The following is a 72,089-nucleotide window of genomic DNA, read 5'->3' as shown; positions in this document are numbered from 1 at the left end:
CAAATTTAGTATCATTAGTGTGGCACACATTTTAAAATTATGGCTGACAAAATTATATCAAGACATATCAGATTTTTAGGGATGTCATAAAATATACCCTAAAGAAAGTTTAGCATCACTTCTTATTTGGTCATGTTTCCCATGTAATTTAACATATCAAATAAGCTTAATTGGTTTAGTATCTCTCTTTTATAAGGCGAAAGAACACATCTTATGAGATTTTCCAGGAACCCTCTGGATAATCCCGAAGTAAGTTCAAGATCAACAAGACTTCAGTAAGAAAATTTTGTTTTTAGGAAGCTTATCAAAAATACCAAAAGGTTTTAAAACACTTGATGAAATAGGATCCTGAGTCACTGTGAAACAATAATTAGTTATCTATTTAACCAAAATGACAAAGACCTCAAATACAAATACAGGAAGTTACACTGTGGTTAAAAAAACAATAAGAGAAAACTTTGCTCTTTTAATAGAGAAGACTCTTAAGTAATCGAATACCTAATAAAGACAACATGAAGCACAGAAAATTATTTTCATAAAACACAAAATCTTTGTTTTCTAAGCAGACTAATTAAAAGATAAAGGAAACCCTTTCACAATCCCATCAAGAACTGACCAATAGTCCAGGAAAACCTTGTCCTTATAGCAGAGGAAAGAAAATTAAGTTTCAATTTTCCATAAGTATACTATGATATTAAAGCTTATTTTTGTTGATGCCAATTAAATAGAGCTCTTTTACAAAATAATTTGGGCAATACCCACGGGAGGCAAAGAAACATCACATGTGTCCGCAGACAGACATAAATATACAGACAGACACAAAAAGAGACCCTGCAGCTCTCACTCCAAAACTTTATCCATGAGTCCGCTACTCACTCACATGGCTAAAGGTTTTTACTAATATATGTGGGGAAGACTTTTAAGATTTGAATTTGTTCTTGACGAATAATCTTATGGAGCTGTGGACTCGGTTTCTGGACAAGGAAGCAGTCTGTATTTTACAAAGTCCCGTTCTCCCCCCTTCCCCATCAGTTTCTGTGGGCATTGTTTTACTTATCTTCTAGGATGTTTATATGATGAAATTTACAGACAACTGAAAAGACAGAGTAAGAATGCAAATTTTCTCCTAGGAGTTCTGGGGTATGTTTCTCCATCATCAGAAGTCTAGGGCAATTGTTATTCATAATTTTTCTTTGTACTGGGGGTTGGGATGGCATGGAGCACTCCATCCATTTTGATAACAACACTCTCTCCTTTGCTCTCCTCACTTTTCCAGAGATTCCACCTCTTAGTGTTCTAATCAGACTTGGTCTCAAGCACTCAGAGCTTAATCTGTGGCAGCCGGTGCCCTCATAGCTTTGCAAAATGGCACACTCAGGTCTCCAACATATTGTCCTGCTCTCTGACCTTGTCTGCTGGCTCTGAAGCTAACAGAGTAGCAGATAATTGCATATCTTTCTCTAACCTCAGTTCTCTTTCCAACTTTCTAATTGAGATTCAGCATAGAGCTGGGCATGAGTGGCTGAGCTGCCCCCCAGCAGGGCCCAGTGCCCTGCAGAAGCCATTTGCCTCCCTTCTTGGGCAGAGCGTGCTAAGTGCTGTTTCTCAACAAAACTCGTGAAAGCAGCCTGCCTTGGGGGGTGGGGGGGGTGTTCTGTACTTGTGCAGCTGTCCATAAGCATCTAACATACAAGCCACTCCTCCCACAGAGAGGTCAATGGCTCACTCAGGATATCCTTCATGGTGGCTTCTTTCTCAAGACCCATTTCTTCAGTCTTCTGCCTGGCTCACCAACTGTTGGTTCACATACTGGACCCATACACAGATGGCAAGGCAAGAACAAAGAAAGACAGAGCTCTCCAGCTTGGCAGGTGGCGAGTTTAATAAACAAGGGAACTTACTTACAAGACTTGTCTTGGGTCACCACGAGATCAGTAGATCTCAACACTCACTGCCCAAAACTTAAAAGTTTATAAAGATGTTTACCTGCATTCATTCATGTATACCATGCAGATAGTCTTGGCAGAAAATTGCTGTCTCAGGTCTATGTTCTTGGAACAATCCCCTCTGTAGGAACAATGGGTAGACCATATCTTCTAAGACCAGGGTCGTGGGGGTGGCTGGGGTGGCAGGGGGTGGGGGGCGCGCCTCCAATTGTCTGGGTCCTGCTCAAGGTTCAACTGGTGATCATGTCCTCTTGATCAACCTGCTCAACAATAAAACTGGAACTGGAACTGGAAACTAAAACCTTTCTAGAAACTGCAATGCCATGAGTCTCCACTATTTCTCTGCCTCCAGGTCACTGGTGATATTCTGCAATTTCCTCAAATGTAAAGCTTGCAGTAGTAATAAGCATTAGGCTGGGAGGAGCACCAAGAAAATTAGTGTAAGTGTGAAATTTAAAAACAAAAAAAAAAACTGTGACAAAAGAAACCACAGAACATTAAATGACAGTGGTCAGTAAGGGATCATTTCCTGCGGCTTCCTGTCCCATCATCTATGTGCAGAAAACAAACAAGGGAAAAGATGTATTTTAGGAGAAAATGTGAAGAGATAATAACTTGGTGGTATGCTTGAAATACTAATGACAGGGCAAGGAAGACATCAGAACAAAAGAAAAGTGTTCTAAGAGACATACAGTATTGTGCAAAACCGTGGGCTTAAGTGCGATTCTGGTGAGGATACCAGTATTTGGGTGTCTAACATGCCTGGAAACTCCCCAAATACCAAATAGTCTGCAGTAAATGTTAATATTCATGTAATCATAAAGTTGGAAAGCCCCTCAAGCAATCAGCTGGTTTTCATTCCTTTCCCCCCAGCAGGATAAGAATCAAGCATGAGCAAGAGAAAGAAGCATCAGACAATTAAAAAAAAAAAATTCCCACAACAGGATTCAACATTTTCTTTGGAAGTATGCTTCATTCCCAAGTCAGACTTATATTAAAAACAAACAAACAAACAAACAAACAAACAAGAAAACCAAAAGAACCCCACAAGAAACAAACCAAAACCAAAACAAAAAAACCCAAACCTATAAACAAACAAAAAACCCAAACCAAAACACTTTAACTGAAACCCATGTTGCAATTTAGACATATATGCTCCTTTGGTTCTCAGTAGCAATGAAAAACAGTAAATTTCTTCTTCATGATGCAACCAGCCAATGTAATACCCCTAAACCATTCAACTTTTTCTATTAAATATATTATCTATAATCCCTTTTTACATTTTTAAATTATTTCTTTCTAGCGTAACAGTATTCATTGTTTTTGCACCAGACCCAGTGCTCCACGCAATCCGTGCCCTCTCCAATACCCACCACCTGGTTCCCCAAACCTCCCACCCCCTGCCCCTTCAAAATCCTGATTGTTTTTCAGAGTCCATAGTCTCTCATGGTTCATTTCCCCTTCCAATTTTCCTCAATTCCCTTCTCCTCTCTATCTCCCCTTGTCCTCCATGCTATTTGTTATGCTCCACAAATAAGTGAAACCATATGATAATTGACTCTCTCTCCTTGACTTATTTCACTCAGCATAATCTCTTCCAGTCCCATCCATGTTGCTACAAATGTTGGGTATTCATCCTTTCTGATGGAGGCTTAATACTCCGTAGTGTATATGGACCACATCTTCCTTATCTATTCGTCCGTTGAAGGGCATCTTGGCTCTTTTCACAGTTTGGCGACCGTGGCCATTGCTGCTATAAACATTGGGGTACAGATGGCCCTTCTTTTTACTACATCTGGGGTAAATACCCAGGAGTGCAATTGCAGGGTCATAGGGAATTTCTATTTTTAATTTCTTGAGGAATCTCCACACTGTTTTCCAAAGTGGCTGCACCAGCTTGCATTCCCACCAACAGTGTAAGAAGGTTCCCCTTTCTCCACATCCTCTCCAACACATGTTGTTTCCTGTCTTGCTAATTTTGGCCATTCTAACTGGTGTAAGGTGGTATCTCAATGTGGTTTTAATTTGAATCTCCCTGAGGGCTAGTGATGATGAACATTTTTTCATGTGATAGCCATTTGTATGCCTTCACTGGAGAAGTTTCTGTTCGTATCTTCTGCCCATTTTTTAATATGATTGTCTGTTTTGTGTGTATTGAGTTTGAGGAGTTCTTTATAGATCCTGGATATCAACCTTTTGTCTATACTGTCATTTGCAAATATCTTCTCCCATTCCGTGGATTGCCTTTTTGTTTTGTTGACTGTTTCCTTTGCTGTGCAGAAGCTTTTGATCTTGATGAAGTCCCAAAAGTTCATCTTCGCTTTTGTTTCCTTTGCCTTTGGAGACATATCTCTTGGATCGGAAGAATAAACATTGTTAAAATGTCTATACTGCCTAGAGAAATCTATACTTTTAATGCCTCTCCATTCAAAGAGCTGGAGCAAATAATCTAAAAATTTGTATGGAATCAGAAGAGATCCTGAATCGCTAAGGAAATGTTGAAAAAAAAAAAAAAACTGGGGGCATCACGTTACCTGATTTCAAGCTTTACTTCAAAGCTGTGATCACCAAGACAGCATGGTACTGGCATAAAAACAGACACATAGACCAGTGGAACAGAGTGGAGAGCCCAGATATGGATCCTCAACTCTATGGGCAAAAATCTTTGACAAAACAGGAAAAAATATACAGTGGAAAAAAGACAGTCTCTTCAATAAATGGTGCTGGGAAAACTGAACAGCTATATGTAGAAGAATGAAACTCGACCATTCTCTTATACCGTACACAAAGATAAACTCGAAATGGACAAAAGACCTCAACGTGAGACAGGAATCCATCAGAATCCTACTGGAGAACATAGGCAGTAACCTCTTCGATATCAGCCACAGCAACTTCTTTTTTACATTTTAAATACTAAAATCCTAAATGCTAAACCCAAAAATATTAAAAATACTAAATGCTAAATGCTAAACCCAAGAATACTAAAAAGATTTTAGTGCTTTTTAAATAATTAATGACTTGGAAAAAGGAGCAATGATAAGTATTATTATATGTGCAATCAAAAGACTTTAAACATTATTTACAAAACGTTAAAGTTCACACAGGAGATTTTACCCATTAGAGATTAAAACATTATATGAAACTGCATGAAATTAAAGCAGTACTGTCCTGGTATAAATGAGCAGATCAACAGAATAGAATAGAGCATCCCCAAAAATCTATGAATCCTGCTATGCTCCTAAGTCAAAATGATGCCCAACATAATGACATTAGTCAATGTCCCTATGGTGTCAGTGCTGCACATAAACTGTCTCCATGAATCCCCACAGCAGCAGGGAAGAGGCGGTTACCGTGCAAACACAGACCTCTCTGACCACAGACTCTGAGCTCTTACTGAAAATATGTTAGAGCTGTCACTGCAAATCATTAACAGTTAAAACTGTTAACTGAGAAATGACATTGGAGCAATTAGCTAAACCTGGAGGAAAAAGCAAAGTTAGATTACTTTCTCACAACACTAAAAAAAAAATTAGGTGAACTAAAATCTGAAATGTAAAAATAAATAAACACATACATCCATACAAACAAGGCACTATATTAAATTTTGAACGGTTTCACAATCTTAGTCTGAAGGATATTCCAAGAATGACACCAAGGTCAGAAGCCAAAAAAGGAAAAGAGCCATATTTGACCACTGGCACGGAAGAAGACACTGTTAAGAAAGCTCAATAAACCTAGAAAAACACTTGGATATGTCTACCAGAAACAAAGGTTTCTCATAAGGAAATGCCTTTAGTTACAAAGTGCATTTACAAGTAAATATGAACAATATCAACATGGCAATTAAAACTGAGAAAAGGATACAAACAGACTTCTCACAAAGGAAGAAAGATACATTGCCTATAAACATATGTAAATAATTGTGGGAGTCTGTATTTCTCTGTGCTGTACCAGTGGTGTATAAAAGTTGTAGCCATCAATAAGATAACATTTTTTACATTAATAGTTAAGATATGTTTTTCTTTACAGTAAGTCAAATCTATTTTGAGAACTTCTGTAACTCGTATTGAAAACTGTACTGCACCCAAGACAAAAACCAACACAAATATTTACCAAGCTATTAGGGATGAACATATAGAAGCACTAGGAGTTCTGGAGGCAGCCGGGAGCTGACTGGATCACAAAATAAAAATGTACCATAATGCCCAGAGTGGAAAGCTTTTTAGGAGCTAAACGCTGGCTGACGGAGCACATGAGACAGGCATTTAAAACACTCTTGGGGATAAAAGGAGTTGCAAAGACGCCTCAAAAGCAACAGCTGAAATGCATCCAAAAAGCATAAGCAAACATGACACATATGAAAGAGATGTGCCTTTCCAGTTAGGAGAGCAGCATATGCAAAGACAAGGGTCTATTGGAGAGAGCAAAGTGGGTCCAAGGACGCTGGTGTCCCCTGAGGCTGCAGAGATGGAGAGCTACAAGTCCAGAAAGGAGTGACAGGTGTTCTGGGTTATCATAAGAAACCCGGATTTCATTCTGATGGTAATTGTAAATTAGCAAAGGATTTTACATATGGCCTAGACAGCTTCATACTTGAGACAGATCACTCTAGGGCATTCTCATTTCCAGTAAGATGGTAGGCTGAGATAGCCAGGGGCAAAATTCCAAATATAAAGCCATGAAAGACATTGAAGTTTAAAAAAATGGTTTGAAAGCACAGTCAAAATCACAAGCAGCAGAGTGAAATCCCTAGACACCAAACATGGAGAGGGAACTGAAAACTGGAGTGGACAGTGCCTGAGCTAATGCAATAGTCTCTGTGGAAGGGTGGGAAACTGTGTCCTTCTATTTCAGGGACTGGTTTAACTGACCCCAGGCAAGGCTTGGGCGTGGGAGAAGCAGGGAGTTGGAGCAAAGACTTTTGAAGAGATTCCCTGTCAGTGACCTCAGTGACCTCATCCGTTCTTACCTACTCAAAGACCCCACTCCTTCTAGCTTCACTCTCTGCTTACACCATCCTTTTTGTTGTTGTTGTTGTTGTTGTTGTTTTGTTTTGTTTTTTTTGGTAGGCTTCACATCCAGCTTGGAGCCCAGTGTGGGGCTTGAACTCATAACCCTGAGATCAAGACCTGAGCTGAGATCAAGAGTCTAACGCTTAAATGACAGAGCCACCCAGGTACCCCTACACCATCAATTTTTTATCTTGACTGGATCATTCCTATCAGCATACGAATACACTGTGATTTCTTACACTACACGAGCCCTTCCTTTGACCTCAGTTCCCTGGCAGGCTACTGAAAACCATTTCTCAGTTCCCCATTGCAAAATATCTCCTCAAAAAAGTTGTCTATACCCAGCATCTCCAACTCTCATCTTCTCATTGTCTCTTCTTTTTCAATATTTAATTTTATTATTTTTAAAATTAAAGTGTATTTGACACACATTATATTAATTTCAGGTGTCCAACATAATGATTTGATATTTGTATACATTTCAAAATAATCACCACAGTAAGTCTCATTGCCATCTGTCACCACACAAAGTTACACAGTTCTTTTTTCTTGTGATGGGAGCTTTTAAGATATACTTTCTTAGCATCTCTCAAATTGGCAATACAATATTACTGACTATTGTTGCCATGCTCTGCATTTTATCTCTATATTTATTTTACAGCTGGAAGTTGGTAACTCTTGATCTCCTTTATCCATTATGCCCACCCCACAACCCTCCTACTCTCTGGCAACCACCAGTCTGTTCTCTGTATCTAAGAGTTTTTGTTTTGTTTGTTCATTTGTTTTATTCTTTAGATTCCACATATAAGTGAAATGGTATTTGTCTTTCTCTGACTTATTTCACTTGGCGTAATATTCTCAAGATTCATCCATGTTTTCCCAAATGGCAAGATTTCATTATTTTTATGGCTGAGTAGAATTCCATTCTGTGTATATTCTGGGTATATGTGTTTGTGTGTGTGTGTGTGCATCCACATGTGTGCATGAGTGTGAGTGTGTGTCTTCTTTATCCACCAATGGACATTTAGGTTGTTGAGAGTTTTTATCATAAACGAATGCGGAATTTTATCAAATGCTTTTTCTGCATTTATTAAGATGATCACATGATTTTTATCCTTTATTTTGTGAATGTGGTTTATCACATAGATTTGTGCATGTTAAACCATCCTTGTATTCCTGCAATAAATTTCACTTGATTGTGGCGTATGAATTTTTAGTGTATTATTGAACTGGATTTACTACATTTTTAAAAATATTTTATTTATTTATTTGACAGAAAGAGAGAGAGAGATATCACAGGTAGGCAGAGAAAGAGGGGGAAGCAGGCTCCCCGCCCAGCAGAGAGCCTGACGGGGGCTCAATCCCAGAACCCTAAGATCATGATCCAAGCCCAAGGCAGAGGCTTAACCCACTGAGCCACCTAGGCGCCCCTGGGTTTACTATATTTTGTTGAGTATTTTTGCATCTGTGTTCATGAGGGATATTGGCCATGTATGTATGTATGTATGTAGTGTCCTTGTCTGGTTTTGGTATGAGGGCAATGCTGGCCACAAAATAAGTTCGGGGTATTTCTTCCTCTTCAACTTTTTGGAAGGATTTCAGAAGGAGCGGTTTTTAAATACTCTTTGAACGTTTGATAGAATTCACCTGGGAAGACATCTGGTCCTGGTTTTTTCGTTGGAAATTTTCTTTTAAATTACTATTCAATCTCCTTACTAGTAATCAATCCATTTATTTATTTTTTATTGTGTTATGTTAGTGACCATACAGTTTGTCATTAGTTTTTGACGTAATGTGCCAAGATTTCATTGTTTATGTATAACACCCAGTGCTCGGTGCAATACATGCCCTCCTTAGATTCTATTTCTTCATGAATCAGTCCTAGAAGATTTTATGTTTCTAGGGATTTATTCATTTCTTCTATGTTGTCAAATGTGTTGACATAAAATTGTTCACAGTTGTTTGATAATACTTTGTACTTCTTTGTTGTCACTTCTCTTCATTTCTGATTGTAGTTATTTGATCCTTTTCCCCTTTTTTCTTAAAAAGTCTAGGTAAAGTTTGTCAGTGTGTCTTATCTTTTCAAAGAACAGCCCTCAGCTTCACTAACTTTTTCTACTGTATTTTTAGTCTCTATTTCATCTGTTTCTGTTTTGTTATTATTTTCTTTCTTCTAACTTTGGGCTTCCTTTGAGATTTTTCTGGCTTTTCTGTGTTGCTATAAACTTTCCTATTAGAACTGCTTGTGCTGCATTTATAGATTTTGGCATATGGTATTTTCATTTTCATTTGTCTCAAGACATTTTTAGATTTCTCCTTTGATTTCTTCATTGACCCATTGATTGTTTAGTATCATGTTGTTTAATCTTCACATATTTGTGATTTTTCCAATTTTCTTCTTGAGATTGACGTCTAGCTTCATACTGTTGGAGCTGGGAAAGATGCTTGATAGGATTCTAATTTTCTCAGATTTATTCAGACTTGTTTTGTGGCTTAACATGTGATCTATCCTGAAGAATGTTCCATATGCACTTGAAAAGAATGTGTATTCTGGTGGTTTTGGATGGAATGTTCCTTAGTGCCATATCTATTAAATCCATCTGGTTTAATGTGTCATTGAAAGCCAATGTTTCCTTATTGACTTTCTGTCTGGATGATGTATTCATTGATGTAAGTGGGGTATTAAGGTCCCATACTATTATTGTATTGCTATCAATTTTTCCTTTAGCTCTGTTAATATTTGCCTATGCCCTTAAGTTGGGTGCACAAATATTTACAAATGTTATATCTTCTTGATGGATTTATCTCTTTATCATTATATAATTCCTATATTTGTCTTTTATTATAGTCTTTGTTTTAAAGTCTACTTTGTCTGATGTAAGTATAGGTATCCCAGCTTTCTTTTGATTTTCATTTGCATGAAACATCTTTTTTTCATCCCTTCACTTTTAGTATGTGTGTGTCCATACATCTGAAGTGATTCTCTTGAAGTCAGTATATAGATGGGTCTCGTGTTTTGCTTTGTTTTATCTATTCAGTCCCTTTATGCCTTTTGATCAGAGAATTTAATCCCTTTACATTTAAAGTAATTAGTGGTAGGTATGTACATACTGCCATTTTGTTAATTGTTTTCTGGCTGTTTTATAGTTCCTATCTGCTTTCTTCTTCACTTGTCTTCTACCTTTTGGTTTTATGACTTTCTATAGTGCTATACTTAGATTCCTTTCTCATTATCTTTTGTGTATCTACCATAAACTTTTGCTTTGTGGTTACCATGCGATCTACATATAACAGTCCATATATATAATGGTCTATTTTAAGTTGATAGCAAGTCAAGTTTGAATGCATTCTAAAACTCTACATTTTTATTCTCCCCTTTTCGTTTGTTTTTGAAGTCACGTTTTACATCCTTTTATTTTTTTGTATCCTTTAATTATTGTAGTCATATTTATTTTTACTACTTTTGCCTTATAACTTTCATATTTGCTTTATAAGTGATTAACCCACTACCTTTACTATATATTTACCTTTGCTAATGAGGTCTTTCACATTTTTTTTTCTTGTTACTACTTGAGTGCCATTTCTTTTTAGCTTAAGTAAGTCCCTTTAATATTCCTTGTAAGGCTAGTTTAGTGTGAATAAACTCCTTTAGCTTGTGTCTGGAAAGCTCTTTATCTCTCCTTCAGTTCTGAATGATAATCTTATCTGTTCTTAGATGGGAGTTTTTTCCTTCAACACTTTGAATATATCATGAGACTCCTTTCTGGCTGACAAAGTTTTTGCTGAGAATCTGCTGATAACCTTATGGGGTTCTTTTGCATGTAACAAGTTGTTTTTCTCTTCCTTCTTATAAGATTCTCTCTTAATCTTTAACTCTTGACATTTTAATTATAATGTCTTGGCATGGGTCTCTTTGGGTTCATCTTGTTTAGAACTCTTTAAACTTCCTAGATCTGTATATCTGTGTCCTTCCCCAGGCTAGGAAAGGTTTTAGGTAGTAGTTAGTCAAATAATTTTTCTGCTCCTTTCTCTCTCTCTCTCTTCTGGGACCCCTGTAATTAGAATGTTATCCCACTTGATGTCCCACAGGTCCCTTATCTTCTCTGTCTCTTTTTTTAAAATTCTTTTTCCTTTTTGATGCACTGCTTGAGTTCCACTGCCCTTAGTTCCAGATCATTGATTCTTTCTTCTTCTCCATCTAGTCTGCTTTGAACCCCTTTAATTTTTCAGTTCATTAATTATATTCCTCAACTCTGTGACTTCTGTTTAGCACTTTCTTATAGTTTCCCTTTCTTAACATTTTCACTGTGTCCATCTATTAATTTGATGTAAAGTACTTTATTTTATTTTATTTTATTTATTTATTTTTTGGGTAATTTTTTTTTAAAGATTTTATTTATTTATTTGACAGAGAGAAATCACAAGTAGATGGAGAGGCAGGCAGAGAGAGAGAAAGGAAAGCAGGCTCTCTGCTGAGCAGAGAGCCCGATGCGGGACTCAATCCCAGGACTCTGAGATCATGACCTGAGCCGAAGGCAGCGGCTTAACCCACTGAGCCACCCAGGCACCCGTATTTTTTGGGTAATTTTATTTTATTTTTTTTTTCAGTGTTCCAAGGTTCATTAAAGTACTTTATTTTAAATTGATTACTTTGAATTTTTTTTTTCTTGGAGATTTATCTTGTTCATTTGATTGGAATATATTCTTTTGTCTCCTCATTTTTCTTAACTCTGTGTTATTTCTATGTATGAGGTGAAACAGGTATCTCACCTGATCTTTGAGAAGTGGCCTGTGTAGTAGATGAATCTTATTGTTTAACCTTGTCTTAGTTCTTGGTTGTTTGTTGAAACCTTTGCCATTTGTCTAAGTATCTTCATTTATTCTTTTCAGGTCCCACTTGTTGAGAGAATGTCAAGACCCGTATGTTCCAGAGGGAGGGATCTCGGTCAACCCCTAGTTTCAGGCTGATTGGAAGCTAGACTCTCAGGAAGCAGCTTTGAAGGTATGCAATATGCAATATCCTGTGGAACTGCAAATGTAAACCCTGCTGGCCTCCAGACCAGACAATCTGAGGTTGTCTCCTTGGCAACAGTTTCAAAAACCAGGGCTCTAGATGAGTTTATAAACCTTTCTGGGAGGTACCAGTGAGCTGTAGTGAGGCCAAAAAAGAGAGTAAGTATGATGTCTCTCAGTCTACATTTCCTGAGAGCATTTCCATACCCTCTAGATGTATGGTAATACTGAAGCATGCAAATCAGTCTGAAGCTCAAGGACAAGTAACTAGGCCTTTCTCATACACAGACTTGAGTATGTTGTCTGTTGTCTGCTGAGCAGTGTATTGGGAGTAGAGGCCTGGCAAGAACTGTCTCTGATTGTTTTAGACCCATGGGTTCCAGAATCACAGTCCTTCTTGGCCACCAGAGCCAGGTGCTCAAGGGGAGTCCCCTGTATGGCCTATATGTGCCTTTTGGCTTAGGTAATGCCACGGGGGCAGTACAGGGACAGGGTACTTGGCTGTCTGACTCTGGGGGATTGCTGGGGTGGTGCTAGCAGATTAGAGGGAGAGTGCAAAAATGTCACGTGTCAGCATTAGTAAGGTGGAGGGAGAAAAAGAAATAGTACGTGCCAGTGTCTCCATCCATGAAGTCCTAACAGCCCCTGCCCCACCAGTAGATACTTTAAGGTCACCAAATGAATATCCTTTATGTATGGTCTAGGTACTTTTCAAACTGCTGCTTTTGATCTGGGTCCTGGGATGAATGAGTCTGCAAGTGAGCCCCTTAAGGATAAAGATGTGGTCCATATACAAAATGGAATATTACTCAGCTATCAGAAAGGATGAATAACCAACTTTTGCATCAACATGGATGTGACTGGAGGAGATTATCCTAAGCGAAATAAGTCAAACAGAGAAAGTCAATTATCATATAGTTTCATTTCTTTGTGGAACATAAGGAATAGCATGGAGGAAATTAGGAGAAGGGAAAAAATGAAGGGAGAGAAAGTGGAGTGGGAGATGAACCATGAGAGACTCTGGACTCTGGGAAACAAATGGAGAGTTTTAGAAGAGAGGGGTTATGCTCCACAAATAAGTGAAACCATATGATAATTGACTCTCTCTGCTTGACTTATTTCACTCAGCATAGTCAATTATTATATGGTTTCATTTATTTGTGGAGCATAACAAATAGCATGGAGGACAAGAGGAGTTAGAGAGGAGAAGGGAGTTGAGGGAAATTGGAAGGGGAGGTGAACCATGAGAAACTATGGACTCTGAAAAACAATCTGAGGGTTTTGAAGGGGCTGGGGGTGGGAGGTTGTGGGAACCAGGTGGTGGGTATTGGAGAGGGCATGGATTGCATGGAGCACTGGGTGTGGTGCAAAAACAATGAATACTGTTACGCTGTAAATAAATTTTAAAAAATTAAAAATTAAAAAAAAAGACACTGACAAAAAGAAATAAAAGAAGGGAGGGTGTTACGGGGATGGGTGAGACTGGTGGTGGGTATGAAGGAGGACACAGATTATAGGAAGCCCTGGGTATTACACGCAATGAATCATGGAACACTCTATCAAAAACTAATGGTGTACCACATGAAAAAATGTTCATCATCACCAGCCATCAGGGAAATTCAAATTAAAACCACATTGAGGGTTCCCCTTTCTCCACTGTTGGTGGGAATGCAAGTTGGTGCAGCCACTTTGGAAAACAGTGTGGAGATTCCTCAAGAAATTAAAAATAGAACTTCCCTATGACCCTGCAATTGCACTACTGGGTATTTACCCCAAAGATACAGATGTAGTGAAAAGAAGGGCCATCTGTACCCCAATGTTTATAGCAGCAATGGCCACGGTCGCCAAACTGTGGAAAGAACCAAGATGTCCTTCAACGGACGAATGGATAAGGAAGATGTGGTCCATATACACTATATTATGCCTCCATCAGAAAGGATGAATACCCAACTTTTGTAGCAACATGGATGGGACTGGAAGAGATTATGCTTAGTGAAATAAGTCAAGCAGAGAGAGTCAGCTATCATATGGTTTCACTTATTTGTGGAGCATAACAGATAACATGGAGGACATGGGGAGATGGAGAGGAGAAGGGAGTTGAGGGAAACTGGAAGGGGAGGTGAACCATGAGAGACTGTGGACTCTGAAAAACAATCTGAGGGTTTTGAAGGGGCAGGGGGTGGGAGGTTTGGGGAACCAGGTGGTTCCACTGCATGTGGCACATAAGCAATGAATTCTGTTACACTGAAAATAAATAAATAAATAAAATAATAATAAATTAAAAATAACTAATGGTGACTAATATAAAACAATAAAAAATCTTTTAATTAAAAAAAAAAAGGATAGAAATTCCAGCCCTATGATTCTCTTGCCCACAAGTCCCATTGGTTTTCAAATCCAGATGTTTTGGGAGCTTTGTCTCTCTGGTGCAAGTCTCAAGGGTTGAGGTTCCTGATTTGGAACACAGAACCCTCGCTTTTAGTAGAAAACTCTTTATTTGTAAGATACTTCCTGATTGTGAGTCATTGCATGAGGGATGGGTTTTTTGGTGAGACCACATCTCTGCCTCTCCTGCCCATCTTGATGTGGTCTTTTTACTCTTTGTAGTGGAGGAGGTACAGCTAGTTTACAGTCTTTGAGCCAAAGTTTCCCTCTAAAATTATTTCATGACCTACAAGATTGAGTCTGCACTAGTACCCCAGCTGTGCCAGTCACGTGCCACGTTGGGCATGAACATGGTTGTAGATATGGAGGGATTGTTAGCCAACTACTCTCCCCACAGCAGATCTTAGTGGCTCATTTCCATGGAAGCCATAGTCCACCCCTTAAGCTGCACAGATCTATGCACTGTTTTCCATGTAAGTGGAAGCAGTTGGGGAGCAGTTCCTTCATGGTTCCCATGGCCTCTAGTCTTAAGGGAAAACTTAGAGGGAGGGGCATTATTGAGTTACTACCAAGGCATGACTGGCACTCATCATCTCCTCCCTCCATTATCCATTCTGAATTTCTCTCACTCTCAGCTATCACCTCAGCAGGTCTAAGTGTCTTCCCTGGTGGTATGACCCAACCCTCATTCCTGAGGTATCGTCTCAGGTTGGAGCTGCCACCTGTGTCCATTCACAGTTACAAGGAGCCAGGGAGCTCCAAGAGGCTCCAAGTGGATTGCCTAGTTCCACATGTATTCTTCCCGCCCCCTTGTGTAACAACAGCTCTACTGCCTGCCAAGATAGTGATACCTCTGCTTACTCTAGATACAAGTAATCCAAAGTACTTTGATAATGGCTGTAGTCTGTAGTTCAGTAGATCCCTGGTAAGGTGAGCCTTTTTGGAGAACCACAGTCTCTGACCCAGCAAATCCCAGAGTTGTAGGGACAGGAAGCACAATGGCCTCCAGTGGATCATTGGGAGAAATGGGGTAGGGGAGAAATTCATGCTTCCACCTATTGGTTCCCTAACCTGTGTATTATTCCTAATGGGAACACAGTGATATACAGAGGTCTCTAATTTAGCCCATACACTGCATCCTAAATGATAATACCCAGACTCTGCGTATTATCTCTGAGACGGTGCTTCAGTTGTGCCTCTGGAATACTGTTTCAGAATTCTGTGAGGCCTGCTTCTTCTGGGAGATATGGTGTATGGATCCCATGGGCAGGGGTTCAGTCCCACACATCCTTAATGTAAAATGGATCTCCTATACTGTGTGAGATCCCATGCCTGTGGATCAAGCATTCTATAAGGCCATAGGTAAGGATGCTGGCTGAGGATCTCTCTATGGGTAGTAAAGGCAAAATATACCCAGGAAAAGTATCCCTCCTTATGAAAACCAGCTGCTTATCCTTCCAGAAGGAAAGAGGCCTAATGTAATTGACTTGCCACCAGGTGGCTGATTGATCTCAAGAAATAGTATCATATCCAGTAGCTCAATATTGGTCTCTATTGCTGACAGGTCATACATTTAGAGATAGCAGTATGTAAATCTGGTCTGTAGCCTCATCTCAACTGCCATGTCCACTCCATTCATGTGCCCATTAAGCCATTTCTTGGGTGGCTGATGATGAAGGCTGACTAATGTCAACTGACTAAGTTTATTTGTCTACTCGGTTGTTTAGAGTCCCTTTCACGGTAGATACTTTCTGGTGGACATTATATATGACACAAAGATCATCACACCTCATACCTAATCCCATAGGTCCATCAAATATCTCTACATCAGACTTCCTTGTCTCTGATTTTCCAGTACATTTCCTTTCCAGACAGCCAGGTCATTGGCTGTTGGTCAGGAATCTATATGTATTCTCAGCTCAGCCCACTTCTTCAACATAAAGCAGATAACCAGGTACACCTCTCATGTTTCCACCCACTGGAAAGATTTTCTTTTTCCATTGTCTTTCAAAGCCACTCCTGAATGTGACTATAATGCATCTACTGTTCATTTTCAGCTTACAGAACATATCAACCCAACTCATCTGTAAACAAAGCTTGAGATTATGCCTCCTTCAGCTGGTCATATGGATCTCTCCATATGGCCATAACTATGAGCAGGGGCACTGATACAACTGTGGGGGTGACATGTGGATTTGGATAACTGGCTAATACAGTTTATTTATGCCCTCTGGTCCTACTTGGGCTTTATCCCAGATATACCATTTCCCTCATACAACAGAGCGCTGCTGAGCTCATCTGACTTAAGACTTGGTGGGCTTAATGATAAGAATCATGGTCAGTTTTGTTTACTGACTTATTTCAAGTGAGTAGAACAGTGTTTGGAATATAATAAGAGCTCAACAAATATCTACCAAGGAAATAAAGAACAGAAAGTAATGTATTGTAAAGGAAAGCAAAAATTACAAGTATTTTTTTAAAGTTTAGTTCCTTTTATAAAAAGACGAACAAAATCAATAAAACAGTAGCAAAATTTATCAATTTTAAAAATATTTAAAAAAATATTTAAAAATATTTATCAATATTGATAAATAATATTATCAATCAAAAAATCATACAGAAGTATGATGGTTTTAAAAATTAATAAACCACTTCTCATCTTTACTGCTACCATCTTTACTCTTCGAAACCACATTTCCTGAATGTCTGCTTGTTTTCTCTGTGTCCATTTTGTCCCCACCCCAGTCTAAATTCTGCACAGCTACCAGAATGATCTTTTTTAAACTTCTTACTTTAAACTAATTTTAGGCTTATAGAAAAGTTGCAAGAATAAATTTTCCAAATACCCTTCACCCAGTTTCTCTTCATGTTATATAACTATAGTGCAAAGATCAGAACTAAAAAATTAACATAGACACGGTTTTATTTTTTTTAATTTTTAATTAAAAAAATGTTTTTTTATAAACATATATTTTTATCCCCTGGGATACAGGTCTGTGAATCGCCAGGTTTACACACTTCACAGCACTCACCAAAGCACATACCCTCTCCAATGTCCATAATCCCACCCCCTTCTCCCAAACCCCCTCCCCCCAGCAACCCTCAGTTTGTTTTGTGAGATTAAGAGTCACTTATGGTTTGTCTCCCTCCCAATCCCATCTTGTTTCATTTATTCTTCTCCTACCCCCTTAACCCCCCATGTTGCATCTCCACTTCCTCATATCAGGGAGATCATATGATAGTATGATCACGGTATTATTAACTAAATTTTAAACCTTACTCAAATCTCACTTGCTTTTCCACTAATGTTTGTTTTTGTTCCAGGATCCTATCCAGTCCTCCATGTTGCATTTAATTGTCATTTTTCCTTAGTCTCCTCCAATGTGTGACATTTCTTTAGACTTCACTTCTTTTTTTATGATATTGATACTTTTGAAGAATACAGAGCAACTAAAGAAGTAAATTATATTCATTTAGAGAGAAAAAGAGAGAGACTTTATGTCCATAAATTTGAAAATGTGGATTCAGGAACAATCCCTAGAAAAACAAACTAACCAGAGGAAACTCAAGAAGAAACCCTAATTAGGCTTATAGCTATTAAAGAAGTCAAAATCTGCTTCTAAAAATAAAATAAGTATTAGGTCTAGTCAGTTTTATAAGTGAATTCTAGCAAACTATTAAGAAACATATAATCTTAATCTTCTACAAACTGTTCTAATGAGGGTGGAAAAAAGGTCAATTTCCCCAGCTTATATGATGAGGCAAGTATATGCTCGATCCTAACCCTAGGTAAGAGCAATATGAGAAAGAAAAATGTAGAACAATGTCCTGAGTAAATAGAGAAGCATGATTCTTGCCAATTTATGTGAGTCAAAAATATGATCATCTCAAGATATTTAGAAAAAAATGGTAAAAGATAAGACACATATAGGACTCAAAAAAAAAAAAATCTCTTAACAGGCTAGAAACACATGAGAACTTCCTTAACTTGATAAATAGTATCTACCAAAACCATAGAGAAAATTTTATACTTGATGAATCATTACAATCATTTCCTTTTGAGAAGAAACAAGATAGATGCCATCATTATTTCCATTTAACATTTTACTGGATGTCCAAGGAAAAGATAAAAAGGCATAGTGATTGGAAGGAGAGAAATAAAATGGTCATTACACACATAGATGATATCTTTCTCTGCACAAGAATTCAAGAGAATATATACGGACAAGTTATTTGAAATAAGAAAATTCATTTATTCTAGAAATTTAGAAGCAGATCTGATTTGGTGATTGAGGAAGAGATGGAAGAAATAAGAATGATACCTGGTGTTCTGACTTGAGGAAATATGTGATGTAGTAACATTTATTGAAATTGTTAATTCTTCAGGGGAGTGAGACTTGAGTTAGGGCAGTCTTACCATGTGGGTGGTTTCCTGGAGAACTTATCTGTGTGGGGCCCTAAATATCACTGGCAATAAGGAGATGGAGAAAACTGTCTGCAGAACTTCTATGAAGGAGATTATTATACATAGGTAAAGAATGTTCTCATAAGCCACTTCAGATGGGGGTAAGCCTTCTTTCCTCCCAAGATGGAAACTCACCAACTCACCCCAATAAAGGTAGTTCTGATAAGCCATGCTGGTTTTGTTTTTCTGAATGGGTTATCCAAGTCTGGGAACAAGCTGATTTGGGCCAGGAAAATAGAAGAAAGGCCGGGGTTTTGGAACAGTAACGATTCATTTTCTATTCTTCCTCACAAAAGTTCTCAGCCTCTATTCTTTTTTTTTTTTTTTAAGATTTTATTTATTTGACAGAGAGAGAGAGATCAGAAATAGGCAGAGAGAGAGGGGGAAGCAGGCTCCCTGTTGAGCAGAGAGCCGGATGTGGGCCTCGATCCCAGGACCCTGAGATCATGACCTGAGCTGAAGGCAGAGGCTTAACCCAATGAGCCACCCAGGTGCCCCTCAACCTCTATTCTAAATAAAGGATAAAAGGATGAAGTGTGGGTTGCCAAGTTAGTAACTAGCTAAGAAGCACCTGTATCTTGAATAGGGCCCACGATAAGGGAGAGTACGGCGGGAGAAAATGTACATTGGTGACAAATATTAGCAGAGTGAGAAGTGTTTACTGTCAAAGTCACATAGGCAAATTAAGTTCAATCTACTTGGTGCAATATGGTGATCTTAAATCAATATAATTTTACCTTGATAAATTCATTCCTTATTTGTCCACTCATATTTAATGAAGACCAACTTTGTGGCAGATCTGTTCCAACATCTCTTCCTTTTTCCCCTCTTGAGCTTAATTTGAACCCTCTTGCTTGTTTACTGAGTTTCTGAGGACAGGCATGGATGGAATATATACAAACTTTCTTTTTTTTTTCCTAATTAATCCCTAAACCCCTCTGACTCAGCATTTTATTCTTGTGTACATTAAAATCAAATAGTTTTCTAAGGTTACAACCTTCAGCTTCCTATATACTTTTCCCAGGGTTTTATATTCATTAAACACATGAAGCATCTATCTGCTCTTTCTTTTGCTGTTCCCATGTAATTTATTTCAGAATCTTCTAAGTGGACTCTATTCAGTAGTCTCTTTAGATCATATAGATAGCCTGTAAAGATATTTCCACTGAATCTGGGGCGACTGAGTGGCTCAGTCATTAAGCCTCTGACTTTGGTTCAGGTCATGATCCCAGGATCGAGCCCTGCATTGGGCTCCCTGCTCAGCAGGAAGCATGCTTCTTCCTCTCCCTCTCCCTCTGTTTGTGTTCCCTCTCTGGCTGTGTCTCTCTTTGTCAAATAATTAAATAAAATCTTAAAAAAAAAAAAGACATTTCCACTGAATCTAATATAATGCTATCCTCACTGGATTACGATACATGGTCCCATATTAATCCAATTATGACCATTTAGTATTCAACACTGACTAGGTGTTTTTTTGCCATCAAAGAACTTAGAATCTTGTAAGGAAGATAAATCACAGAATTAAATAACTATATTTTTAAAAGCATAATGTGCAAGAAGAATGAGCAAAGGAGAGATTTCACTGGAGGACAAATCAGCTTTGGCTTCAGTGACATGAGAGGGCTTCATAGAAAAGGTGGCATTTAAGGAAGTCAAAGGATTTCAGTATGATGAGGGGGGGCTTCCAGGGAAGGCAATAATGTGAGTAAGATAGGAAACCATAGAGAAAGTCCAGGAAATGACCTGTAGGTACCCTTGGTAGAAGAAAATACATGAGACAAGGGAGACAAGTTAGGTGACAGCTAACTCTGAGCGTTTATTACAAGCCCGGCAGTCTACAAAGTGCCCTATGTTCAATATGCCACTAAATCTTCACACAACTCAAAGGGCAAGTACCATTCCCATTTCTGTTTAAGATGAGGAAAGTAGGGCACCTGGGTGGCTCAGTGGGTTAAAGCCTCTACCTTCGGCTCAGGTCATGATCCCAGGGTCCTGGGATTGAGCCCTGCATCGGGCTCTCTGCTCAGTGGGGAGCCTGCTTCCTCCTCTCTCTCTGCCTGCCTCTCTGCCTACTTGTGATCTCTGTCTGTCAGATAAATAAATAAAATCTTAAAAAAAAAAAAGATTGGGAAAGTAAGGTACAGTAGGATCCACTGACTTGCCCAACATTGCATAGAGACAAAATGGCAAAGCCAGGATTTGAACCCAGTAAGTCTGCCTGCAGAGCCACATCTTGCTCAATGTGGCCAGAGGAGGCAGGGGAATGTGTAAGAGGTGTGGCAGGGGAATGTGTAAGAGGTGTGGCAGAGATCCAGGAAGACACTAGGTGATGGATATGAAGAGAGGATTTTCAAGAAAGCAAAGGTCATTCACCATGATAAATCTCTCAGACAATCCATAGCCCCAGACTGAGAAAAAGCCAATGATTAGTTGGCCCCTGGAGACTTTAGGAGAGTAAGTTCAGCAGAGCAGTGTCAAAGAAGTCAAAACTCAAGAATTAAATGCAGAGTAAGCGGTGGGACTGAGAGGCAGCCATCTTTCTAGAGTTCTGGTGCGTAAGGTAAAGAAAGAGAGGACAGTTGCCAGAAAAGCAGGACCAGTTTGTGGTTTTGTTTTTCAGGCTAACTACTTGTGCTTATTTGTGTAGAGGAGAGTTAATGAAAGTGCTAAAGAGAGAAAACAACCGAAGTGACAAAAGTCCTTTGCCAGGGTAAGGGGGCGTAGGGGGGCTGAGAACAGAGATCAAGAACAGAGGGGAAGGCTCAGAATGCTGAGGAGAACCAAAAAGGTAACACTGCCTCTGAGACAGCAGGAAGGCAAGAAAAGACAGGAAGTGAGGTAATGAGGTGGAGGAGAAGCAAGTCTACTCCTGAGGACCTCAATCCCCCTGGTGAAGCAGGAGGCTGGACTCAGTGCTATAAGAGGAGGTAGGGTGGATTGGAAGTAGACAATTAACAATTGCAGAGGTGATTTAAATCAATTAATGGAAGGTTAACAAAAGTTGTGTTGGGTCTGGCCTGGCATAATCAGGCTAGCGGGCTCACCCCCCTCTGCACCCTGGTGTGATGCTCGATCCTGTTAAGAGCTCACCTGTAGGGACACCTCAATGGCTTAGTGGGTTAAAGCCTCTGCCTTTGGCTCAAGTCATGATCCCAGGGTCCTGGGATCAAGCCCCACATCAGGCTCTCTGCTCAGCGGGGAGCCTGCTTCCCCCTTGCCCGCCACCTGCCTCTCTGCCTACTTGTGATCTCTGTCTATCAAATAAATAAATCTTAAAAAAAAAAAAAAAGGAGCTCACCTGTAGCAAACTCACCTCTTCTGTGCATTTATTTATTTATTATTTATCTATTCAGTGTCTAATTAGCCAACTTATAGTACAAAATGTTTTTGACACAGTGTTCAACAATTCGTTAGCTGTGTATAACACCCAGTGCGCATCACCACACATGCCCTCCTTAATACACATCACTCGGCTACCCCTGTCCCCCCTTCTATAACCCTTAGTTTCTTTCCCAGAGTCCAGAGTCTCTCATGGTTTGTCTCCCTCTCTGATTTCTTCCCATTCAGTTTTCCCTCCCTCGCCCTGTGGTCCTCCATGTTATTCTCATGCTCCACATATGAGTGAAACCATATGATAATTTCGTGCTTTTCTTCCTGAACTGGCTGCCTCCACCAGTCCTGCCCTCTACATCATGCTCATTCCTGCTCTCCTTATTCCAACTCCTTCATCCCTTCCTCTAACAGCCTCTCTCCTTAGACTTATGCTTGGTATTACTTCCGCAGCCAGCTCTGACTTCTAGCTTCTGTATTTATCATGATTTCAATTCATCCCTTTGAATTCCCTGCTTTGTAGCTCATCACCCACTCAATCCAGCCTAAACCCTGCACAGCATATGCCCAAGAGGCATGCTCCATTAAGGGGGAGCACGTAGAAGGGCTGCACGACATCTCTGATGGCTGATTTGGATAACCTGTGTACAAGACAGTCTTGGTTTGCCCTCAGGATCCACTCTCCATGCTTTTCTACCTGCCCCTTCCCCCAGAAGGTTGACCCTCTATGGATAATATTAGACAGGTTCCCTTGCCCACTGATGTTCAGTTGGGGGCAGGTAGAAAAGAGAGGGCAGGAAATTTATTTCTCAAGTTCCCTCCTGTGTGTTTGCAGGCTGGCAGTGGCTGCGTGCCTCCACTGAAAGACCACAACTTCTCTCCAGCAGCCTCACCTACAGCTATAGCTAGAACCACAGTTCCGGCTCCGCCCTCATAAATTCCAGTAACCACTCTTCGCCTGTGCAAGACCAAGAAACGTTATTTCCCTTAACATCTTTGTAAATAGTCCATTAACCCCTCTTCAGTTTTCCCACTTTAAATGTGGTATCTTTATCCTGCCACAACCTTAACTGACACAGTCCTGACCCTGAATAGATCCAGCTGGCATCATTTCAAGACACGTGTCGCAGGACTGGGAATCCGGGAACGTCATGTGATGTAGGTGATGGAGAATTTCTGCCCGAACGCCCCACTGGTATCCTCAAACCTAATACATCTACAATCTGATTCATTAATGCCTCCCCCCTTATCTAAATTTATTCCTCCTCCGGACTTCCCCACTTTTCCCCCCATTCATTCTTTAATTTATTTAAGTATTCACCATTTATAGAATGCTTCCAACATGCTAGGCACTGTGCCAAGCATGGGATTCCAAGATGCTGAGAAAAATGTTCCGTTCTCTGGGAGCTAACTACTAGTGGGGGAGACCCAACGTTGAATATAAAATGGTATGATACATGCTTCTTCTTCTTCTTCTTCTTCTTTTTTTTTTTTTTTAACAGTTGGGACTACATGCTGGCAAAGCACAGAGGAAGAACCCAGGATAGGCACAGGCAAAAGGCTTCTCCAAAGAAGTAATAAAAGAGTCGAACTTTAAAGACCAGGTATGCTTTCAGCAGTGGAGCACATAAGATGGGGGACAACCATTTTATGCAGAGACAATGGAAGCAAAGAACAGAGGCAGGAAAGTGCACAGAGTGTTCAGAAAAATGGAAACTGTTCTGTACAGCTGGACTACAGGATAAATGGTGAGTCGGCAGGCAGGCAGAGGTGGTTGTGGAGGAAGAAAAGGAGTAAGTTAATAGGCTAAAAACAGATTGGAGGGCTCAGCCAGATTATGAAGGGTCTTAGCTGTTGTACTGGTATGATACCTACTGTAGTGAACCTTTTTACCTATCCCCCAGAACAAACAGATAGGGCTTTCTACCTTTGCTTTAGGAAAAAGATATCACAAAACAGCCAAGAAGCAAAGAAAGGAAGGACTAGCTTTTGAGTGTCTAGCTAAGATTTTGACTTGTGTTAGAGCCCATATTCTGAGAAGAAAAGCACTTCTGAATTTCTAAAATCCTGGGCCCTAAAGGTCTAGGAAGGGCTCAGCGTGTGCTGTCAGCTCTACTTTTACGCAAAGCAGTTAGAGAGTCATGCTGGCTGGACTTAGAGCTTTTCCTTCCTATTTCAGATGCTCTATCTAAGGCCAACAGCTGGGAATGGAAAAGATAGAACAGAAGCACATACTTTCTTGCTGATACTGACATTATTCATCCTGGGAATATCCAGATGGAATGGAGCAGGGCAAGGAGCAAGACCTTTGGAGAGATATAGATACATACATTAAGAAAGAATGAAAAGTCACAAGAGAGACTTTTCCCAGAGATTTCTTTCTTTCATATTTAAGTATATCTAATTAGAAATTTATCAATTACTCTAAACTTTAATAAATGTGCAAATATACATGCTAGAAGCCACCTATAAATATCTCCTGAAAATAAACAGTTGAAAAAATGCAATATAAGCTTCAGCACTTTTCTCTTTTTGTTTCATGTCATTCACCCTAATTGACAATTACATGGAAAATAGTATATAATTACAAAGTTTATTCTGGTTAAATCAAATTGTGCTTCCTATTCATTCATTCATTCATTCCATGTTTCAAGTTTTATTGAAATCCTATTTAGTTAACATGTAATATAATATTGGTTTCAGGAGTAGAATTTAGTAACTCACCACTTACATATAACACTCAGTGAAGTTGTACTTCCTTCAGCCAAAAATTACCACAAGGGTTACTTTTAAATGACATTTTTATTGTTTGGGGCCCAAATATGTACCAAAAAAGTGACTTAAATAAGGAAAGGTTTTGTCTGTTTATGTCTATTGTAGGTTATGCTTAAAGGACCACATCAGATGAGGCAGCCTGGTTTCTAGTTTTAGATGAGACTCTATAATTTGCCTGCCAGGTCTTCTCCCCTCTTTGTGCCCATCATCTTGAAACCAAGAAGGCTTATAAATGTTCACAGAATATACCTGTGGGATTTTAGAGAAAATTTGCCAGGGTCACTCTTCAGATAGCATCTGTTCTCTATCCTGGCCCCTTTCTCTTGATGCTTGCCATTCAGTCCTGCCTTGAATTAATTAGACATCAGAATATCTCAGGATGTGATTGTTTTTCTTTTACAAAATTATTATTAAATGTAGACTTAATGCATTGGGATGCTACATTCACAGGGTTTTGTTTTTTGGTGTTTGTTTTGTGTGTTTTTAAAGGGGCTGGTACTGCTCTTTTTAGTGTATTTCCCTTACAAGTTTCTTAGAGTTTCGGAACGACAGGTTTTGGAAAGCCAGAGCCATTAACTGAGGTTGCCCTAAGGACCTATTTCCATATCCGTTTTCCTAAAAACCACAGTAATAAGAAGAGGTGAAAATGGACAACTACTAATCTATATGTATTCCTTTGTATCACTTGAACAGAACACTGCTTCTTCAGGCAGATGGGGTCAAAATAGGAATCGTGACTTGGGGACAGAGTTACTAGCTTGATTACAGCCTCCCTTGTTCCCCCAGCCAAGAGAGCCTCCAAAAACTGCAACCCAGCCCCAAGTCAGCTTAGCTCTTAAACAGATTAAGATAATTTGTCCTTACTCTAGTTAACTACTGAAAGTTAGGTGAGCCGTCTCTGGAGAAAGATAACTTCATCAAAGCCTCTACAATATTTTTACACAATGCCCAATATTTAATAAAAAAAAGATTAGGCAGAACCAAGAGAAAAAGCAGATAATAGAAATGCACTTACAGATGACTTAAGTGTTAAAATGATCAACCACAGGCTTTAAGAAACAGTAATTAAGGGGCACCTGGGTGGCTCAGTGGGTTAAGCCTCTGTCTTCAACTCAGATCATGATCTCAGGGTCCTGAGATCAAGCCCCATGTCAGGCTCTATGCTCAGTGGGGAGCCTGCTTACCCCCTCTCTCTCTGCCTGCCTCTCTGCCTACTTGTGATGTGTCTCTGTCTCTCTGTCAAATAAATAAATAAAATCTTTAAAAAAACAAACAGTAATTAAAATTGTCAATAAAATACATGATAGGATAGAGAATCTCACACAAAGACTGGAATACATAAAAAACAAACCAATTCTATAACTCTAAAATTTTGGATCACATATATGTAACTTTTAAGTTATTAAGGATTAATGGGAGAGTTGGAAAGAGAAAAAGAAGGTGAACTGTGTGATGGATCCTGGGAGGAGGTCTTTGGAATGCTGCCATGGGGAAGTTAAAGAATCTGAAGCAGTCCTCCTGAGTCTGGTACCTGCTTTCCTGACACCAACGTGGGGGGGGACAGTGGAGTTACCTTTCTCTCACCAACAATGTGCTAATGTTAGCTGGAGGGAAATTATTAGGGGAATGCCAAGTTTTTTAAATCCTAGGAACAGGCGAAGAAGTTTGAAAAATAGGGATGCCCGGGTGGCTCAGTAGGTTAGACATCTGCCTTTGGCTCAGGTAATGGTTTCAGGGTCCTGGGATCGAGTCCTGCATTGGGCTCCCTGCTCACTGAGAAGCCTGCTTCTCCCTCTCCCTCTGCCCACCTCACCTTGTGCCTTCTCTCTCTCAAATAAATAAACTCTTTTTTAAAAAACTAGAAATTTAAGAATTTTGAAAAATTCTCTGGGTGTATGCGGCATACACCCAGAGAGTTGTTAAATAAAGGTTCAAAACCAAAACCCTCAGGCCATGATGGAGTCCAGGAAGTAGCTATAAACCGTCCCAACCATAACACCCAAAGGGTCCTGAACTTTTGAATAAATAGCCAGACACAAGCAAAGAAAGAAACTTTGTCTCAAAAGCAATCAACTTCTCCAATTCAACTACTAAATTGTGCCTGAAACTCATATTTTTAATTTCAGAAGATCTTTTCTGAGCTATACTTGAATCTCCGTTAAGTGCTTTGTTGTTGTTCAAATTATCATCTTTCCCCTTCTGTGCCTCTGGTGTGTTACAGCCCATGTTAGTTGTTCTCCCTCTCCACCAATGCTGGCTCTCTAGGTTTGTTGTTACTTGTCTTGGAGCTGACTCAGTTTACCTGCATGCCCTAAGTGGTCTGCTGTTTTATAGCATGCAGCTTCCAGGAGGAAACATTTTTTTCCTTGGGTTTCTCTTGATCCCCTGAAGTTAGCAGGGTTATACCCTTCTCTATCTCCTAAGGACCTGAAGAGTATGGGCATGCTGACACCAACTTTCCTTAGAGCATCAAAGATTCCCTTGAGCCCAGATACTCTAGGCATGAATGCCTGTGGCTGCTTGCCTGGGACCCTGCCACAGTTATCTCCAAGCTCTCATTTGGACCACAGAGGAGGGAACTCCGCTACAGATCACAGTTCAGTTGTGAAGGGAATGAATCATCTTCATTATTATGTTTTATTGTTTTTCCTTTTCATGATGAACTCATTTTAAACCACAGATCTATTATTTTGATGGCTCTTTTTTTTTTGTTAATCTACCCCCAAGGTATAAATTTAACAAAGAGGTCTTCATCAGGTTTTTACTACTACACTTCCTAAACTATTGCCGTGTAAATTCTATTGAGTTTTTGTGCCTATATCACTACTCAGCATGTGGCAAAGCAATTCTTTTACAGCTTTTCTTTGTTGTAACAAGGGTGAAACATGTCTTTTTACACTGACCATGACATCAGAAAGAGTTGGCACCAATGTGATATGAACAGACACATATAGGAAAAATATTAGGTCACACTGATTATATAAGACAGAATAAATTTATATAAATTTTTAAAATTTTGAAATGAAAGCATAAATTAAAACTTCTTATGGAACTTTAGAAATATGTATGCGAGTCCAAGGCTGAGAAACTTTCAGTAAAAATTGCCCCCACATAGTATCTGCCTACCTGTGAGTGCCAGATCCTGTGCTCAAGAACCTTATTAATGTTCATTTAATGTTCCTGGCTTTGATGTGCTAACTTCCAATTTCATTTCCTTTTTTAATGTCTCGAAAGTATTAATTACCTAGCTCCCATTCAAATATTTAAGCACCAGCCTTTCACAAAAGTTCTAGAAGTCAATGTTTTAAAGAGTTACAAATCCTTTCCCTTTTTTGGCTTAGTTCCCTTCAATCCACTCCATTTCCTGACTGCTGCCATATGTTTCAAAACTTGGGAGACCTCATTTGGAAAGACCAGGGACAAAAGAGATGTCTTATTTTTCTGTAGTCTACAAAAAAAATTTTTACTTCTAAACTCATTGTAAATGATACATGAATCGATTCTTATTTTCTTAGTTTCATTGTACCTAGTATATGCTATGTGCTTCTGCCACAGAGAATCTGTTTAATTTCTTTTTTAAATTAAAAATCTATAATGAGTGGCACCTAGGTGGCTCAGTGGGTTAAGCCTCTGCCTTTGGCTCAGGTCATGATCCTGGGGTCCAGGGATGGGCCCCACATTGGGCTCCCTGCTCAGTGGGGAGCCTGTTTCTCCCTCTTTCTCTGCTCCCCTGCTCCTGCTCTCTTAATCACTTTATCTCAAATAAGTACATAAAATCTTTAATAAATAGATAAATAAAAACCTGTAATGACTTTAGTAGTTCATTTACATTATTATTATTGAAAATATATTTGGATTTCACTATTTGTTCTTTCTTGGTCCTACCTGTTTTATATTTTTTCTTCTTTTTCCCTTTCTTTTGAATTAACTAAATATTTTATGTTACTGCATTTTCTCTTTTACTAGTTGTATATACTGTTGCTATCCTTTAGCAGTTATTCTAGAGATCGTGCATACATTCTTGACTCAGTATCATGCAGTGTGTATCAATAATTCTACCACTTCCTGGATGTTAAATTCTTAAAACATTTTGACTCCATTTATCCCCTTAAATTTGTCACGCATTTAGTTTTATATATATTTAAACTACATTTAGTTTTATATATATTTTGTCACGCATTTAGTTTTATATATATTTAAACTACACAAGGCATTATTATAACTGCTCTGTATGGTGTGTATTTATTTAGATTTATCCATATGTTTACTCTTTCTTTCCTGCATTTCTGTTTTTCTGTCTGGAATAATTTTCCTCACGCCTGAGGAATTCTCTTTACTACTTCTTTTAGTGTAAATCTTCTGGTGATGAATTCTCTTAGCTTTTCCATGTCTTTCCAAACAAAGACATGCTGAGAAATGTCTTTGTTTTTCTCTAATCTGGAGAATATTTTCACTGAGTATAGAATTCTAGGTTAGTACTCAGGTATTTCTCAACCCCCCATCCCCTTTCCCATTCCGTGATTTAAAAAACTTAGCATGCCCCTGATAACTTCCTTCCAGCTCACTTTGACAGACTGCTGCTCAGGCAGTTTAACCGTCTCCCCGTGGTGGAGTCAGGAATGCAGGTACAAGACCCAGGAAGAAATTTGCTTCACATTCTTTAACTCTCCCATGGCTGCATTCCAAGGGCCTCTTCCCAGGCTCTGCCATATACTTCATCTCCTTTTCCCCTTAGCAACTTTCCCATTAATCTCTAGTATCAGTGACTAGAAATAAACAAACACATTACTCAACATGTTCACAATTTTAAGAAAGGTATTAAGTAAATTGGTATATATTAAAATTTTGTGTAAAAAAAATTAAGGTTAGGAAGGGCTTGCTATATATTGAACCAGACAACTGTATCATTATTAAGCAAGCCCACTTCCCATCTGATTACCAATTTGATTACTTAGGGGAAGAAATGCCAGCTAGCTGCTATAATAAGCAAGCCTTGGAATTTCAGAGGTCTGACACTTTTGTTTACTTTGCACCCAGTAGAGGTCAACTGGATTTTCAGGGGGCAGACTTTCATGTGGAATTCAGTGAGCCTGGTTCCTTAAATCCCTGGGATTCAGAGTCCTTCACTGGATTCTGCATTTAGCCAGCAGATGAAAGAGTGACCAGAAGATCACAAAAGGCTTGTTTTCAAAGGTGGAGTCTGCAAAGGTGGAGGCTTGTTTTCAAAAGTGGAAGTGCGTGTCACTTCCACTCACATTCCATGGGCCAGAACTCAGGGAACAGTCAAATCTGAATGTAAGAGAGGCTGACACCTGTCATCTAGCTGAGTGCCCAGGGAAAAGAGGAAACTGGGTTAGCGAGCGGTTTGTCTCTATCACAGTAATTCAATGTAAAATCATTAACTTTTTCCAAACCATGCTCAAGAAATTAAGAACTCTTTAATGTATGTTCAATTTGGGCTCAAAGTAACTTACATATGATAAAAAATGTTTACTAAACATGTTTAGTTTACCAGTTTATTAGTTTAATTTAGTTACTAGTTTAGTAATATTTACTGAAGTAAACTTATCCCATTAGTATTTTTTTCCCTCTTCAACTAGCTTATACAAAGATCATAAAACTAATGGATTTTGAATAATTTATTGTACAGAATTATCACGAATCAGACCATTGTTCCAAAAATTACCACACTTTACATTAGGGACAGAATACTTCCTGCACTGACCCAGGTGTTTTCTCTCTGCCCCTGCCTTTGGGTCACAGAGCATGGATCCTGAGAAAGTAGAGAAGTATGTTAAGGGACTTACTGCAAATTCCTGTTCCCTTCAGCTGTGCTCTCACTGCTGTTTGTTTGCCATTACCTCCCCTGCTAGTGGTGACCCCATGCCTTCCCTATACTGGCGGCTCCATTCTTCTCATCTTTTATATGCTTGACACTCTTTACCTTCAAGACAAACTTATCACTAAACATGTTTAGTTAAACTAAGTTTAGTTTAGAACGATCTTGTCCCCATTTTCCTCAATCACTCTGCAATATTTAAACTATTACACATTGTGGTCGAGACTGTTGGCTGACCACTAAACGTCCCATTTCCCCTCTTCTTCCTTACCAGCACAACTCCAACTGTATTTCAAGTGATGACGTGTCCAGTTAAAGAACAACATTTCCCAGCCTCTCTTGCAATAGAGTTGGCCTTATAAAAATAGAATTGGCCTTAGGAAATATAAGCTGACAAGCTTGTAGTTGTTAGATTAATGCCAGCTGCTCTAACAGATAAGTTCTAAATTCTTATCAGCTTATAAAATAGTATTTTTTTTAATTGCTTACACAACACCCAAAATGTGTGTTCCTGCCCAACAGCAAGCATTCTCCACGGTCATTTCAGGACACAAGCTCTTTCTATACATTGGCTTTCCTTTTCCTAGTACCTCAAAGTCCTTTAAGTTCAGCTAGCAGATGGAAAAAGGGTATGGAGGATGGCATGTAGCTGTATGGTGACACAAAATGACAAAGAAGGCAGAAAAATGTAGTTTATGTTTGACTCCTCAAGAAAAGGAAACAGATCTGGTGGGCAACTAGCTGTCTCTGCCTCAGAGCCAAGCTAATTCAATAATGGATTCTGGCTCCAACAAATCAGCAGGCATGATTGGAATAGGCCACAGTCCCTACTCCCTGACTCAGTACATTCCAGGGAAGAAAATTTCATTTAATCAATCATCCAAGCCAAAGATTAACGTTTCTTCTTTACTTTTTGCCATAACAAGTTTATCACTATTTTTTTCTCTTACTATTGTTGTTATAAGCCATGACATAAGAATAGTTCCCAATCACAATCAGATTCATCATCCTTTATGGTTACAAAAAACAAAATAAAGTTTGAAGGAGACTGAGATAGGCAAATGGATGAGATAAGCTTACCCTGAATTTGTATTTAAAATCCCCAAGAAGGGGCGCCTGTGTGGCTCAGTTGGTTAAGTATCTGCCTTCGGCTCGGGTCATGATCCCAGAATCCCAGGATTGAGCCCTGCATCAGGCTCCTTGCTCAGTGGGGAGTCTGTTTCTCCCTCTGCCCCACACCCCGCTTGTGCTCTCTCTCTCTCAAATAAATAAAATCCTTTTAAAAATAAAAATTAAAAAATTCCCCCAAAGAGCCAAAATTGCAAATTTTAACTTGTTGGTTGTTGTTCATAATCACATTTTTTGCTAAGTACAAGAAGAAAAACAGATGAGGTTTACAAGACATGCAGCAATCACTATCTCACTGCCCTGATCAACAACGCATTCCATTCACTCCGCAGACTCTAAATCAAAGTCTTCTCCAACACTCCCTTACCATATTTCCTCACTTAGATGACATTTACTGACTACATTTGATAGGTGTCATGCCTGCAGATTATTGTTTGTTCGACTCATATTACTTTGTATTAATTAAGAGCACATTTACCACAAGATGATCACAGAAACATTTAAAGCAGATAACTTCTCCATCTCTCTCCTCAATCATATTGCGAGTAATAATTTATCCTTAAACTTGGAAGTTTCCAGTTCTTCTAGTTGTTTGTTCTCAAGGTTTCCTACTAAGAATGTGTTATTTTAAATAATTCACCTTCCATATAAATTAGCATGAACACAGAGAAACTACTGATTTCAAAAGTCAATCACAACTATTTCCTTTAGGTCTTCCTCCAGAGCCATAGCCGGGTATATGAAACAGTTTTGAGACCCAGACTTGTATCTGCATGCAACTTATTTTTATTTGAGCTGGATTTTCTGCCTGGTAGTTGAATATGGAAGAATATCTTAGCTTTTTATTATCAGAGATCAAAATTGTTTAAGACTCAAGAATAGAGCCTTATCAGGACAAAGAAAAATAGAAGGTATCATGGTTATCCATTCATGTAGTAAAGATTTACTGAGAGCCTACTGGGTGCTAGTGGTGTGTGCTGCTGGGACATAGGGGTGAGAGAACGAGGTTGAAAAAGATGTGACCCCTTCCCTTGAGAGAATCACACCTCAACATGCAAACACACAACACAATATAGTAAATGCTATGGGACATTTGAGAGAGCCCAAGAGAATGGGCCACTTAGGTGCAGGGATGAGGGTGAGGAACTTCTGGAAGAAACTGAAGAACATTGTTGAGTGAACGGAGAAATGAAATAAAAATTCAAGACTATGCTAAGGAAAGCTAGATAAAAAATGGTATTAATTTAAAAACAGCATTGAATGCTATCACCTAGTCAAGGACCTGTCTTGCCGAAGGTCTAGATAGGGAGGCTCCTCTAAACCCAAGATAGTATAGGTGCGGTGTAAGAGCCACTGCCCATGGGTCTCAGCTGAGATGCCCATCAACACTGTCCTGGTAGTGGTCACTGCGATGTGCCACACAGAACACCTCCCAAACAAAATGAATTATTCCTCCAGATGCTGACACGTAGCCCTTAGCTGTCAGCCTCCTACAAATACGGCTTTGTCTCAAGATCCTGGCTGCACCTAAGGCCACGTGCCCTTCCCTTGGGCCCCAGTGCTTGGCCCACCCAAGGTGTAAAGGCCCTCATCTCCAACTCAGGATAACCTGGGGCCCCTTTCAGCTTCTTAGTTCCTGGTGGGTTTCGGTAAGACCTTTCATTGAAACTGTATCACAAAATGACTAATCTCTCCATCCACTCCTGCTTCTGTTTCTTCCCTTTCACAGGTGTCAATCCAAAAGCCCTCCTTAGTAACTATCCTACATGCTAATCTCCATGTCAGGGTCTGCTTCACAGGAAACCGGCCACACTTCCAGCAACATCCCTTAGAACCACAAGCAAAATACCAGAAAACCTCAGGATCCAGTGAACTGTCACAACCTATAATTGAGTTAAAAAATGTATTACCCACCATTTATTTACTCATAGGTCATCACCCAAAGACATTTTCAAAAATTCATGCTGATCTTCAGGGTTTAAGCTACAGCCAAGTTAAAACTGAGAGTATGTTTTCTCTAAACTCTGAACATACAGAGATTTAGATTTGGATCTACATGTGGTCACGAAAGGTCAACCGAGGTTGGCCAAGGTACTTCCACTCCCCAGAATCTCTGAAGGATTTAATCTCCCTCTTTGACAACAAAAGACATCAATGGAATTTCTTGCTGGACGACAGTTTGGGGGACCCTATAAAGCTGAAATCAGGATCAGACAAAATGAAGACTTGACTACACTACCTGCAAATTTTAGCAAACAGATGCTGAAATGATATTTGTGCTGACGTAGTCACAAGATATTAGCCGGCCAGTATGAAATGCTGTCTGACCCCGCTGGTAGCTCTGCCTCCCAACTTCTGGGCATACACAGGGAATCGCAGAGTTCTTTTTCTCTCACTGTCTTATCTTCTGTGTTCCTCTTTCTCTCCAAAGCAGAGGCTTAAGGAATCCAAAAGACCCAGAAGCCATTTTATCCTCATCACTTATTAGTTATGTGAGCTTGAAGAAGTTATTATCCTGAGTCTCATTTTCTTCACCTGCAAAAAGGGAAATAAAAAACTTCTTTGGTGCAGTTGGCAGGAATGAAAATATTAACCCCATTGGCAGAACCGCACAAAACTGGTCATAGCATCACACCTCCCAGGACCATGAACTAGTAGTGGTTTTCACCTTCGCTGTGCAGCAGAACCAACAGGGGACCTTCAAAAGTACTGAAGCCGGGAAACCATCCCCAGGGAATCTGATCTAATTGGCTGGGGATGCTGAAGCATCAAAAATGTTTAAACTCTCTCTAGATGATTGTACAGTGCAGCCAAGGTTGAGAACTACTGCTCTCTGCAGAATCTTTCACTTAAGCCATGTAACTACCCCACAGGTTTAATACAGTTACCTATCCTCCCCTCTATTTTTTTTTTTTTTTTTTTTACAAACAAGGAAATTGAGGTTTAGAAAGGTTGAAGATTGTTCAAGCATGCGAAAGTATTTAGGGGCAAAGCTGAGAGTTGAATTCACACAGTATGACTCCAAAAACCTTATCTATCATCAGCCTACTGCTGTGCTCTATCCTACCTGCTGAATGTGAAGAACCTTCTTCAGCATGGCTTTGAGCATGCAGAAGATACTCCAAACTTAGTAGCTAATTTGTTCTTTTCTTTTTAGCTTTCCTCTTCTCCATTCTCTGCTTTCACAATGCACAACTTGAAATATTGCTTGCAGTTCATTAGGACTGAGGGATGGATAAGATTGAGAAGCAGAGTCAAGAAGGATTTAGGGAACACTATTCTTTTTCCTTCTCCTCCCCTTCCTAAAACCAGGCCACGAGCATACACTTGCTTTCTGTTTAAATTCTTTTGAGGTACCTATTGCAGATACTATATTGGAAATATCAGAAACTCAAAACGAAAATTTTCTACCATCTCAAGTTTAAGTCAATGTTTCCTTTGCCTATGTCAACTTCTAGGTCTTTTACAATTACAAAGTCATAATTATATATTCAGATTCATCCACTCACATTATGCCATGCATATTTTTCCAGACTGTTTTATAAGCCAATTAAGCTGCCTAATACAGTTCTGCAAATAATGAAGATAATTTACTGTATAACTGGGCCCAAGATATTTTCATTAAAAGTTTTCTTCTTGGGACGCCTGGGTGGCTCAGTTGGTTAAGCAGCTGCCTTCGGCTCAGGTCATGATCCCAGCGTCCTGGGATGGAGTCCCACATCGGGCTCCTTGATCGGCAGGGAGCCTGCTTCTCCCTCTGCCTCTGCCTGCCATTCTGTCTGCCTGTGCTTGCTCTCCCCCCAGCTCTGATAAATAAATAAAATCTTAAAAAAGAAAAAAAAGTTTTCTTCTTACTGGAAAAAAAAAGTTTAGCATATTACTCTGAAAACTGATATAAAAATTTGTAACCATGTAAAAGTCACAAGACATGACATCTGCCTTCCTTGATTTGCTGTGCCCTGCTCAGTGCCCACATGCCTCACTGTGATGCCTGGCACCAAAGAGCGAGCACAAAAAATGAATGATGTGTGAACAAATTACACTTTTCTTGCCTGAACAGTAAATTTGTAAAATCAGAATTCTTCGGAGACCCTGAAGTTAAGACAGAGAACTGAGCAGGGTTAATAAGAGTGAAGTGGGCAGGAAAGCAGCCGGAAAACCCATGGTAAAGGCCAGCTATGTTAGCCAGGAGGAAACATGTGGTTTCCTGAATTATACCCATGCAAGGCCATCAGCCTTTGAAGCATGACATATATAAACACTATCAAGGATCACAGCTCTCCCTTCAGTCACTCTTTGGAGTTGTTTCTAAAAAGTTGCTTACATTTCTGCCCCCCCCCAACCCCGTGCACTAATCTTGTACAGAGGTGAAGGCAGCTGTAACAGAACAACAAGGCTGCAAAGAAGTGGAGTAGATATGCTTCACAGAACACCACTGGACAACATCCTTAGAGGAAGTTTCCTAAGTGAGAGTCCATTGGGCCTCCTCTGGGCACCATAGTAGGACTTCAGGAAACTAGGAACACACTATAATTAGTGTGAAATGTGTGTGTGTGCTTATGTGTATGTGTGTGTGTCTGTCTGAAAAGGAGACCTCAGATGCCATCAGATTTTGTGTCTTTTGGTTTTAAAGTCTGCTCTTTCTTACACTTCATCAACTCAAGTCATGGTCTTCTAAACCCATCATCTTCATTAAGAGCTGGAGGTGGGGATAAGTAGAAGGTAGAAGACAAGGGAACTTACCCCTCAGAAAGCTTTCTATTAAATGAATCAACAGATGTGAAAAGATTTGAAAGTGCCCAGCATGTATAAGGGCCTATTAATGTTGATGGATGTTATTATTATTGTTATTATTACTCTCTGCCAAACACATTGGGTTTTTGCAACTTCACAACAACTCCAGGAGGTCAGCATAAATCCCATATCCTATTTGCAAGGAGATTTACTCAGAGAGATTGAGTAAACTAACCCAGCGCCACAGCTATCCAATTCCAGAACTATCCAATTCCAAAGCTTGGACTCTCATCTCTACCCCATGGCCTGCATTTCCAGCCAAGCTTTCAGCCTGGAGGCAGCTTCTCTGGCTTTCACATCAAAGGTCAAGAGTCCTGGTCCCTCCCCCTCAATCTATCCATCAAAACAGGCACTGGTCATAAGAATTAGGTTCTTGAAACCAAGCATAATCTACTTGTTTGTGTAATATGGTCCTAATCCCACTCAAATTCCACTCTCAAAGCCAATTGCTCTCCTACCTTATCAAGGGTTAAAGAAAGAAATCACTCTTACCAGCATGAACTCCCTTGCCTCTATGATGCAAGGGAACAAATGCTTTCCAGTAGTCACAAGACAGAGTGAGAAAGCTCTAAATCAAGTCTACTGTTTTCTGGCTTCAAAATCCATGCTAAAGACTGCAGTTAAATTTCTGCTACTAAAACAGACTTCCTAAAACAGGTGAGAATCCTGACAACTGCATTGTAACAAGCACTTCCTAGGTGTCCGCACTTTTTTTTTTTTTTTTTTTAAGATTTATTTATTTGTCAGAGTGAGCACCAGCAGACAGAGTGGCAGGCAGAGGCAGATGGAGAAGCAGGCTCTCGCTGAGCAAGGAGCCCGATGTGGGACTCGATCCCCCGAGGCTGGGATCATGGCCTGAGCCGAAGGCAGTGGCTTAACCAACTGAGCCACCCAGGCGTCCCTAAGTTTCCGCACTTTACCAATGTTATCCCTACGCCTCAGAAAAGCCAAGCAGGCTGGCTAGGGGTTACTTCTTGAGAAGTTAATTAAGTCCCTCAGGGACACAAAAGCAGTAAGCGGCAGGCAGAAGCAGGACTCGAACCCAGGTCTATATGATAAACAGCGTTAGTGCTCTTAACTATACTCCTCCTACCGTCTACACACAGCCACTGCGATTCATGGTACCCAAGGCTGGCATCTCTTCTTGGTTTTTCCTGGAGCCACTTCCCTAAAATCTAGCCAACCTCTCCAGAGGAGAAGGCATGGAAGCAGGACCGATGGACTCTACAAACACAAGATCCGGGTTCCAGGTCCACTTCCGCCACTTACTGGCTCTGTTATCTTGGGCAAAGAGAACTTTACCACCCGAGGTCTCACTTTCCTCGCGTAATAAGTAAAGATCATTGTTCAGCTTGCACGGACCTGGAGGGCGATGGGCGCTCAGGCTTAAGTATTATGCAAATATGGGTTACCTTTACCCCCTCCTTACTCCACGAATTCAAAAGCTCGTGGTTTTTCTCAGCCTACCCTCCGCGCGCCCCTCACGAGTTCCGCCGCCACCTCCTCCTCACGCCTCTCTCCCTTCCACTCCAGCAGTTCTCTTGCCTAGTAGGGAGGACCCGCCTTGAGTGCTCAAACTCTGGCGATGTTTCTTTCCTTCCGACTCTGGGCACGAAGGTTTGAGTCTCCTGGCGGCCGGCGCGTCCGCGTGGAGATCTTTGCGCTGCTGCCCCGGGATCCGCGATGTCCTTGCGCGGAGCGCACGCGGGCGCGCGGCCCGCCCCGAGAGGCGGGGTGTAACGGGAGGGTTTAGATAGGAGGCGCCGACGGTGAGGAACACCCTCGCTTCGGTGGAGCTGCCTCTGCAGCGCAGCCTCGCGTCCGGAGCCGCGCGCGGAGCTGCCAGGGGTTCCCACACGCAGACGCCGGGGCCCTGGCCCTCCCGCAGCCTCGTTCCTGTCCGCCGCGCTGCCCGCCATGCGGCCGCCGCCCTACCGCTGTCACAACACCACCTCGGTGGAGAAGGGCAACTCGGCGACAATGGGCGGGGTGCTCTTCAGCGCCGGCCTCCTGGGCAACCTGCTGGCCCTCGGGCTGCTGGCACGCTCGGGGCTGGGGTCGTGCCCGCCGCGCCCGCCGCCCTCGGTCTTCTACGTGCTGGTGTGCGGCCTGACGATCACAGACTTGCTGGGCAAATCCCTCGTGAGCCCCTTCGTGCTGGCCGCCTACGCGCAGAACCGGAGCCTGTGGGGACTGGCGCCCGCGTCGGGCAGCTCCCTGTGCCAAGCCTACGCCTTCTTCATGTCCTTCTTTGGGCTTGCCTCGACGCTGCAGCTCCTGGCCATGGCCCTGGAGTGCTGGCTGTCCTTGGGGCACCCCTTTTTCTACCGACGGCACATCACCCTGCGCCGCGGCGCGCTCGTGGCGCCGGTCGTGGGCGCCTTCTGTCTGGCTTTCTGCGCGCTGCCCTTCGTGGGCTTCGGGAAGTTCGTGCAGTACTGTCCCGGCACCTGGTGCTTCATCCAGATGGTGCACGAGGAGCGTTCGTTGTCTGTGCTGGGCTACTCGGTGCTCTACGCCAGCCTCATGGCGCTGCTGGTCCTCGCCATCGTGCTGTGCAACTTGAGCGCCATGCGCAACCTCTACGAGATGCACCGGCGGCTGCGGCGGCGCCCGCGCTGCGGCACTCCGGGCCGCGTCGAGCCGGTGCGCTACGACCGGGAGGCGGCCGCGCAGCCCCTGGAGGAGCTGGACCACCTGCTGCTGCTGGCCCTCATGACCGTGCTTTTCACTATGTGCTCCCTGCCTTTAATAGTGAGTCCCTTCGCGCCGACGCTGCGGAGGCACTGGAGCGCGGCCGGGCGGGAGGGAAGGGTGGAGCGTGTCGGACGCCGCGCAGGAGGAGCTGCACCCTCGGCCGCGACGGTTTGTAGTCGGTGCTCCTCAGATCCGGTTCCCTCCACAGCCCCGACGACACAGAACAGAATTTGTTGAGCCCAAACAGGGAAGGGGAAGACCAAGGCTGATGGTGTCTTCCTAGCCCCGCAAAACTTCTCCGGTTAGCAGCACCCCCTCCTCTCTTCTTCCCTCTGGGAAGATCTCGGGGTCTTTTTTGCGCTTCAGAGCTTGGTTCCTTCTTGGCAGTAAGAGTCCTTTCTTTCCCGGTGGCTAGGTAATGTTTTATTTCTTAGACCCGCCTATGATTTCAAAGGCATCAGATATGGGCTAAGGTACCTGGTAGTTTTCCCCCAGGTGTCGAAATGGAAAGAGAGTAAGGGAACGTGTGATCATGCCAGGGCGATTCGCATTTAGTTTTAAACAGCCTTATGGAAACTTTGAGGAGTGGCGGCCGCTGTTCCTGGTGCTGCCGCCGTGGAGGATGGTGGCGATACGGGCAGAGAGACTGTTTGGACAAGCAGGTGTGTAGGTACGGTTCAGCCAGGGGTTTCGTTTTGATAACCTGCCTTGACAGGTCTTGTGCCTGTCTCGTCTAGCGAGGTGACATGAAAGTCATTATCTCGGGTTTCAGTTTACAGACCGGGGTGGTGGTGGAGATTGAATTACCGAGGCGTTTTGAAGGCATCTCCCGCTGGCGTCCAGGCAAAGACTTCTGGCAGCCGCTGATGCTGAGAAGTCTTTTTGAGGGTTGCTCCTCTCCCCCAGCCCCAGTGTGCTTGTGCAGCATGAACAACATTTAAATAAATTCATTGCCAGTTCAGCGCCTTTGAACGCTGAGACTTCTGTGAATAGAAATGTTAAGTTTCTTACGACAATGTAGCAATTTTGGATGTCACTTTCAAGGTTGGATAAAGGTGAAATACAATGATTTTCCTTAAACGAAGGTCTTGATATGTGGGAGAAGAGTTGTTTGTAGCATTATCATGCAGGGTTAAGATCAGAATTACCAAAAATGTACAAATCTATATTTCTATGTATAGAAAAGATACTGAGGTAGATATTTAGCAGTGGTTCTCGAACTTTAGCCTGCTGGGAATCACCAGTCGGGCTGGTTGGGCCCCACCCTCCAGAGTTTCTGATTCAGGTATTTTTGAAGGATTCTTTTTTTTTTATGATTTTATTTACTTATTCGACACAGAGAGAGATATCACAGGTAGGCAGAGCAGCAGGCAGAGAGAGAGGCGGAAGCAGGCTCCCTGCTGAGCAGAGGAGCCCTGATGTGGGATGCGGATGCAGGGGCTTGATCCCAGGATCCTGAGATGATGACCTGAGCTGAAGGCAGAGGCTTAACCCACTGAGTCACCCAGGTGCCCCAGGATTCTTATTTTTAACAAATTCCCAGGTGAGGTAAAAAGCTGCTGGTCCAGGGATCTAATCTTGGCAAACCACAGCCCACAGTTCAAATTCATCCTACTAATGTTTTTGTATAGTGAATAAAATTAAGAATAGTTTTGGCAAATGAATCGATTTTGCAATCAATTTGATGATAGTGTGCAGGAACAGGAACTCTAAGCCCCAATTAACTCAAATACTATTTCAAGAAAAAAAATTTTTGGTTTTTCTCCATAGTAGATATGAATTAACCCCCCCCAAAGTACTTAATCAATTTTTTAAAGATTTTATATATTTATTTGTCAGAGAGAGAGAGTGCAAGCACAGGCAGCAGAATGGCAGGCAGAGTCTGAGGGAGATGGGAGATGTGGGACTCCATCCCAGGACACTGGGATCATGACCCAAACCAAAAGCAGTTGCTTAACCAACTGAGCCACCCAGGCATCCCAAAAGTGTTTAATTATTATTACATTTTAAATTTCATCAATGAAAGTTGTGGAAATGTGTTTTTGCTCTTGTTATAAAAGTACCTACCAAATATTCACCATTTGCCCCTTGATCTATAAAACTTAAAATATTTGCTCTTGGGCTCTTTACAGAGAATGTTTGCAGACCTCTGCTCTAAACTCATAGCCTTACTTACCTATGCTGTGAAAAAGCAGACAGTAGCCAAATGCATGGATATTATGTCCTCAGTTTGAATGTCTTAGTGATAATAATGCAGAAAAGAACATAATAGAGCATAATACAAGAACATTGCATTTGGACATGTCTCTCAGGGGACTTGAATAACTAACTTATAAGGAATTGCGAAGATGGAAGGAAATAATGGATTTGAAAATGATTTTATAAAGAACTATAACATTCCAAAGATATGCAATGCAGATAGCATTCTTCACAGGAACTATAACTTTCAGAAAGTATAATGGCTTTAACATAATACATGGGTTTGAATTAGCCTTTCTCCCTTAATAACTGTGACGGTGACTCATTTATCTTTTCTAAACTCAGTTTTACTTATTTTTTTTTTTAAAGATTTATTTATTTGACAGAGAGTGAGACAGTGAAAGAGGGAACACAAGCAGGGGGAGTGGGAGAGAGAGAAGCAGGCTCCTCGCTGAGGCTATGTATGAAGGGAGAAAAGAACCTTAAAAAGAAACCTTGCTCATAGCATGAATATTGTATTTCATTAAGCTAATGAAAAGTGTGTTGAGGGTTGATTTTTTAAAATTAATTTTGCTATAATGCTGCATTAGAGCAAGATACTTCCCCAAATTGAATTTTCAAGTTTCCACCTTGAAAACTTTCTCAGGAAGAAAATACAAAGAATATGGGATCAGCTTTAGAAGCTGTTTGCAGTACGTTCTCTAATGCATAAAACGTATTTTCATCAAAATTAATTTTACCTTAGAGACCTACAATGTATTGGAGGTTGGTAGGGGAGCGGGGACAGATGAGAGAGGGATCTAATGATAAATTGGACATAATAGCTTGAGAGGTTGACAAGCCAGGAGAAGATAAGTATGAGCTTGTGTAATTGCATATTTCCAGTCCATGGAGTCAGAGATGTAATAGAGGACATCCTGCATGTTTTGAGATGACTCAAGTATGTATTTCATTCAGGTGGACAAAAAGAATGGGTGGGATGCTCCTTTCAAAGGAGGTATAGAGGTATGTAAGGGATGGTGGGCAAGCCATGGGCCCAGGGAAAAGGGTTGAAACTGGATTTCAACCAGAGCAACTAGAGCAGAAGATGAAGTCTAGGGTGTTGTGATGGATAAACTGGGTGGAAGGGGCATTAGAATTCAGAGAGCTCTCCTAAGCAGGGATGTCCTGCTGCATGAGTCTCAAGCAAATTGACAATAGCAACATTTTTTCATGGACTCTCAGATTCAATAGAGGGAGCTCTTCTCACACCAATTCCCTGTGTAAATTGAACTACTTTAAACACGTGCGGTGTATATTCTGAGGTTATTTACTAATCTAGCCATCTTTTATAGGAGCAGTTTATAAAGTGTGTTCTAGAGGATAGTACTGAGCAACAGAGGTTTTTTGAAAGTCTAAATTATGTTCACATTGATACCTTTTTCAGAATTAATAGATTATGTACTTAGGTCACTGTCATAAATGAATTAATTTCTGTCGTTTTTAGTAAACTCTAAAAATAAAAATAAAATTAAAAAGTCAGGTGTAGAACAATACATTTCTAATATAAATCAGGTGACTTGAAAATACAGATAACCTAATTATATGCAATAGAATTGACATGGATATATAGTGCATAGAAATAGAATGATTCTAGTTATGTAGGTGTCATTTCACTACTCTGATCCCAACTAATCAAGTATTCTGAAACAGTTGGGATTGTTTTAGGCTGCCCTCCACTTTCAAGAGGAAGGAGCAAATGTAAAAACAAACTTATATGAAGTATTTGCTTTTTAAATCAGCTCTAGTGTAGAGCCTATTGTCAATTAATCAAATTCAACTGGTACCTACAATGTTCAAGACACTATAGTTCATTGTGGCTATGTAAAATAAATAAAAAATCACATCTGCCCACCAAAGCTGAATACTGGGTGAGGGGTGGAGTGATTGGGGCCATAAGAGAGTTTAGAGGAGAAAAGGCGTCAATACTAATTGATAAAATAGCAAATTTTGAGTTCTTATTATGTGCTAGGACCTGTTGTCAAGGACTTACTCATACCATCTTATTCAGACTTTCAACAGTTACAAAAGTAAGATAGGTACAGTTCTCCCTGTTGTGTAGATGAGGAAATGGAATAACTTGCCCAATTTCACACAGCTGGTTAGAGGATTTTATCCAACCCTATAGTCAGACTCTAAAGTTAATGGGCTTAGCCACTACCTCAAAGAGGCTTTGAAGGGCACAATATTTGAGACAGACCTTGAAAGGAGCAAGGATTTGGGCATGTAAAATCCAAAAGATTTTAAAGTAAAATGTTCAGTTTCTACATCTGTGAAATGGAGATAACAATCATCCTTACTTCAGAGGATTTTTGTGAGGGTGAAAAGAAGTTTTTAAAATAAAATGCTCAGAGCAGTGCCTGGATATAGTAAGCTCTACATGGGCACTAGCCATTATTATTAGTAATATAATCAATGATGATGGGAGAGGGCATTCAGATATGAATACATATTTTTTTTTAAGATTTTATATATTTGAGAAAGAGTGTGTGAACAAAATGGGGGGAGCTGCAAAGGGAAAGGGAAAGAGACAAGCAGATTCCATGCTGATGGGAAACACAACACGGGGCTCAGTCCTAGGACCTTGAGATCATGACCTGCACCCAAGTCAGAGGCCCAACTGGGCCACCCAGGTACCCTATGAGTATATCTTCTTAATGGGAATGAGATGGGAATATCTGAGCCTACTGAAATGTTCTATAAAAATGAGAGCACAAGGTAAGGAACAATTATGGGAAAACACATATCATATTCCTTAACTGCCCCAAAGGGGTCTGGTCTGGGCAGTTATTCATATCCCCTTCCACAGATGTTGAGTTTATATATTTTCTGTCCCATTAGAGCCCATTTTGTCCCATTATGGATTTAGAATCTCAGTAAGCATGGGGAACAGAATAGTTGGCCTCCAACAGAGTGGGAGGCAACTGTAGTTTTAATTGAAGTGTTTGCCATTTTTGGCTCAATGGCAGGTAAAGCCATGGGAGAGGGCAGTTTGTATGGCTCCAAGGAGGCCAGACACCTTAGGGAGGATCAAGACAATAGGGGCAGTCAGGCACAAAAAGTGGGCTTATATTTCTGTGTGTGTGTGTATGTGTGTATGTGTGTATGTGTTCTAGTTTGAAAAGAGGGTGTCAATCGCAGAAAGGTAACCATTATTCTAAGAATAAGTAATTCACAGGAGTCAAACAGGTCCTTTTATAAGTCTCCTCCAATCTTACTGGAGTATTTCCTGTCTCTTTATGTTGACTAAAAGTTTCTGTATCATTGTTGTCTCCGTAACACATGACATTCACAAGTAAGGCTTATTTCTGGGCTAATAAGAAGACAGGAAGCAGGCAGAAGAGAGAAAGGAGAATGGAAGAAAAGAAAACCTCTGTGTTTTGGGGAGTGTGCTGACCCTGTTTGTAAAAGGTTAGGTAGACTGGGGCACCTGGGTCAGTAAAGCCTCTGCCTTTGGCTCGGGTCATGGTCTGGAGATCCTGGGATTGAGCACGACTTCGACTTCTGGGGGCGGGTCCTTGCTTAGCGGAGGCCTGCTTCTCTCTCTGCCTGCTGTTCTCCCTGCTTGTGTGTGCACGCTCTCTCTCTCTCTCTCTCTGACAAATAAATAAATTTAAAAAATCTTAAAAAAAAAAATTCAGTGGACTGGATATGCCCCTCTGCATGGCGGGGACCTGGACACTTCAGGCCTGCAGCATCACAGCAGGCGGAACAGCCTCCAGGGCCTGAGACCAGGGCTCCCAGGAGTACCTCCCTTCTACTCCCCTTCAGCTCAGCCCTACATCTGCTGGCCGCCTCACTCACCCCCGTCACTGCAGTAGATTTTGCGGCTAATACATCTATCCAAGATGAATCTTCCAAACCAAGTTGCCATGTTCATACAAAATTAATGTTTTTAAAGTAAGGTTAAGTGCATTTATTTCTTCCACAAGCCTTTCAATATCATAATGGGATGTTTTTCTTTAAAACAGTATCGTGCTTACTATGGAGCATTTAAAACTGTCCATGAGATAGATGGAAACTCTGAAGAAATGGAAGACCTCCGAGCCTTGCGTTTTCTGTCTGTAATCTCCATTGTGGACCCTTGGATTTTCATAATTTTCAGAACATCAGTATTTCGGATGTTTTTTCACAAGATTTTCATAAGGCCTCTTACGTACAGAAATTGGCCCAACAATTCCTGCCGAACTAACATGGAGTCCAGTCTGTGACACTGTTTTACTACCCAGTCTCTGGTAAGCTGAGGAATATGTTACATTTTCTGTCAAACAACCACGTTTAAAGAAAAAAACTTTAAAAATTTAAGTTATGTCCTATAACAAAACATCGAAATGTATTTTCAAAACTATATGATAACATCTTTAACAATGTGTGTTCACTTTCTGTTCATGAGCCAGTCCAGTAGAAGTTTTCGAATTCTAAACAGCAACTACAATTTCACATACTGTAACTAGTGTTAAAAGTCTCAAAGTGATGACATTAATTGTTCCAATGTTTGTGCTTGGTGTCCCTAATTTTTTAGAGACGTCTAGAGACCTCAGGGTCTTTATTCAAATCCAAAAGAAACACCACTGTTTACAATTATGTGATATGTGTTCTTAAAATTTCTTACCCTATTCATTTTTACTGAAACCTGATTTGTTTATTCTGTATGACAATAGCCTGAATTACAGATGCTCCACAGAGAAGTGAGGTGGGGAACACAGCCAGGTCAAAGTTTGGAGAGACTTTCCCAGCCACCCTCTGGAGGCTCATGTAGGGAGGAGATCCATAAACAAGTAGACACAAGGCAGGGTGTGACCACAGCCCAGAGAAGAAAAATTAGTTTTTCCTCTTTTGGAGTCTAGGTTCTTGGGTGTTAAGGTATCAAAATTTGGGAGTGGGTTACAAAATGTTCTAATTTCTGGAAACTTCATTTTATAAGTTTATCATATTGACAGATCCTTTGCAGGAGGGATCTATGCTTCTTTGAAATACAGGGATGTGTGACTTACCAGAGAATCATGTTTACTGCGTTTGGCTGCGTGAGGCAACAGGGTATTCAACACAGAGTAAAGCCCACCCAGGACTCAGTCAGCCTCATTCGAGGGTAGGTGGTAACAACAACCTTAACATCTACCTATTAACAGCCATATTCTGCTCTTTGTGGAAACCGTGAGATCATGTTGAGGTTCCTGAGAGCTGTGCTTTCAAACCTAGAGCAGGATGTGGCTCAAATGGAGCACAACCAAGCACTTTAATTGTACATTTACATGTTTACAAAGGTTTACAACACTATGGCCAAAAGGAAGAAGAGGGGAAAATACAGCTGCAGCTAATAAACCAAACAAGAAACTCTAAGCCCAGTTTGTAGGTAAGAACTTCCACCTTTGGTAAAAGAACATATGGGGAATATTAGTTTTCATCCGCTCTGGGGTCCCTTTGTACTCCAACACACTCAGACTCTGAGCTGGAGAGCTGGTACATTTGAATAGTCCCAGGACCCCTACTCAGCCATCCCTTCCAAAGATAAGAATATTTGACTTATTTCCAGCTTAGCAGCAACCCCACTGAAAACCCCAGAGAGCAAACCTCTGGTTTGTCTCAGAAATATATTAACTTGGATATATGTGTGTGTGTGTTTGTGTGTGGCATAGCAAAACTGTGAAATGGCCAAATCAGGAATATACAAGCTGTAATTTAGAGTATCACATGATAAAAAGTGCATTTGTTTTCAAGTTTAACTTTCACTTGTATATTTAATGTGTAAATATAATATGTGTTGTATTGTCAGAGGAAGTACCCCTTTTTGTGTGTGTTTTCCTTTTGGAAGGTTAACTATGGTAACTATCAAGCTATCAAATGAATCAATAAAAACAATTTTATAGTATCGCGCAGAGGAAGTTTCTTTAAATGAAAGAAACGTGTTTAGCTTTCTTTTCTGAATGAACAGTTGCCAGTAGTATTTCATTCTCTAGCGGCTTAACAGTGTGAATTTTTAATGTGTGAACTTTTATATGCTCTTCTATTCACATTTCTATTACTCTAAACAAAGCTACTCCAAAGAGTAGCTTTATCCAGGGAACTTAGTGATCCTTTTTTTTTTTTTTTTTTAAGATTTTATTCATCTTATTTGTCAGAGAGAGCACAGACAGGGGAGCAGCAGGCAGAAGGAGAAGGAGGCTCCCCACCGAGCAGTGAGCCCAATGTGGGACCCAATCCCAGGACCCTGGGATCATGACCTGAGCCAAAGGCGGACGCTCAACGGATGAGCCACCCAGGCATCCTTTGGTGATCCTTTCTGATAAATACAAAATGTAGGAAAGAGTTTATAAAAGGAGAACTACATATGTTTAATAATGTAGAAAAATTTCCAGTCTAATCAAACTAAAATCAAATTATCAAAGACAAAACCCCCCGAGTTTATGAGCCTCAATGAGAGAGAGGCTGTTTTTAAGTAAGAGGAACATGACTGGTGAGTTTATAAATTTGACCACCTTTTCTGGATAGCAACCCAACAGCATGTAACAAGAATCTAAGTGTTCTGTTCTACCATTCCGGTAATACCACTCTAGAATTTTCTAGAATAATCAGAGGAGCTGTCTTAGTTATGGGCTAAACTCTTCTTTGTAGCATTATGTATTATAGGAAAAATATGACAAGGAAACCATCTAAAGACGAACAAGGATTAAAACAAACTTCAGAAATACTATACAGTTGGTCTTTAAACAAGACAAGTTTAAACTGTCAAGTCCACTGATTTGTGGATTTCTTTTTTATATTGGAAAATTGTTTGGATATTTGCAACAATTTGGAAAAAGTCACTGACGAACTATGTAGACTAGACATACAAAAAAATTTAAGAAAAAGTTATTATTGTAAGAATACAGTATATAACATATAATATACAATACAAGTGTTAATTGACTCTTCAGGTTATCTGTAAGGCTTCCAGTCAGCAGTAGGGTATTCATAGCTAGGTTTTGGGGAGTCAAAATTTACACGTGTGTTTTTGACTATAGGGGCGGAGCTGGTGTCCCTAACTCACAGTGTTCAAGGCTCCATTGTAAACACACACACAAACACGAGAATTATGTAGCCATTAAAAAAAAGATGTTTTCAAATAATTTATACAAGTTGAGAAAGAATCTTACAATGTAATATTAGATGAATAAAGCACAATACAAACTTTTAAGGTATGATCCATAAATATATATGCATAGAAAATACCTGGAAAAAATCAATCAAAGAATCAGAAGTGTGTGGGCTGCCTGGGTGGCTCAGTTGGTTAAGCAGCTGCCTTCAGCTCAGGTCATGATCTCAGGGCCCTGGGATCCAGCCCCACATTGGGCTCCCTGCTCAGTGGAGAGCCTGCTTCTCTCTCTCCTCTGCCTGCTGCTCTGCCTACTTGTACTCTCTATCTCTGTGCCAAGTAAATAAAACCTTAAAAAAAAAAAAAAAAAGAATCAGAATGTGAAGCACAGTTAACCTTTTAATACAGACTTTCCCCATAATTCTTTGCATTTTTCAAGTTTTAAATTAAGTCCATATTTCTTTTACATAAAATTATTTTTTAAAAGAATGACTAGAAATTAGCCAAGCAACCATAGGGGAAAGACATGAAGGAAGGAAAGGCTTTCTAGTTTAAATGAATAGTATGTACAAAGCCATTAGGACATGTCCAGGCTTACTTAGTAGCTCCATTTGGCAGAAGCTTGGGAATGGTGAGCAAAGGTGGCCAAAAAGCTGAAAAGAGAGACAGGTTTCTCATAGCATATAGAATGGTGAGTGCAGTGGTGGAAGGTTGGAGACTTGGAAGCCAGTGTGCAAACAGATTGGAATTTGAGGAAGATTGTGCTGGTGACATGAACTGTGAGTGGGACAGGAAGGGCACCAGGTGGAGGGGAGAAGGTGCGCTGGAGCCCCATGCATTTGTGCAGTCCGTGCACTAGACCAGGGCGCTGGCTAAGTGAGCGGGACTGAAATAGAGCCCAGCCCTGCTCACCTGGCTGAGGGCTACTTCAGTTCAGAGGAATGGGCCCCTTCTTACGATCTTTCTACTTGGAGGGGCACAGAGACCCACATACGCAGGCCTGGGAGTGCCCAGCTGCAAGGGAGGGAAGCAGGTGAGGAGGAGCTGAACTCAGGCAGTGGGAAGGGAGATGTGATTCACACAGCGTTTTAGTAGGTAGAGCTGACGGGAAGGATTCCAATTTATGATTCAGTCAGGCCTTTTGTTTCTCTTTCAGTTGCATATATTTGGCCATTTTCTGCTTCTTTATTTCAGTACACTCAAGAACAGTTAGGAAAGGGGAAAATTCTGAGAAAAGTCCTTCTCCCTACTTTTTTTTTTATTATATTGCTAGTTCTCTGGAACAGAGGGTGGCAACCACTGATTCCAGTGAAGTTGCTGGATTACCTGTGGCTTTTAATTACATACTACCCAGCCAAGACAACACATGGCCACCTATTAGGATGGTTAATTTAGTTCCAGTAATCTGTCAAAAGCTGACTGGGCCAGGTATTCTTGAAACTTTATCCCCTAAAGAAGGAGTCCCACAAACAGTAAGCACTTGGATCACCCCAGGCACTCACTAGCCACACAGCCTGCTTGCACCTTTGACTGAAGATCTCTGTGTTCCAGACCAGTGCTGCTCAGCGTCAGCACCTCCTGGAATGTGTCCAGCCCCACCTCAGACTTACTGAATCAGAGTCTCCTGGGGTGGGCCCAGCAAACTGTGTCTTCACATGCCCTTCGCGTGATCAAGTTTGTGAACCTCTGCTCCATGCAAAAAGGAGAGAACAACAAAAATCTGCAATAGACTCTGTTCCTAATGTTTCTCCAACCTGATTCTCCAATCTTTTCAGCTGCAGCTAATCACTCACACCTGACTCCCAATAGCATTTTTTACTTGGAATGTTCTTAAGGCAGTTACAACATTTCCATACAGGCAGCCATCACTGACCCTTCCATATGCTTACTACCAAGCATGATGGGACTTTGGCCCACATGTGTTCCTTCATAGCCTCCTGCAGATGCACGTTGATGTCTCAGGCTAACGGTGGTTCTGTTGTGAAAGAAAACCACCTAAAAGACATTCATTCACAGAAATATTATCAGAGATGATATATAAAGGTGAGCTTTCATTTAGAATTTAATAGTTTTTTAGCTCTGTAGAGAATAGAAATCTCCAATAAAATATGTAAAGCTATTCTTAAACTTTTATAATTTAACTTTTAAAAATATTTTTAAAAACACATCATACATTTCATCTTCCCTTCCAGGCTTTAAAAGGTGGATGCGGGGCTAGATATTACCTATTTTTCTTTTTTTCCCTTAATAACTGACAGGGACTATAGAAAGGTTAAAAATATTTATTGAATAAAAGGTGTTTTCTCCCATGACTTCTGAAAAACATTAATCATATTCAATAAGAGGGTGCAGTAACTTGGTCAGAGAGCCCTCTATCTGACAGGCATGTGCTTGTTCCAGCATATAAGATTTTTCTCATAGGCCATTCAAAGGTGAAAATAATAAATGCAGGAGAAAATATTTTTGTTCCACATTTTCCTACTGCTGCACATTGTGGAAATTAACATGTGTTTTAGTTTTATCCAGGAAATGCAAGCTGTAGTTAACAATGTAAAAAATATAGTAGGCAATTTTAAGATTGTAAAAGCAATTTTGCCTTACAGGAGTAGACTGTTTTCTGCCCCCCCCTTTTTTTTTTCTTTCTTTTAGGATTTTATGTATTTGACAGAAAGAGAGATAACAAGTATGAGAGAGGCAGGCAAAAAGAGAGGGGAAAGCAGGCTCCCCGCCAAGCAGAGTGCCCAATGGAAAGCCCCCATCCCAGGAGCCTGAGACCATGACCTGAGCCAAAGGCTGAGTGAGGCTTAATCCACTGACCCATCCAGGAGTCCCTGTGTGTTTCATTTAATAGGTCTCATGAGTGAGGCTGAAATTGTTGATTTGGTTATTCCCAGACCTGCCTGCAGGTGGAGTAAAGCTGAGCTCATAGCTAACCAATGGCATATAATTAGGACTTGTCCTCCCTGGCTTTCCACAACTCTCAAACTTGTTGAAACAAATCAGCAACTCTCACCTGATATCAGCTAGGTGAAGATTCAACCTTCCAGACAATTTTTAAAACTGCATGCACTTGGGAGTCAGTCCAATCTTAAGAATATTTGCAGTGAAGTTGTTCAGAATCCATCATGCTCTGGTTATAGAGTGTTTGGAATCAAATAAAGGGAGAATAGGAAATAAACTTAATTTTTCTTTCTTTTGCTACTTAATTGCTAAAACCGAAATCAATTTCATATCAGTACAAAATAGAATATGAAAATACTAAGTGCCAGGCAACGTAATTCATAACGAATTGGGAAGGACTTTTTAAATCTTCCCCAATTTATTTATTTATTTTTTTTAAAAGATTTTATTTATTTATTTGACAGATAGAGACCACAAGCAGGCAGAGAGGCAGGCAGAGAGAGAGGAGGAAGCAGGCTCCCTGCCAAGCAGAGAGCCTGATGTGGGGCTTGATCCCAAGACCCTGGGATCATGACCTGAGCTGAAAGCAGAGGCTTTAACCCACTGAGCCACCCAGGTGCCCCCATAAATTTTCCCCAATTTAAAGCCTACCCAGAGAATTCTCGATTAGGTTAAGAAGACAAAGAGCAATCAATGATTTACTGATTATGATTGGCACATGAAAAATAAAATGACCCACCAAAACTAAAATGGGACCAAAGATCTATCCTTCAAATGTGAATAAAAATAGTATCAGGCCAAGTAGAATTTAAGGCAGTAAAATTTTTAAATGGTTAAGTGGTTAAAAAAATCAATTTGGGCCTATAAGGTAGAATCAGTAGTGAATACCGTACAGCATGGACTTATTTTAGCAAAATAATGTGACAATAAAAATACAAAGAAAAAACACTAGAAACATGAGGAATGAAAAAAAAAATCACTGTTGGCATGGATGATTTTCCCTCCCATCAATCAAAGGTAGATCAAAGAGGCAAAAAGAAATTTGTTTAAATATATATTCCTGGGGCCACATAACTCAAAGCTTGAATTTGTATTCGGTAGGAAAAGTATATTTAGGATGGTCTGTTTTTAAGCATAGGCTATGATACAGACTCACAGTTCACTTTTGTGGTCTTAAAGTCATCTCAAGAAAATCATGCATTGGTTCTCCAGAGCAGCTCATACAGAGAGGTTCAACCAGAAGCTTGTATAACTGAGGAAAATCCATTTCATATGTAAAACTGTGGTGGGCAGAGAACATGAACAGTGTTTCAAACAGGAGCCCCAAATCAAAGTCAGAAGGAACAGAATCTCTGGCTGTTAGATGGTAGTTGGTGATCTAGCTACTTTGTGCATGCAAAATTCTGTATACTGTGATCATGGAGGGACGAGTATCCGTCAGGGTTTTGTTTGTTTAATAATAGCTAGCAATTCTCCAAGCTACAATGGACGAGCCAGCTGGTGATTTGTATCACTTGTAGTGGGCATCTTCTAATAGAGGGGCCAGTGATCGCTGTCTTGGTGTTTGTGCTTTTGTGTAATCCTTCCCCCTCAAGTGTGAGCTGGACCTAGAAACTTGCTTCTAATGAACAGAATACAACAAAAAAGAACTGGGATGTGAACATCTGGATTAAGTCAACAAAAAAGACTGGCTTTTGCCTTGCTTGTTCTAATGGAAATCAGCTGCCTGGCTGTGAGAGGCTCACAAGGCAAAAAAAGGAGGAAGGTCGCTCAGCCAGCTGCCCACAAGGAGCTAATGCCCCCAGGACAACTCGCCCTCAAGGAAATGAATCCTGCAACCGGCTAGCATTCTTGGAAGTGCAGCCTTCGGAATTCAGCCTTGAGGTAGTTCCAGTGCCAGCCAACACCTTGACTACAGTCTCGGGAGAGACCCAGAGGACCCAGCTCTGCCCGGTGCCGGGACTCCTGACCCACAGAAATGGTGAGAGAAAGTGTTTTCTTAATGCTTCTTATTAATTTGGGGCTAATTTTTCCAGCAGTTATAAATAACTAATAGAATCATTATTATTAAATTCATGGATCTACCAATGACATAAAAATCCATAGCCCGGGGCGCCTGGCTGGCTTAGTCGGAAGAACATATGACTCTTGATCTTGGGGTTGTGAGTTTGAGCCCATGTTAGGTGTAGAGACTATTTAAAGATAAAAATCTTAAAAAAAAGAATACAGAGCGTACTTTATTGATAAATGTGATACATGAAATAGTTTATTTACAAGCCTTGATATATTCGTTTACAAGGAAAATCTCAACAAAAGTAAGAAAGCACGAATTAAACAGTTCATCTTCTCTAATATGTTTTTATTTTAACTTGCAACAAAAACTCTTTAATTACTTGGAAGTTTTTCTTCTTTTGTGTATATCATACACGCTCAGTGGTGCATAAACTTGCACATACAATTTAAATAATAATTACAAAGTGAATATCCACGGGAACACCGTGCAGGTCAAGAAATAGAACATGCCACTACCAGAAGCCCGTGGTGTGCCTTCCCTGATCACAGCTCCAGAGGTAAACACTATTCTGACACTGGGGGTGCCCACGTTTTGGCTTTATTTTACCACTAATGTGTGTATCATATAATACGTTTACTGTCTCGCGCGTCTTTCTCTCTAGCTTAGCCAAATGTCTCGGGTCAGATTCCTCACATAGAAAGGCGAGGAAAGGGATTCAGGTGTATGTGATTGCGGAGCTCGTGGTCTCAGGAGAAAGGTGGGGGAGGGAAGCGGGACAGGGATAGGAGCTAAGCAGGGACGAGGTCTCTGCTTCAGCCTGATCCCCAACAGAGCTCTGGAGCATGGAAAGTATGGTGGTGGTCCCACTGAGATACTTGTGACAGCTTGTCATAAAAAGTCTTGGCCTGTGTTTATCAGGGGTGCCCTTTTGGCCAAGGGCAAATTGTCCAGAGCAGGGGACAGCTGTGAGCCATTAGCAACCAATACAGGAGCTGAGGACTGGAGCCCTGGCCTGGGAAAGGGGTTCTGGACAGCACTCATGATATATTCTGTTTGAGATTCAGCCTTGCTCTTTGTGTTGCTGCAATTCATACGTTTTCATTGGCAAATAGCATTCTGTTGTATGAATAAACGCTGTCAGTGAACATTTGGGTTGTTTCCAGATTTATCTATGACAAACAAAGAGTACCGCTTTGACTATACTTATCATGTATTCTGTTGGACACATTGTGTCAGCATATACCTAGGAGTGGAATGGCAGCATTACAGGGTATGTGTACCTCTGATTTTACTATTTATAAAAGTTGTTTTCCAGTTTACACCACACAACAGCCTTGTGTGGTAGCTCCCATCACTTTGCTTCTATTTTTGGACTTTATAGGTGTTAGCCATTCTGTTTAGCTTGTAATGGCATCTCATTAAGGATTTAATATGTTTTCTTTCTTGATAATAATGATGTTTTCATACATTTTCATATGTACGTTTTCATACATTTATTGGCTCTTTGGAAGTTCTCTTTCTTTTTTTAAAGATTTTATTTATTTGACAGAGATCACAAGTAGGCAGAGGGGCAGGTGGGGAATGGGGTGGAGGGGTAGAAGCAGGCTCCCTGCTGAGCAGAGAGCCCGATGAGGGGCTCGATCCCAGGACCCGACCTGAGGTGAAGGCAGAGGCTTAACCCACTGAGCCACCCAGGCACCCGGAAGTTCTCTTTCTATAAAGTTTTTGTTCAAGTCTTTCACCTAGATTTTTCATAAAATGTCTGTCTTCTCTTATTGAAGATGTCTGACCGACTGATACTTTGTCAGTTCTGTGTGTTGCAAAAATCTCCTTCCATTCTGTAATTGCTCCTTTCAGTATCTTTATGGTGACTTTTAATGAATACAAGTTTTCATTTTATTCAAATCTAGTTTATTAAGCTTTTATCTCATAATTAAGCTTTTTCATGTCTTGTTTGAGAATTTTTTTTTCCTAACCTGGAATCATGAAATATTTTTTTATATTATTCTATAAAAGCTTTATAGTTTTATCTTTTACTTTTGGGTTTGTTTGGTGTTTTTAGAGGAGGGGAAGGAGCAGAGGGAGAGGTAGAGAGAGAACCTCAAGCAGGCTCCATGCCCAGCACAGAGCCCTGTACGGGGCTCAATCTCACAACCCTGAGATCAGAACTTGAGCCAAAATCCAGAGTCAGATGTTTAACAAACTGAGCTATCCAGGCACCCTTTTACTTTTAGGTTTTAATCCAACTATAATTTATTTTGCATATGGTATGATGTAGGTAACTAGTTTTGTATTTTTACCAATAAATAATCAGTTGTCTCCAATTGAAATTTTCCTGGAAAGTTCTTTCTTTCCCCATTGATATTAAAGGTCTTATATTGGTCACATAGCAAGTTTCTAGATTTGTATTCCATTTCTGGTCTCTCTGTACTGTTCCAATGGCCTGCTGTCTTAGTTACTGTAGTTTTATAATACCTGGTTCATTCAGACCTCCCATCTGGTTCTTCTTGAAGCAGGCCTTCCTTTGTGTTTCCATATAAATTTTTAAATAAGTTTTCCAAGTTCCAAAACCAAGCAAACAAACAAAAACCTTTTTTAAAAAAAAATGAGATTATACTGGATCTATTGATCAATTGGGTTTATCTCCCAATTTACTTTGGTCTTCTTCAGTATCTCTTTTTATTACCTTTGTTAAAGTATAATGTACATGGAGAAAAGTAATCAGATTAAAAGCAGATGATGGAATGAATCTTCACAAAGCAGACACATGTAAGTAACCAGCACTCAGACTAAGAAACAGAATACCATCAGCATTCCAGACCCTTATTGTATGTAAGTGTTGGTGTAAATTGTACACCTGAAACTAATATTACACTGAATGTTAACTAATGGGAATTTAAATAAAAACAAACAAAAAAAAAAAAAGAGAGAGAGAGAGAGAGAGAAAGAAATGCAAATTTGGGGGCCCCCTCCCAGAACTACTGAATCAGAACTGGTGGTAGTAGATTCCAGGAACTTGTGTTACCACAACCTCTCCAGGAATTCTTTTTTTTTTTTTTTTTTTTTAATACTAGTATACTTGGCACACTACGTTGCATTAGTTTCAGTGTGCAGCAGTGCTCCGTTAATGCTCTGTTCCCCACAAGGGTTGCTGCCAGCTGTCACCATACAACGCTCTTACAATGCCATTGATTCTGTTTCCTATACTGTGCTCTTTATTCTTGTGGCAGGAGTGCCTGCTACAGTTTGGGAAGCTTGTTTTGTTTTTTTTTTCCTTCACTTGGGAAGATCAGAGGTCCGTAAAGCATAGTCAGTACTGAGTGGCATTTGTAGGAAAGCAGTGACATGTTCAGAGCAGATGCACTGTAATTTGCTTATATTTACAAAGGACACCAGCATGAAGCACGCTTTCTGATGATTGTGTAGAGGGGCTAAGCAGCATCAACCACACAGTGCTGGCCAAGGGAGGCTGTTGAGTCTCGATTTCGTACAGGGCCCTCAATCTTCAGAGCTGTCATTGTAACATTTTACACCATGGGAAGAGAGTAATACACTTCTTCGTATTCAAAACAAAAAATTCAAACAAGCAGTTCGGATTCTTTGATTTCAGTAGATCCACAAAGATGAAAGAAAACCTACTTAAGATACATAAAAGAGTATAGTAAAATGATACAGCTAATTCTTTAGATTCTGGGATGTGTTAAAACCTGAGATTATGGGCCCAAAATATAAGGGTTTCCAAAAATCTCCTCAAATAAGGGATAACCAAACTGTATATCATTGTACTATTTATGCCACAAGTTGCAGAAATAAGTAATAAAATTCACTTAGCATTTGCTGATTAAAAAAAAAGAAAGAAAGAAAAGGAAAAAAATCCTAGACCCTCAAAACTCTTTTTTTAGCTACCAACATCACTCATAAAGGGTAAGTAACCACTTTCTTGACTTCTGATATCATATATTAACTTTCTCTGCTTTTGAACTTCATATAAATAGGATCACACAGGATATACTTGGCATTTTTTTAAAAAGATTTTGTTTATTTATTTGAGAGAGAGAGATCAAAAGTAGGCAGAGGCAAGCAGAGAGAGAGGGGGAAGCAGGCTCCCTGCTGAGCAGAGAGCCCAATGGGGGACCCAATCCCAGGACCCTGGACCATCATGACCTGAGCCAAAGGCAGAGGCTTTAACCCACTGAGCCACCCAGGTGCCCCATACTTGGCATTTTTCACTCAACATTATGTTTATGAAATCCACCCATATTGTTCGGATAGTTTTGTTCATTCTCATCACTCAAGTGTATATAGTATTCCACAGCATGAATTTACTACATTAGATTAAATCATTCTGTTGTAGATGGACATATGAGTTCTTTCTAACCGGGCCGTTACAAATGGTAATAAACATTCCAGTGCATGTCTTTGGAGAGCGCATGCATGCATTTCTACTAAGGATGTAACTGTGACGTAATCGCTAGGTCATAAAGTTTTATCCTTAGTAAATACTGCCAAGCAGTCTTCCAAAATGGATTGTATCAATTTCTACTTCTACTGCAGTATTTGAAAATTCTAGTCAATTCATAGGCTCATCAGTTCTTCATATAGCCTATTTCACTTTAGCTGTTCTGGGAACACACAGTGGTATCATATTGTGGTTTTAATTTGCATATTCCTGATATGCAGCCTTTCATATGTTTATTGGCCTTCCACTAGCCCTCTGTAAAGGCTCTGTGCCCGTCTTTTCCCATTTTATAAGAAGTTATCTGTCTTTGGCTTATTGATTTATGAGAGTTTCATCATCTGAATCTATTAAGTTCTTGAGTTCTGCACTTTGGCTGGAGTGTGCCAAAATTTTGTACAGTGTGGAAATTCTAGGTAATCCAGATCTTTTTGGTTCTTAGAATTCAAAATGAGAATTTCAATAATGAAGGATACCTGAAGCCATTGTAGGTGTTTTTGTTGATTCTCATTTCCTGGTGAGCTTGATCATTATGCTAACGGCCCATATTGCTAAGATTTCTGACACCTAAAATGGGGGCTTCTTCCTCCAGAGAGGAACTGTGTTTGATAAGTACCTGTGGTTGGTTCAAGACTACTTTAAACCCATCAGGGCATAATGCTTTTTTGGACCATCCGGGTGAGGTGAATTGGAGTCACAAACCCACAATCCCTACCAGCATGTGCTTGTAACTTCCCTAGGATTAGGTTTTCTTTTATTTACTCCCTCTGCACTATTCAGCATCAAAGTATTTTTATTTTTCTGGGGGTGGGGATTAGAGAAGGAAAGACAGGGTTTACTTCTGGTTCATTCTTAATCTGAGGAAATAGCCTTTTGGGATCCTAGCCTTATGGGGGAAGGTTTCCTATGATACTCTCCATCTTTGCCAGAATTTAGACTTGAATTTAGACTTGAATTCTGAACTTGTGGACCCTGAGAGGACATAAAAAATAAAAATCAAGATTTTTTAGTTGGCAGATATTCTCAGAGGCAAAAGCAACATCTGTGTTCTGCTTTTCCCCTCTGAATTTCCATATTCATTTAGATTTTGGCCTGATAAAGCCTTCCTATCTTACCATCTTTTTCATGTTCTTCAGACTTCTGAAATCCTTGCACATTTTTTAGTTGTTTTCATCTGGAGTATTAGCCTGAATAGTCTAGCCTGCTTACCCAAAATAAGACTTTTTTTTTTTTTTTAAAGATTTTATTTATTTATTTGACAGAGAGAGATCACAAGCAGGCAGAGAGAGAGGAGGAAGGAGGAAGCAGGCTCCCTGCTGAGCAGAGAGCCTGATGCGGGGCTCGATCCCAGGACTCTGAGATCATGACCTGAGCCGAAGGCAGCGGCTTAACCCACTGAGCCACCCAGGCACCACCCCAAAATAAGACTTTTTGAAGTTTTCAGGCTCTCAAACAACTCTGGGAAGAGGAAGGGAATCTCTTAAATGAGATCACTAAAATAGTTCAATAAATAATTAAAACAAGATCCATTAATATAAAAAAATATATAGGATGTAGTCAGTTCTGCATGTTAAAGGTAAATCTATAGCAACAAATAATTTTAATATTTACAAAGGAGAAAAGAATTGCATTATTTGTAATTTTAGAAAAAGAATCCAAATCCTAAGCAAAGTGGAATTTAAAAATGACAAAGATAAATAAAGGATAAGAAATATATGTAAGTAAGGATGCCTGGGTGGCTCAGTTGGTTGGATGACTGCCTTCGGCTCAGGTCATGATCCTGGAGTCCCAGGATCGAGTCCCGCATCAGGCTCCCAGCTCCACGGGGAGTCTGCTTCTCTCTCTAACCTTCTCCTCGCTCATGCTCTCTCTCAATGTCCCTCTCTCAAATAAGTAAATAAAAAATCTTTTAAAAATATATATATGTAAGTAAACTAAAAGCTGATTCTTTGGCAGTGAAGAAAGAGGTAAGAAAGACAAAGTTAACTAATGGGGAAAACAACACAAAACAAAATTAAAGATAAAGGAGAGGGGCTCCTGGGTGGCTCAGTGGGTTAAGCCTCTGCCTTCGGCTCAGGTCATGATCTCGGGGTCCTGGGATCTAGCCCCACATCAGGCTTTCTGCTCAGCGGGGAGCCTGCTTCCCCCCACCCCTCTCTGCCTGCCTCTCTGCTTACTTGTGATCTCTGTCAAATAAATAAATAAATAAAATCTTAAAAAAAAAAAAGATAAAGGAGAAATGTAGCAACTGTAGGCTACCATTAGGCAGCTGTCATTTTCAAGGTCTCCACTGGACCACCACTGCCTGCTCCTCTCCCCCAGAGCTCTGGGGCATAGGCATTTGAGAGGAATGGCAGGAGATGAAGTCAGGAAGGTCCAAACCTTTCTGCTCTGAAGGCAGGCAGAACAGGTCCATTTATGTTGATACCAACACTTGACAAAAACATTACCGGGAAGAGATAAGCATTACAAATTTGGGGGCCTCCAAGACTACCCTCAGTTTTGAGGATTCTCTACAAGGATTCACAAGACTCAACATATAGTTGTGCTCGTGGCAATGATTTCTTAGAGTGAAAGGATACAAAGCAAATAAACAATGGGAGAAAGCATATGGAGTGAAGTCCAGAGATAACCAAGCACAAGCATCCTAGAGTCCTCTCCAGTGGAAATACACAGACATGTTTCATCCCTTCAGACAGTACTGGTGAAGTATTGTCCTCCAGGGATGCTCATTAGGGATCTGTGTCCAAGCATTTTATTGGGAGTTGCGCACATAGGCAGCCTCTGCCTGGTACATATCAAAATTTCAGACTCCTACAGGGAAAGCAGGTGTTCAGCACAAACCAATATTGCTTGTACAAACAGTGTAGGCACAGTAAACAACCCTTATCACTTAGGGAACAGTGGGAACCCTTTTCAAATCCAAGTTCCCAGGAACCAGCCACAGGCTAACCCTGTAAGCAGGTCTTCCAAGATAGCTGACTCAGACCTACTATGTTAATTCTTTCCTACACAGAATTTTATAAGAAGGAAAAGCATCATTCTTAACTAATATTATTTGTTTCTAGAAAATACAAAAGGGGCCACCCAGGTGGCTCAGTTGGTTAAGCATCAGCCTTCAGCTCAGGTCATGATCCCAGGATCCTGGGATGGAGCTCCACATCGGGTTCCCTGCACAGCAGGGAGTCTGCTTCTCCCTCTCACACTTTCTCTTCCCTCGCTTGTGTGCTCTCTCTCAAATAAATAAAATCTTAAAAAAATTATATATATGTGTGTGTGTATCTATCTATCTATATATATATATAAAAGAATCATCTGGCAAGCTGTTAAAATGAATGAGTTTATAAATATGGCTTAATATAAAATATATAAAAAATCAATAACATTTTTCTATACTAACAGCAACCTGTACAAAAACAAACAAAATGGGTCCTGTTTGCAATGGCAATTAAAACACACATAATGTTTGAGAATAATCTTAACAAGGTATATTGTGACGCATTGAAGAGGCAAATACAAATTATATTAAAAATATAAAATAGGGGCGCCTGGGTAGCTCAGTTATTAAGTGTCTGCCTTTGGGTTGGATCATGGTCTCCGGGTACTGGGGTTGAGTCCTGGATGAGGCTTCCTGCTCCTCCAGGAGTCTGCTTCTCCCTCTCCCACCCACCTGCTTGTGTTCCCTCTCTCGCTGTGTCTTTGTCTGTTAAATAAATAAATAATAAATAAATAAATAAAATCTTAAAATATATAAATATAAATACACACACACACACATATATAGAGGCACCTGGGCGGCTCAGTCAGTTGTCTCCCTTTGGCTTAAGTCATGGTCCTGGAGTCCTGGGATCGAGCCTCGAGCCTCACATAGGGCTCCCTGCTCAGCAGGAAGTCTGTTTCTCCCTCTTCCTCTGTCCCTACCCACCTCACTCCTGCTCTCTCTTGCTCACTCTCTCTCAAATTAAAAATATATAGATAGATAAATAGATAGATAGATATCTATCTTTGTATATATGAATGACTTGGAAATTGGCCAGATATTTATTCCTGATTAAGATGACTGAACATGAAAATAACTATGTCTGAATTTGATTTGTGAGTTTAATGTAACCCAATCAAAATCTCTATTGCTTTGAGTTCCTTCTTTAAAAGAAAAATATGGTAAGACTGATGAATCACAGACCTGTACCCCTGAAACAAATAATATATTATATGTTAATGAAAAAATAAAATAAAATAAAAAATAAAAGAAAAATATGTTTTTGCCTACATTGACAAAATGATCTGAAAGTTTATTTGGAAAATAAAAAGGGAAGAAATTCTGAAAAAAAAAAAAGAGTTGTGGGAGGATTAGTTCTATCCTGTTTTAATCGTCTTACAAAGATAAGGTAATTAAGACAATATAGTATTTGTACAAAGGATAACTAGATCAACAAAACAGGTCCAAATATAGATCTTACTATCAAATGACAAAAAATGCATCATAAATCAATGAAGAAAAGAAAGATTAGTCAATATATGATAGGCAAATAATTGTTTAACAATTTGAAGTGAGGCCCTAATTTGTCTTTGGAGAAATACAAGCATGTCCTATCTTTTTATCACTTTAAATGGCCATTCTGTACTACCAATTAAAGCCCCGATAGGTTTGGCTTTGAAAAGAATTTACGGTTTACAGTATTAGATGCTACTTCTGTTATGTCCAAACAATAGCTAAAATAAAAGTGCTAATAAGCCTAGGGAAAGTATAACAAAGGGTTAATATCTTCATTAGAAAATTAAGATCTATTTTTACATGAGGCAGAAGCTATAGTAGAAAAATAACCTCTCAAAGGTCACATGGCCTTAAGTAAGCTATGTAGCTCTTCTGAGACTCAATTTCCTTCTTCCTTGCAGGGTGTGACAAGGATTAAAAATATACATAAAGCTGTGAGCACAGTCTTTGACGTATTATACCTGCTAAACAAATGGTAGCTAGTTAGTAGAGGTGGTAGTATTAACAGTGAGAGCTCACAGAATAAGAAAATGTTACATCCCCAAAAGACAAATCTTTAAGAATGTGAACAGAAATTCTCCAAAGATGAAATAAAACTCTTAATCTGGGAAAAATGCTCAACCTCACCAAAAGTCAAAGCAATGCAAATTGAAACCATAAGGTAACATTCGAAAACATCTTAATAACATTTACTAAATAAAACATCTAATACCCAGGGCTGAGAGGGTTCCTGGAATTGGTATTTTCATACATTAATGATAATATACAAGTTGGTATAACCCTCTTAGAAAGTGATATGAAAGTATGTACTATCATTTCAAAAAAAGATCATATTATTTGATTCAGTGCTTTCATGTCTAACATTCAGTACTAGAACAGAATCCCACATGTGGAAATGTTACATGCAAGAAGGATGTTACGTGTAGTTATTGTCAAATAATGGAAACAACCAGCAAGGAATCATGGTTACAGTGATACTACATACAAAATACAGTAAGAGAGAAAAACAGGATCCAACATTTTCAGTGTATTGCAGTCAAAACTGGAAGGATATATTTCAAGTTGAAAACAAACATTAGAGTGATATAATTATGGAAAATTATTACTTTTATAATTTAAAACTTATAGTTAATTGAAACTAGGTTTTTCTGACTATTTCCAAATGGGTTCTTTCTCATATAAATGACATCAGAGGGGCACCTAGGTGGTTCAGTCAGTTAAGCCTCTATCTTTGGCTCAGGTCGTGATCCTGGAGTCCAGGGATGGAGCTCTGAGTCAGGCTCCCTCCTCGGGGGAGGGGGGTGTGTCGGCTTCTCTCTCTGCCCCTTTCCCCTCAAATAAATAAATAAAATCTTTACAAAAAATAAATTACACCAGAATTTAATGTCAAAACTCTTGACAAAAGCTGACAGACTGATTTTTCTATATTGCTCCTCTAGATGGAGCACAAGTACTTAAAATGTTATAACCATACATGCAGTCCAGAATTTTAGAGCTCACAACTTTAAAGATAATCTAGTGTGTTTTCTTTAATGTTAGGAATATACAGAAGGCACCCCCTAGCTACAAAACATTTATTTATTTATTTATTTATTTATTTATTTATTTAAAAAGAGATTTTATTTATTTATTTGATAGAGATCACAAGTAGACAGAGAGGCAGGCAGAGAGAGAGAGGGAAGCAGGCTCCCTGCTGAGCAGAGGGCCTGATGCAGGACTCGATCCCAGGACCCTGAGATCATGACCTGAGCCGAAGGCTGAGGCTTAACCCACTGAGCCACCCAGGCACCCCTATTTATTTATTTTATTAGCACAGCTTTTACATGAGCTAGACTTTCTCACACTTAGTATATAGTCTTGTTGAGTGGAAGTTCCCAATAGAGAGGAAGATGATAACAGGGGGAAAAAATCAAGGATGCAAACATTTCTGAAAGCCCTAATATTACTTACATAGAATCATAATCTAATAACTATCCCCTGAAACGTTAAAAAAAAAAAAAAAAAAAAGCTGTCAGCTTATTTAATGGTTTTGCTTTTTGTTTTTGTTTTTGTTTTTGTTTTTGGTATCCTGGTAAGGCTGGGCTCCACAGAGGAAAAGGTGAGAATTTTTTACTTTCATGTGTGGTTAATTGACTAGGGGGTCCACCTGCCAGGGCAAATCTGATCAAGGATCCACTTTGGGGCCTGAAATGTGTCTCTGGTGATGCCAATGGCAACAAGAGCTGGGTTTGGCTTTGGACAGTCCTTGGGTTACTTCTGGCCTGCTAGCTCTGAGTTCACTCTAAACGTTCTCAACTGTTTGTTGGATTTAAATTTTAAGACCATAATTAAGATGCATAATCTCTTTCTTATAACCCAGTTTTGCCACAAAGCCATTTGGAACCAAGAACAAAATGAAGAGCCACAGCTTCCTCAGAACTATTCCTCTATCTCTCTATACCTAGACCACAACAAAGGCATCAGATGATAGGCATGGTAGGAGACTGAGAACTTTTTTTCTGGCACTTTGACTGACAGGGAAAAACCTTCTCAGGTATCATAAGAAATATTATTAGTAGCTCTCTGGGCTCCTAGATAAAGGAGCAGAAGGTAGGACCCCTTCTCATGGAATCCAGAGGTAGAAATGGTCTGTAAAACTTTTCTATTTGGGGATAGCTTGTTCACGAGTCTTATTCCCTGTGTTAGGTGCAGTGTAATGGATGAAATAAAAAGCCAGGATCCGCAAAGGGAGGAGGCAAGATGGCAAACCAGTAGGGGACCCTGTTTCAGCTTGTCCTCTGAATTTAGCTGGATATCTACCAAACCATCTTAAACACCCATGAAATCAGCCTGAAATGTAAGTGTATATGTATGTGTGTGTGTGTGTATATATATACATGTATGTATATATATATACATATATATGTGTATATATATATATATATGGATCTCTAGAAGCAGAAAAGCAACCTCTTTCTGTATGTGTAGGATGTGTAGAGTAATGAATCTCCCAGGAGATATCAGAAGATAAACAGAACGGGGAGGGAGCATGCATAAGCTGGCTCCTGGAATGTGATATTACATCACAGCACAAAATTGGAACGCTTAGGAATCTACCCAGAGACGTCTCTCTGAAAGGGGCTCTGGAAATGACATTGTGGACTTGGGATACAAGGAGCCGCAGAGCGAAACGGGGGTCCCTGAACCAGTAAAGTATGTATGCCATGGAGCCAGGAAGGGTTATGGTCAGCCAGCCCAGGAAGGGACTCAGCTCAGATCGCCATAAACCTCAAACTGGGCCTGTCGATAATTGCTCTTCTCTTGGGCAGCCTGAAAAAAATCTTCATCCTGCACCTGGGACCTGGCAAAAACTTGCAAAGTGGTGGCAGCCCAGAAAGGTTTTACAGTGGTGCACAGACATGGTCCAGGAGCTTCGGGTGTTCCCGTGAGCCTGCGGCTGCTCACAATTTTGGAAGCACAAAGGGTAGTGTCACTCCTGGGCGCCTGGGACTACCTCTGAGAGAGTTGCTGTGGGCACACACAGGGGTCGGCTGTGGTTTTCAGTGGTGAATGCAGAAGCGGAGACTGTTTGCCCTGGAGGCTTTATTAAAGGGCAGACTATGATTTTTCTGCTCTGAGCCAGAGGTTTGGATGTGGCCATTTTTGCTCTGTCCTCTAAAGAGGAGTAAAAAGTCCCCAGGTAACAAAAGTCACACAGAAGACCAGTTTCCGCATAATCCATCCCCCTGACAGGCAGCAGGGCAACTTTGCACAGGCAGGGTTATCTGAGAAACAGCCCAGCAAGACCCTTCCCCAGAAGAAAAGCTGGAAGAACAGGTGGATGACAATCCTATGGATCCCATAGACTGTAAAATCCCAACACCAGGGGAAAATTATATAGAGAGTTCCAGGTGTCACCTCATGACTTGTTTATTTTTCAGATTAAATTCTCCTTTTCTTTTTATTTTTTCCTTTTCTTATGCTTTTTCCTCTGTTTTTTTTTCTTTTTATCTTCTCATTTCAACTACTTGCTTATTATATCAACTTATATTTTGTAGTAGCTTTTTAACTTGTATTTTTTCACATCTATATTTTTTATAGATATATGCCATGTTGTAGTCTTTTCACTATTCAATTTTACCACTCTCTCTCTCTGTGTGTGTGTGTATGTATACATATATGTATATGTATGTATACATATATGTATACATACACACACACACACAAGTGTTACTTTCCTTATAATTTTGGGACGTAGTGTCCTTTAACACAGACCAAAATACACCCAGGGACAACTGAAACATCCTGATTTGTCAACACTGAGAGATGTCCTCCCAATCCCTCCCTACCTTCTTAAAAAATTTGAAATTTTTAAAATCTTATACTTGTGCTTTATTTTGGCTTTGTTTTTTTTTTTTTTTTTTTTTTTTTTTGGTAGTAGCTTCAGACCACTCTGGATTTTGCTAGGGTGAATCTTACTTGGGTCATGGTTGATATTTTGGACTCTGCTTATTCACTCAACCATCCCTCAACAGAATGATTAGGAGTAGGAACTCTCAACAAAGAAAATAAGCAGAGACAATGTCCTCTGTCACAGAACAATGGATATGGATATAAGGAAGATGTCAGACATAGAATTCAGGAGAGTAATCATAATGTCACTAGCTAGGCTTGAAAAAAAAGCATTAGTGACAATATAGAAATTCTAAGAGCAGAAATGAGATCAATCAGGCTGAATTTAAAAATGCTATGAATGAGATGCAGTCTAAACTGGATACTGTAACAGCCAGGGTAAATGAGGCAGAAGAGAGAATTAGTGATCTAGATGATAAGCTGATGGAAAGGAAGGCAGTTGAGGAAAACAGAGATAGGCTACTAGTAGTAAGTGAGAAGAGGTTTGGAGAGATTAATGATACCATGCAATGTTCCAATCTCAGAATTACTGGAATCCCCAAGGAGGTGGGGGGGTGGTTAGAAGGTATATTTCAGCAAATCATAGCTGAGAACTTCCCTAATCTGGGAAGGAAACAAGCATTCGAGTTCAAGAGATAGAGAGGATCTCTCCCAAAATCAATAAAAATAGATCAATACCCCAACATATAATAGTGAAACTTGCAAATTTTACAACAAAGGAAGTAGTCCTGGGAATACCCAGGCAGAGGAGGTTCCTTACATATGGAGGGAGGAATATCAGAATAATGTCAGACCTGTCCACAGAAAGCTGGCAACCCAGAAAGGGCTGCCAGGACATATTCAAGGTGCTAAATGAAAAGAATGTACAGGGGTGCCTGCGTGGCTCAGTGGGTTAGGTCATGATCTCAGGGTCCTGGGATCGAGGCCCGCATTGGGCTCTCTGTTCAGCAGGGAGCCTGCTTCCCCCTCTCTCTCTGCCTGCCTCTCTGCCTACTTGTGATCTCTCTCTCTGTCAAATAAATAAATTTTTAAAAAAAAATCTTAAAAAATAATGCAGCCAAGAATACTTTATCAAGCAAGGCTGTCATTCAGAATGGATAGAGAGATAAAGAGCTTTCAGGACAGGCAGAAACTGAAAGAATACATGACCACCAAGCCTGCTCTGCAAGAAATATGAAGAGGCATTCTGTAAGGAAAGAGAGACTGCAAGAGTCACATAGACCAGAAGGAAAATGTATAGAAACAGGAACTTTACAGGCAATACAATGGCCCTAAATTCTATCTTTCAATAATTACTCTGAATGTAAATGGGCTGAATGCTCCCATGAAAAGACACAGGGATTCAGACTGGATAAAAAACAAGGGCCCATCCATACGCCATCTACAGAAGTCTCATTTTAAACCTAAAGATGCCTCCAGATTAAAAGCAAGGGGATGGAGAACCATTTACTAATGAGCTCAAAAGAAAGCTGGGGTAGCAATCCTCATTTCAGGTGAATTAGATTTTAAATCAAAGACTATAGTAAGAATGTAGAGGGGCACTATATCATACTTAAATGGTCTGTCCAACAAGAAAATCTAACAATTGTAAATACCTATGACCCCAACATGGGAGCAGCCAAATATATAAACCAATTAGTAACCAAAATAAAGAAACATTTTGATAATAATATATTAATAGTAGGAGACCTCAATATTCCAGTCACAGCAATGGACAGATCATCCAAGCAGATCAACAAAGAAACAAGAGCTTTGAATGATGCATTGGACCAGATGGACTTCATAGATATATACAGAACATTCCATCCTGAAACAACAGAATACTTATTCTTCATGAGTGCACATGGACTTTCTCCAGAGTAGACCACATACTGGGTCACAAATCAGGACTCAACCAATTCCAAAAGATTGAGATTATTTCCTGCATATTTTCAGACCACAATTCTTTGAAACTGGAACTCAACAACAAGAAGTTTGGAAGGAACTCAAACACTTGGAAGTTAAAGTATACCCTGCTAAAGAATGTTTGGGTCATCAGGAAATTAAAGAATAACAAACAATTCATTGAGACTAATGAGAATGAAAACATACTGGTCCAAAATCTATGGGATACTGTAAAGATGGTCCCAACATCGAAATACAAACCCATACAAGCCTCCCTCAAGAAAAGAGAAAAATCCCAAATGCACAAGCTAACATTACACCTAAAAGACCTGGAGAAAGAACAACAGATAAAACCTAAGCCAAGCAGGAGAAGAGAAATAATAAAGCATGGAGCAGAAATCAGTGAATAGGAACAACAACAACAACAAAAAAAAAAAAAACAGTAGAACAGATCAACAAGACTAGAAGTTGATTCAAGAATTAATAAGACTGATAAGCATCTGGCCAGACTTATCCAAAACTAAAGGGAAAGGACCTAAATCAAGAAAATTATGAATGAAAAGGGAGAGATCATGACTACCACCAAGGAAATAGAGACAATTGTTAGATCATATTACCAGCAGATATGTGCCAACAAACTAGGCAATCTGGAAGAAATGGATGCATTCCTGGAAATTTATAAGCTACCAAAACTGAAAAAAGAAGAAATAGAAAATCTAAATAGGCCAACAACCACTAAAGAAATTGAAGCAGTAATCAGAAACCTCCCCCAAAACAAGAGTCCAGGACAAGATGGACCAGGAGAATTGTACCAAATATTTAAAGAAGCAATAATACTTACTCTACAGAAGCTGTTGCAAAAACAGAAATGGATGGAAAACTTCCAAATTCATTCTATGAGGCCAACATTACCCTGATCCCAAAACCACACAAAGACCCCTTCAAAAAGGAGTATTACAACCAATATCCCTGATCAATATGGATCGCAAAATACTCAGAAAGATCCTAGCCAGGAGGATCCAACAGTATATTAAAAGGATTATCCACCACAACCAGGTGGGATTTATTCCCAGGATGCAAGGGTGGTTCAACATTTGGAAATCAATCAACATGATAGAACACATTAATAAAAGAAAAGACAGGAACCATATGATCCTCTCAGTTGATGCAGAAAAAGCATTTGACAAAATACAGCATCTTTTCCTGACTAAAACTCTTCAAAGTATAGGGATAGAGGAAACATACCTCAATATCATAAAAGCCATCTATGAAAAGTCCAGAGTGCATATCATTCTTAATGGGGAAAAACTGAGAGCTTTTTTTTTAGGGTGAGGAACATGACAGAGATGCCCATTCTCACCACTTTTGTTCAACATAGTACTAGAAGAACTATCCTCAGCAGTCAGAGAACAAAAAGAAGTAAAAGGCATTCAAACTGACAAAGAAGTAAAACTCTCTCTCTCTTTGCAGATGACATGATACTTTATGTGGAAAACCCAAAAGTTTCCACCCTCAAATTACTAGAACTCATACAGCAACTCAGCAATATAGCAGGATATAAAATCAATGCACCGAAATCAGTTGCATTATATATGTAACGGAAGAAAGAGGAATTAAGGAATCAATTCCATTTACGATCACACCAAAAACCATAAGATACCTAGGGATAAACCTAACCAAGGAAGAAAAGGGTCTATACTTCAGAAACTACAGAATGCTTATGAAAGAAATTGAGGAAGACACAAAGAAATGTAAAAACATTCCATGCTCATGGATTGAAAGAATAAACATTGTGAAAATGTCTATGCTGCCCAGAGCAATCTAGACTTTCAGTGTAATTTCTATCAAAATACCTTTGACATTTTTCACAGAGCTAGAACAAACAATCCTGAGATTTGTATAGAACCAGAAAAGACCCTGAATTGCCAGGGGAGTGTTGAAAAAGAAAACCAAAGCTGGGGTCATCACAAAGCCTTACTTCAAGCTATATTACAAGGCTGTGATCATCAAGATAGCATGGTATTGGCATGAAAACAGACACATAGATCAGTGGAACAGAATACAGAACCCAGAAGTGAACCCTCAACTCTATGGTTATCTAATCTTTGGAAACGCAGGAAAGACTGTCCAATGGAAAAAAGACAGTCTCTTCAATAACTGGTGTTGGGAAAATTGGACAGTCATATGCAGAAGAATGAAACTGGATCATTCTCTTACATGATACACAAAGAAACTCAAAATGGATAAAAGAGCTCAATGTGGGACAAGAATCCCTCAGAATCCTAGAGGAGAACATAGACAGTAACTTCTTCAACATTGGGCACAGTGACTTATTTCAAGATATTCTCTAAAGGCAAGGGAAACAAAAACAATCATGAACTTCTAGGGCTTCATCAAGATAAAAAGCTTCTTCACAGCAAAGGAACAGTCAACAAAACTAACAGGCAACCCATGGAATGGAAGAAAATATTTGCAAATGACATTACAGATAAAAGGTTAGTATCCAAGAGCTACAGAGAACTTCTCAAACTCAACACCCCAAAAAACAAATAATCCAGTCAAGAAATGGGCAGAGGATGTGAATGGACACTTCTCCAAAGAAGACATACAAATGGCTAACAGACGCATGAAAAAAATGTTCAACATCACTAGACATCAGGAAAATACAAATGAAAACCACAATGAGATGCCACCTTACACCAGTTAGAATGGCAAAAATTAACAAGACAGGAAACAAATATTTGTGAGATGTAGACAAAGGGGAACCCTCTTACACTGTTGGAAGGAACGCAAGCTGGTGTAGCCACTCTTGAAAACAGTATGGGGGTTCCTCTAGACATTAAAAATAGAACTAGCCTAGGACCCAGCAATTGCACTACTAGGTATTTACCTCAAAGATACGGATATAGTGAAAAGAGGGGCACATGCACCCTAAGGTTCATAACAGCAATGTCCATGATTACCAAACTGTGGAAAGAGCTAAGATGCCCTTAAACATATGGATAAAGAAGATATGGTTCATATATACAATGGAATATTACTCAGCCATCAGAAAAGATGAATGCCTACCATTTTCATCAACATGGATGGAACTGGAGGAGATCATGCTAAGTGAAATAAGTCAAGCAGAGAAAGACAATTATCATATGGTTTCATTCATATGTGGAATGTAAGGAATAGCACAGAGGACCATAGGGGGAGAACAGGAAAACAGAATGGGAAGAAATCAGAGAGGGAGACTAACCATGAGAGA

The 72,089-nt window shown here is 40.1% G+C and overlaps 1 protein-coding gene across 2 annotated transcripts; it reads left to right on the top strand.

Annotated features, from left to right (window-relative positions):
* The first annotated feature begins 37,580 nt into the window (after positions 1-37,580).
* Positions 37,581-71,386, top strand: PTGDR (prostaglandin D2 receptor). 2 transcript variants are annotated; one of them, XM_082735178.1, is made up of 3 exons: positions 37,581-39,441; positions 45,594-45,857; positions 65,246-71,386. In XM_082735178.1, exons 1-2 carry the CDS (start codon positions 38,605-38,607, stop codon positions 45,831-45,833), a joined length of 1,077 nt encoding a protein of 358 aa, XP_082591304.1. In that variant the 5' UTR covers positions 37,581-38,604; the 3' UTR covers positions 45,834-45,857; positions 65,246-71,386. The 2 variants fall into 2 exon arrangements, with proteins under 2 accessions (XP_082591304.1, XP_082591303.1); XM_082735177.1 differs by lacking the exon at positions 65,246-71,386 and having other exon boundaries at positions 37,582-39,441; positions 45,594-47,491.
* Positions 71,387-72,089: the final 703 nt, after the last annotated feature.

This window comes from Mustela nivalis (assembly GCF_964662115.1).
Source record: "Mustela nivalis genome assembly, chromosome: 6".
Taxonomy (NCBI): Eukaryota; Metazoa; Chordata; class Mammalia; order Carnivora; family Mustelidae; genus Mustela; species Mustela nivalis.
The sequence above is the reverse complement of the archived record's forward strand: the minus strand, read 5'-3'. Positions and strand labels throughout refer to the sequence as shown.

What these genes read in the sequence shown, in the direction of transcription:
- PTGDR (XM_082735178.1), top strand. Translation starts at nt 38,605, where the DNA reads ATGCGGCCGCCGCCCTACCGCTGTCACAACACCACCTCGGTGGAGAAG. An exon ending in TGTGCTCCCTGCCTTTAATA is followed by an intron (nt 39,442 to 45,593) that starts GTGAGTCCCTTC and finishes TCTTTAAAACAG; the next exon opens with TATCGTGCTTACTATGGAGC.